Source organism: Theropithecus gelada, chromosome 5 (genome assembly GCF_003255815.1).
Source record: "Theropithecus gelada isolate Dixy chromosome 5, Tgel_1.0, whole genome shotgun sequence".
Classification (NCBI taxonomy): Eukaryota; Metazoa; Chordata; class Mammalia; order Primates; family Cercopithecidae; genus Theropithecus; species Theropithecus gelada.
Window position 1 is genome coordinate 73,819,942 of NC_037672.1, and position 66,952 is coordinate 73,886,893.

The following is a 66,952-nucleotide window of genomic DNA, read 5'->3' on the forward strand; positions in this document are numbered from 1 at the left end:
TGTTTCCCCCTTGCTTTTTAACTACTGCTTCCCTAGATACTCTTACTATGTTATACCCTCGCCTACCAACTCTCATTCCCAACATGCACAACCTGCATGGACATTCCTTGTGTCCTTTCTTTGTTCTGTTTTTCTCCTTAGGCCTTGTCACCATGCAGTATGCAGTTTTTTTATTTATCTAGCTTATTGCCTATTTCTCCACTAACTAAAATGTAAGCTTCATGAAGGAAGACATATTTTAATCTATTTTATTTACTGCAGCTGAAATAGACTGGTGAAAACATGTGTTGACTGACTGAATGAAAAACAGTCTTTTTTCAACTTCATAGACACCTACTATCCATTGATTCCTCTGTTTTCTCACAGTTCATTAATCCTTTCCTTTCTTCCATCTTCTACTTTTCCAGCTCAGATTTCACTATTATTTTTTATTGATAAATAATAATTGTATTACATCTATGGAGTACGACGTGACATTTGATACATGTATACAATGTGGAATGGTTAAGTAAAACTAATTAACATATTCATCACCTCACTTAACTTTTTTTGTGATAGACATCTAAATTTTACTCTCTTAGTTATTTTGAAGTCTATAATAGAGTATTATTGATTATAGTCACCCTGCTTTGCAGTAGATCTCAAAACTTATTCCTCCTGGTGGAAACTTTGCACCCTTTGACTAGCAACTGCCCCTTCCCTCACTCTCCACCCCGCTAGGCCCACCCAGACTCTGGTAATCATCAGTCTACTCTCTACTTTTATGAATCCAACTTTTTTAGATTGCACATATAGGTGAAATGATGTATATGTCTTTCTGTGCCTGGCCCATTTCACTTAGCATAATGTCCTCTAGATTCATTTATGTTGTCCCAAATGGACAGAATCTGTTCTTTCTATGGCTGCATAATATTTATTTTGTAAATATACCATATTTTCTTTATCTCTTCACACATCGATGAACACTTAGGTTGATTCCAAATCTTGGCTATTGTGAATAATGCTGCAGTGAACATGGGAGCACAGATATTCCTTTGATATACTGATTTTAATTTTTTGAATATATTCCCAGAGGTGGGGTTGCTAGATCATATAATAGTTCAGTTTTAGTTTTATAAGGAGCCTCCATAGTGTTTTCAATAATATCTGTACTAATTTACATTTCCACCAAGAGTGTATAAGGGTTCCCTTTTCTCTTCATCCTCATCAATACTTGACTTTCGGCGGGTTCCCTTTTCTCTTCATCCTCATCAATACTTGACTTTCATCTTTTTTATAAAAACCACTCTAGCAGGAGTAAAGATGTATCTCCTGTGGTTTAAATTCATTTCCCTAATGATTTGTAATGCTGAGCTTTTCTTTCATGAATGTGATGGCCATTTGCATGTCTTCTTTTGAGAGGTATCTAAGTCCTTTGCCAATTTTTTAAAATTAGGTTTTGTTTTGTTTTATTTTTTGCTATTGTGTTAATTAACTTCTTTATATATTTTAGATATAAGCCCTTATCAAATATATGGTTTGCAAACATGTTTTCCCATTCTGTGAGTTGTCTCTTCACTTTAGTAATTGTTTTTTTTTGTTTTGTTTGTTTGCTGTGCAAAAACTTTTCAGTTTGATGAAATCTCTTTTGCCTATTTTTGCTTTTGTTGCCTGAGTTTTTGAGGTAATATTCAAAAATCCTTGCCCAAACCAATGTCATGGAGTGTTTCCTCTGTTTTCTTCTAGTAGCTTTATAGTTTCAGGTCTTAAGTTTAGGTTTTTAATCCATTTTGAGTTTTTTTTGTTTGTTTTTTGTTTTGAAACAGAGTCTCACTTTGTCACCCAGGCTGGAGTGCAGTGGTACGATCTCGATCTCGAATCACTGCAACCTCTGCCTTCCAGGTTCAAGCTATTCTCCTGTCTCAGCTTCCTGAGTAGCTGGGACCGCAGGCACGCCCCACCACACCTGGCTAACTTTTATATTTTCAGTAAAGACGAGGTTTCACCATGTTGACTAGGCTGGTCTTGAACTCCTGACCTTAAGTGATCCACCTGCCTCAGCCTCCCAAAGTGCCACCACGCCCAGCCTAATTTTATTATTCTGATATAGATAACCAATTTTCCCAGCACCTTTTATTGTATAGACTATCTTTTCCTCAGTGTGTATTCTTGGCATCTTTGTCAAAAAATCAATTGACCATAAATATGTGGGCTTTTTTTTTTTTTTTTTTTTTCTGGCTTTCTATTCTATGCCATTAGTTGATGAGTCTTTTATTATGCCAGTAACACGCTATGTTGATTACAATTGCTTTATAAGACATTTTGAAACCAGGTAGTCTAATGTCTCTAGCTCTGTTCTTTTTGCTCAAAATTATTTTGACTATTCAAGGTTTTTTTTTGCTTCTATATGGATTTAAGGATTGTTTTCTCTCTTTGTGAAAAATGGCATTGGAATTTTGGTAGGGATTGCATTTTAACAATGATAATTTTAACATTTTAATGAACATTTTAAGAGTGATAATTCTTCCAATCCATAAACATGGAATATCTTTTCATTTTTGTGTGTTTTCTTCCACTTCTTTCTTCAATATTTTATGGTTTTCAGTATACAAAGTGTTCACCTCCTCAGTTAAATTTACACCCAAGTGTTTTATATTTTGTTGCTATTGTAAATGGATTGTTTTCTTAATTTCTTTTTCAGATAGCTCACTGTTAGTATATGGAAACACTAGCGAGTTTGGTATATTGATTTTGTATTCTGCAAACTTACTGAATTTGTTTCTCTCTTCTAACAGCTTTTTGTTGGTTTTAGGGTTTTCTACCATGTTGTCAACACACAAAGACAATTTCATCTTTTCCTTTTCTATTAGAGTGTCTTCTATTTCTTTCTCTTGCCTAATTTCTCTAGTGACAACTTCCAGAACTGCGTTGAAAAGAAATCAGAGTAGACATCCTTTTGATGTCCCTGGTCTTACAGGAAACACTTTAAACATTTTACTATGGTTTTAATAATAAAAGCCAATATGTGGCTTTTATTGTGTTTGACATATACCTATTATGTTGAGAGCTTTTCTTACAAAAGTGTGTTGACTTTTGTCAAAAGGTTTTCCTGCATCTTTTGAATTGATCACGGTTTTTAGCCTTCATTTTGTTAATGTAATGAATCACACTTAGTGATTCAAATATATTGAACCTTTCATGCATCTGAGGGATAAATCCCACTTGATAATAGTGAATGATTCTTTTAATCTAGTTGAATTTGGTTCAGGAGTATTTTGTTGGGGATTTTTACATCCTATGTTTATCAGGAATATTGACCCATAATTTTCTTTTCTTGTAGTGTCCTTATCTGGCTTTAGTATCGAGGTAATCCTCACCTTGTCAAATGAATTTGGGAGTATTCCATCTTAAGTTTTTTGGAAGAGTTTAAGAAGGCTTGGTATTAGTTCTTCTTTAGATGTTTGGTAGAATTGAACTGTGAAGCCATCTGGTCCTAGACTTGACTTTGGTGGGAGACTTTTTAATTACTGATTCCATATTCTTACTTATTATTGGTCTGTTCAGGTTTTCCATTTCTTCAGGTTTTCCACTTCTTCATGATTCGGTCTTAATAGGGTGTTTTACCTTCTTAAATATTTCTGCATCACCATTTCTCCATTGCCTTTCCTTGCCTCTCTTTCATGCTCCTTTCCTTCCTCCCGTGACCAGACAACTACACTAGCTGTCTTGCTGATTTCCTCATTTTTACTCTTATGCTCCTCTCAAGTGTTAGTCGCATAAGAGCCAGAACCATTTCTAAAGAAATGCTAATCACGTCAGCTCTCTCTCTGAGAACACTTCAGTGGCTTACCTTTAGTCTTAAGATACAAACAAAAACTTCTAAAGAAGACCTATAAGGCTCTACAAGGGCTTGTCTTTCCTTACCTTCCAGATTCATCACACACTATTTGCCCCTCTTACACTGCTTTCTCCACCCACTTCCTTTTTTAGACCCTTGCATTTGCCAGGCTCCTTCATGCCACAGAGCATTTGCCACACTGTTCCCTCTGCCTATAACACACCCAACCCCCAATTCCCTTGTGGTTAGCTCTTCTTCCTTCAGGTATCAGCTCAATTATACTCATCAGGGGAAACTTTTATGTTTTTCCTTATCAGTCAAATTTCCCTGTTGTATGTTACCATAGGAATTATCATAATAGTAATTTTGTGTTTGTTTTTAGGCTTATTTTATATATATATATTTTAACCTAAACTTCAAACTCTATGAGCACAGGGGCCTGTCATTTTTGGTCATTATTTTATCCCTAATAGACATCAGATTGCCTCAGAGATAGAGTAGGAACTCAATAAATAGTTAATTAAAGAAACAGATAAATAAATAAGTGAGGAAGAGGCACAGAAAGCTTAAGTATCTTACCTAGGGTCATACAGCCAGTAATTAATAGAGCTGGACCTGAAACCGGCAGTTCAGCTGCTGAGACTACACTTTTAACGACCACATATTTATTTACTTATTTGTTTATTTACTTAATCTTCTTTGTTCTTCTTTTTGTTTTTCAAAAGAGATTTAAAGGAGCTTATAAAAATTTAGCAAGAAAACTAATTAGAAGTAGATGAGTTAAAGAAAAGGAGACCAAAAATAAGTCCAAAAAATACAATCAAGACCAAGAATAGGTCCATAAAATACAGCATTTGGAAGAGATCCTTGAAATTGTATACCTAGGCTTACGAATGCTAATCTCACATTTAACATTTTATATACATAGTTACTAAACCATGCTAAACAGGTCTGGTCAAACTAGGAAAAAAAAAAAAACACCTAAGGATACTGAAACAGAAATAATGTAACCATTTCCTGTGAATGAGTGTTAGCCTTCCTAAGAAAAACAATGCCGTTTAAAGTCTAGCAAAAATTTTTATTCAGTTGAGTGACCCATTACATAGTCTATAGTCTGTGTACCAATGTCCTTTTTTTTTCTGTGAACATCAGATTACAATACCTTCCCATTGAATTAAAGTAGAGTTAACAACTTAAAATATGTTTTTATTTCAGGGTGATTCTGGTGGACCTCTGGTTTATGATAATCATGACATCTGGTACATTGTAGGTATAGTAAGTTGGGGACAATCATGTGCTCTTCCCAAAAAACCTGGGGTCTACACCAGAGTAACTAAGTATCGAGATTGGATTGCCTCAAAGACTGGTATGTAGTGTGGATTGTCCGTGAGTTATACACATGGCACACGGAGCTGATACTCCTGAATATTTTCTATTGTTTAAATTAATGTAGTTTGGATTAGTGCTTTTGCTAGATGTCAAGAAACCCTTCAGACTCAGACAAATCTAATATCGTGAGGTGGTCTTTATGTACGTAAGATCAAAACTTCTCTACCATGAGGGAAGAAGACACAGCAAATGACAGATAGCACCTATTCCTTACTCACAAGGGAAACTGCTTGGGATACTTCCTAATAAGATAAATAAGTGGTTTCCCTCAATTGAAGACAGGAACATCGTTTTCCACAAGATATGAAGAGCTGCCAGTAATGCCAAAATCTTACCTCATATAATACCTGGAGCACCTGAGATTCTTCTAGTGAAAAAGAGCAGTCTTCCCTGAAGACTCAGGGCTTCAACATTTTAGAACTGATAAGTCGACCTTCAGTGTGCAAGAACGGAGAAGCATGGGATTTGCAATATGACTTGAACTCTTAACCTGGGCTTATATCTAATAATAAAGAGCACTATCACTAACCTCAACAGTTGACATTTTAAAAGTTTTTAAATGTATCTGAACTTGCTGTTAACACAGTGTTACACACTCAAGCACTAGCTTCAGGAAGCATGTTGCATTGTTAAGAAGCATTTCTGATTTATTCTTTAACAACATCTTGGCATCTATATGTTACTTGTAGTTGGCCCAGAAAGGAAAAAACAAAACAAAACAAAACAAAGACTCTTGTTTTTCCATGAGCACAAGAGGATAAAAAGAAGCAGATGAAGCCTAGGAGAGTTGGTTTCAAATAATTAGTAACAGGACAAGCACGCTAATTTTTGATGGAATGAGCTATCCAATTATTTACTTAGAAATACTTATATCAGTATATGGCAACTGGTACTTTTGTAAGTCTTCAGCTCTCTGATAAGTCAGATGTCCATCAGAGTATCAGGTCAGATGTCTATCAGAATATCAGAGCTGATTTGTGTAAAGCTTTGTGTAAAGCACTTAGGACAGTGCCTGGCATATACTATGAACTAAATAAATCTTTGTTATATGGAATTGAATGCCTTGGCAAGCTTTAAGATAAATGAACTCAATTTTTCAAGTAAGTGTTACGTACGGCCCAAATCCTAAGGATGGCAATAGTGATAGCACGGACTTTGAACCAGGCTCCTCAAGCTGAAACATTGTCTCTGCCTCATAGGAGCTGTGTGTCCTTGCTCAAGTTCCTTAATATCTCTCTTCATTAACTCTTTCACCTCTACAACGGGAATAAAAATAGTACTACCTCATATAGTTTTTTTGAGAATTAAATGAATTAAAACAAGTATAACACTTGCAATAGTGTCTGCACACAGTAGTCTCTCAATATGAATTAGCTTCTATTTATCGTTAATAATGTGTTTTAGACTCCTCAATAAAACTTACTATACTTTTAAAAAATTGATCTTTGCTTCTTTAAAGCCATGTAATTGATTTCAAAGTACTTTGAATTGCATTGTAAAACAAATTCGGTGAACTACTAGAATTTTTTCAAAATCACTTTTATGCCTCATTAATATACTTTGAACTATGTCTGCTTATAGACAAGTAGTCATAGGATGTGACAATCATTTGTCACCATGGTTCTGACTACAGAGATGCATTTGTATTCATCTATAGACCTCAAATGTGAGATTAGATTTGTTGCCCTGATTTATTAGAGAAAAATCTAGACTATTAATTTCCCTAGTGTTAGAAAATTTTGTTAGTTTACATGTACATGTGTTTATATGTAATACATGTAAATGAGAGAAATACAACTAAAATATCTCCCAGCTATTATTCACATGTCAATAAGATATGAACACAAAAAGCTTATTATACACATTTTCTCTTTAAAAACAAAATGTCATCGAATTTCTGAGTCAATGACTAGGTGTAACTAAATACCACCAGAGAAAGCAGAGTAAAAATTTAAATTCTTTTTTTTTTTTTTTTTTTTTTTTTTTTGAGACAGAGTCTCGCTTAGTCGCCCAGGCTGGAGTGCAGTGGCGCGATCTCGGCTCACTGCAAGCTCCGCCTCCCGGGTTCACGCCATTCTCCTGCCTCAGCCTCCCGAGTAGCTGGGACTACAGGCGCCCGCCGCTTCACCCGGCTAATTTTTTGCATTTTTAGTAGAGACGGTGTTTCACCATGTTAGCCAGGATGGTCTCGATCTCCTGACCTCGTGATCCGCCCACCTCGGCCTCCCAAAGTGCTGGGATTACAGGCGTTCCTTCACTTAAACTTCTACAGTTTGTATATAGCACAGAAACATTTGAAGTTTTTGAGAATGTTTAGCATATTAAAGATAGGCTTGATTGATGATGAACATATTTTATATTAAATTTAAACACTTCCTTTAGTAGATATGGGACAGCAAATCTGTCTACCAAAAAATCACTTTCCTCTGTGTAATTTCTATAACAATGAATATGTGTTTTGTGTAATCTTATTTATATTTAACAAGACTGTGATACCTTTTTGTGTGTAAGTATCTGTGAAACTGTGTATACTGATTTAAATATTTCTGTGCTTGATTCAATCGAGTTCAATGATATTTAAGCACAAATGAGAGAAATAAATACACAAGGTTATAAGAAAATCTAAGAATGGAAAAGTGGATTTTTTTAAACAGAATTTATATGTCCTATTTCTAGTTAGGTGTCTGACTTATTGAATGGTTTTGTAGAAATCATGTAATGTTTTTTACCTCATGTTTTACATCTTCCAAATGGGACCTTAAGCTGTCTACCTTCTGGCATTGTTGTGAGACTTTTGAGATGAATAATAAAGTTGAAAATTCTATGAATGTTCAAAACTTGCTCAAATGTGCAAAGTATATCATTATAAACTGATATCATTCCCGATGATGCTGAAATTCCATTAAGATTGTAAAGAAGTTTGGATTTTTCTACAGTATTGGCATTTTTGTGCTCTGTGAGTTTTGAAAATATATTTGTGGTCAAAAAAAAAAAACACCCTAAAACATAAAGAAAAACAGACTTTGCCTCCTGTGTGGTGATCCTATAGTAATATTCATATCTTTTCATAGAAAAAAACATAATTTGTCTGACTCTTTTTAAAATACAGGTCAGATTCATTAAGCTGACAATAAATAAGGCAGCTCATAATCTCCGTGCAGTCCTGATGGAATTTTGAGTGGCATGAGAACTCTAGTTAGTTTATAATGCTAGAACAATATTAGACCAAAATTGTTGCCAATAGCTAACCATTTCTCAGTGAAATCTATATGATTCAACAACAATATGGAGAACAAAAATATTTTAATAGGAATCTACTCTTTCCACTGAATAAACTTATTTATTTGTTAATGTATTTATTTGACAGACAAAGGAGGTATGCAAGGAATCTCTTCATGCAATCATGAAAATGAAAAACAAACTTGAAAGCTAGAATCATAGCTATTAGAGCTGGGAGAGACCTAAGAGATTATCTACATCAGCCTCCTCTTTTGACTGATGTGAAGTCAAGGCCAAGAGAATTTCTGCAAGGTTATACAGTGGATTTTAGACAGTGGAGGAAGAGAATCTAGGAGCTCTAGTATCCAGTCCAGACTTTTCTCCTCTATTCTAACTTGAGTTATGCAGGTTCAGTAGGCAGGATCATTGCAGACCTACAAGTCACTAAAGTTAAATGACTACTGCCAAACTAATTTCTCCTAGTAGTTATAAATATGCTAAACCAAACAGCATCTCCAATAATTATTGTAACTTTAGCAATGAAACTGGGAATTCCCCCTTTCACTTCTGAATTCCAGAAGTAACACAAGGGATTTCCCCAACATCAGCTGTGATTCTTTTTATGTGACAAAAACTAGCCCCAATTTCTATTATGTTCTAAATCTTTTCCTCACTAGACCAAAATATACTGTTAGCAATCACAGTACTATTCATTCTACTAGAAGGTTCAAGAGGACTCAAACACAATAAAAAATTCTAGCCTATTCATCAGTTACCCACATAGGTTGAGTAATCGCAATTTTAATTTACATCCCCACCATCATTCTCAAATCTACTAATTTACCTAATATCAACAGTAACCTATTTATACTATTCAATGCAAATATAAGTAACACAACATTATCACTATCCTATATGTGAAATAAATGACCATTACTAACATCTATAATCCTTGTTACTCTACTATCCCTAGGAGAACTGCCCCTGCTAACAGGATTTTTACCCAAATGAGCTATCATTCAAGAAATAACAAAAAATAATAGCCTCATTATACCTACATTCATGGCTTTCATAGCTCTTCTCAACCTGTACTTTTATATACATCTAATTTATTCCACATCACTAATGATGTTCCTAACAACTAATAACATTAAAATTGCAATTTTAAAACATAAAACAAATCCTCCTCCTACCACCATTCATTATTACTTCAGCCCTATTCCTGCCAATCTCACCAATATTTTAAATATTAAACTAGAAACCTAGGTTAAATCAGACCAAGAATCCTCAAAGCCCTAAGTAAGTAAATTATACTTAATTTCTGTAATTCAATAATAAGAATTGCAAGATCTTATCTCACATCTATTGGATACAAAAAAAAAGTGAAGTAAGCTAAACTTACATGGTGTTCTCCAAAGTATATTGCTGGACCAAACCAGTTTTATGATTAAGACAACAAGCCACTTACAACTATATTCAACCATACCTAAGGAAACAGAAGATGAATTAGGCAAAGCTACTAAGCTAGTTAAATAAGAAGATCATAATACTTTGTGAGAAGTTTCCCCCCAAATTCATACCTAATTCCATCCTTTTCTCACTCTCCACACAGTTATAATTTTTAAAATTTTGAAGTAATTTAAAGCCTTAATATGATAGAAATAAAATATCCATACCATATTTTAAAATAAGGCAGCAAAAGATTTCAAGCCTTATTAAAACAACAAATATCTGTTTTACTCTTTACTTTTTTAGAATATTCTTTTTTATTAAAAAAAAAGCTATAGAAGCCCACTAAAATGCAAAAAATAAACAAGTTTTGATTAAGTCACTTTTGTAAATGCTTACAGTTAACATTCTTTTACAGGTTTCAATATATTCTTTGCCTTAATGTTTTAACTATGACTAATGAGAAATGAGGAAGATGGCCTGTAATCCTAGCACTTTGGGAGGCTGAGGTGGGTGTATCGTTTGAGGTCAAGAGTTCGAGATCAGCCTGGCCAACAGGGCAAAACCCCGTCTCTGCAAAAATAGAAAAATTAGCCAGGCATGGTGGTGTGCAGCTGTAGGCCCAGCTACTCAGGAGACTGAGACAGGAGAATCACTTGAACCCAGAAGGCGGAGGTTGCAGTGAGCTGAGATCGCGCCACTGCACTCCAGCCTGGGTGACAGAGCGACACTCCATCTCAAAAAAAAAAAAAAGTGCAAAGCATATTATTGTAAACTGATTTCAGCACAGACAATGCCACACATTTGTTAAGATTGTACAAAGTTTTTATATAATGTTAACATTTTTATCTATAGTGTTGTTTTGTTATTTGGCAAATACTACTGTTCCTTTAAATTGTATTTAGCATTTTCTGATGAGGAACATACCATACAACGTGTGCATTTAATATTAATTTATTGGAAAAAGAAATAACTAGCTGAATCAAATTAATTATTGTTCACTTGATAGCTTTAAGAATAAATATAATCCAACTTTATTTTATTTAACTAATATTTTAGTATAGCATGCCTGAGAACGCTACATCAATCTACTTGGAACGTTTTTAATGCTATTATGTAGCTGACAGTGGAAAATTAAAAAAAAAATGCTACTTAGGGTCAGCATTTTACAAAGTAATGTTTTCGTCTATATCCTAGTCCATTTTATGTTGCTTTAACAGAATATTTGAGAGTGGGTAATTTGCAAAGAAGATAGGTTATTTAGCTCACAATTCTGCATGCTGAAACGTTTAAGGGCATGACTTCAGCATCTGCTTCACTTCTGGTGAGGGTTTTTGTCCTCAGTCAAAACATGGTAGATAGTCAAAGGGGAAGCTGACATGTACAGAGAGATACCAGACAGGAGGAGGAACCTCACATTCTAACAACCTGCTCTCATGGGAACTAGTCCATTCCTGCAAGAGCTAATCTAGTTTCTCAAGAGTGAGAACTCCTTTGTTACTGAGAGAACACCACCAAGCCACTCCTGAGGAATCAGCCTTCATGACCCAAATATCTCCCACTAGGACCAATCTCCCCACATTGCTTCATTGGGGATCAAATTTCCACATGAGTTTTGGTGGGGATAAAACATCTGAGCCATAGCAGTTTGTATTCTGAATTATTAAGCTTTCTTTAGGTCACATAATTCCTGTGGAGTTATATTTTTATATATTTTCTTCCTCTGTCAGAACCTGTGTCCCTGTTATTTTAAAATGTAGCGTTGGAGATAAGGAGATCATCTTATTTGATCTGCGTTCTCTTTTGACTCCCAGACTTCGGTACTCTCCACAAAAGATGCTCATATGCCCCTCTTTTAATTATTTCCAGAAGGAGAAATTTCATATACACACAAGATTGCCATCTTAGTGGTTTTAATTACTGCCCTTGGTCTGTATTCAAAGCAAATACCTTCTGCTGAACCTCAAAAATGTATCTTTCTATTTAGATCCATGTGGTGACTCCTAAATTATTGGGATAATTTTTAAACCCATTAGTGTTTGTCCTACATTGATAATCTTTAGGAAAAGTGGATTCAAAGGTTAAACGAACAGGCTAGAATTCACTATGAGAAAAGGGGGAATTTAAAAGTGGATGGGAAAAATAAACAGAATCTAAGAATAAAGAAGAAACTATTGGAAAGACAAATGCTAAACCACAGCTACTTGATGAAAAGGTTCATAGAAGAAAAAATAACTAGAATTCAGAACAAAGGTTACTTTTTAAGAAGTAAAGAAAAAATGGATTGTTCACCACTTTTGAAAAAAATTAAAGGAACATTATGACACATACTGATGGGGGAGAGCATACAATTGTACAAACTTAACTATTTTTACTTTTTATTTTCTAATTCTTGTATATATGAATGCATATATTTCACAAATTGACATAATAGCATTATAAAATTATGTATTTCTATAATCATCAGTTTTGATGTCTACGATACATCAAATAGTTAAGCCACAGAGACCTAGCCCAGAGCATTAGGCTAGTCTGTTGTCAGTTAAATTTAATACTAGGATCAGGAATCATAAGTATGGCATCCTGCCCTTCCCCACTCTATGCACCAATAAACACCCTGTGACCACTTGTGATTTCCCCTGTTTTGTTCCTTGCCAATAATGTGTGTGGTTTTTCCCCCTTTACCCTGTACCACTCCCTCCTCCACTGGTTTAACATCTCTTTAGCACCCTCTTTCCCAGCTGGTTTCCCTGAGTCCTCCTTGCTCCCTTTCATTAAAATGCTCCTATACCTTCAGCCTCTCCACAGAAAGCTTCCACATCATCTTACTAAAGTCTGGATGTCACTATCTAAAACATCACTTTGTTTTAGCTATCTCAAGTGATTGTCTCTTCTCCCTGGCTTTAATACTAAGTCAGAATACTTCCAACTCCCAACTACAAGCTTTCAAATACTTGTGTAGTCTTCCAATAATTTTTGCTGCACACTAGTATAAAAATGTATTTCCCTGATATTCATGCCTCTAGCTATACCACACATTGCCACTCCTAGTTACGGTCAGCCTCTTGCTCACTCCCCGCATTTACTGAGGGACTAGGCACCTGACTCAACACAAACCTCTCCACCCAACTCATCTCTTCCTTGTGGTCAATTTCAAAATCCAGGCAGATGACCCACACCTATCCTTAATTCTTTGAGCTCATAAATTCAAATGACTTCAACTTCTTTTTCACTTTAGGTATCTGATGTTCTGATTTATTAAATGTCTCAGAGTCTCCGTAGTATCATAGTATGTCTAATTCTTAAAAACCACACTTTCATACAAGCCTGTGGAATTTCATTTTAGATGTCATAAACTAGTTTTCTATCACTATAATGGTCAGTTTCCTAGTCCTTAGCTTGCAGGCTACCAATCCAACAAACTATCAGCCCTAGGTCAATCTCAAAATTCAGTGGCGCTTCTTCTGTGCCTGGTAGAAATGAGCAAAGTTAGAGAAAATTAATCCAACCATACGTATTAACACCATGAGTAATTGGGGCTATCTTGTTTCAGTTTTACTATTGATGACACCAAATAACTCTTTTTTTTTTTTTCCTTTTTTTTGAGATAGGTTCTTGCTCTGTCACGCGGGCTGCAGTGCAATGGTGCAATCTCAGGTCACGGCAACCTCCACCTCCCAGATTCAAGCGATTCTCCTGCCTCAGCCTCCTGAGTAGCTGGCATTACAGGCATGTGCCACCACGCCCAGGTAATTTTTGTATTTTTAGTAGAGATGGGGTTTCATCATGTTGGTCAGGCTGGTCTTGAACTCCTGACCTCAGGTGATCTGCCCGCCTCGGCCTCCCAAAGTGCTGGGATTACAGGTGTGAGCCACCACGCCTGGCCAATTCTTTTTCTTTTAAAAACATTTTTCTGACATGTTGTTCCAACAAGACAACACTTACCCCAGCACTGGTATTTAGCCCAAGCTCTCTCCACTCACTTTGGTGCTAACCATGCTAAGAACAGAAGAGATTATCCAAAATTCTGCAACTCAATAACTCACTTTCACACTAGTGTTTGTATTATTGTTTGCCTCCTTTTGTTCTGTCTTACCAAAGTGTTTTCCTCTCAGTGAAAGACCAGAAACTGTGTTCTGTTATTACTGCCTCCTGTTCTGCCCCAGATGTTGGTTCATCACTTACCCTCTCTCTAGTATTTAAATGTCTCTCTCTCTCCTTCTCTGTCTCCATCTCTCTTGTTCTGTCACTCTTTCTGTTGTTTCCTTCTAGTTAAGCTGTAAACATTTTCTACATTCTTCTATCAAGAAAGAAAAAGAAGTAAGAAAAGAAGGAAAGTAGGAAAGATGGACTGACCATTTTCAGAACCTGTGCCCTTGACCCACAGCACTAAGAACCTAGAAATTAGCTTTGATTCTGTCCTATTTCTCACCTCTATCAGTATTTTCTGTCATTATCTTATATTTGAATCTTTTCTTTCTATTCCTGCTGGGTTGTGCTCTGTTCAGATTCCCACCATCTCATGTTGGAAGAACATTAAACTGATCTTCCTTCTGCATTCTTGCATTGTTGATCCGCTCTAGTTCATTCTCCTGCACCTCTTTTCAAATTCCTTTCATTTTCTCACCTCCTAAAGCAGAGTTACTTAATCTAGAGCCCCAAAATTTAGATAGAAAAATTTTATCTTTATTTCCATTAACTTTTAACAGAAATTTGGGGTGTTTTTCAATTATAGGGGGGGTGTGTGTGTGTGTGTGTCTAGAGCCCCAAAATTTAGATAGAAAAATTTTATCTTTATTTCCATTAACTTTTAACAGAAATTTTGGGTGTTTTTCAATTATAGGGGTGTGTGTGTGTGTGTGTGTGTGTAAGCACGTGTGCATGCTTTAAATGTATAGTTTAAAGCATAAAAAATAATATTTTGTTTGGCATTATGGTAGACAGAATTCTGAAACGGTCCCCCAAAGTCTTCTGTCCTAATATGATGAGATACCATGCCCATAATTATGTTATGTTCCATAGCAAAAGAGATTGTGTAGATGTGATTAATGTTACTATCTTAGTCTGTTCTGGCTGCTATAATAAAAACACCTACCGTAAACTGGATAGCTTATATACAACATTTATTTCTTACAGTTTTAGAGGCTGAAGAGTTCAAGATCAAGATGCCAGACAGATTCAATGTCTGGTGAATAAACATAGCACCTTCATTTAAAAAAATTTTTATTTTAGGTTTGGAGGTACATGTGAAGGTTTATTACACAGATAGACATAGGATGGTCATGGTGGTCAGGTGGTCAGGGTGGTGGGGAGAGAAATTATGGGAAGAAGATGCAAACCTTCTTGGAAGGCCGGGAGGTTTTGCAAAAGCTTCAAAAGAGGATTTGGCTAAAGGCAGCTGAATTCTCTCAGGGTAGATAACAAGAAAGTGTAAGGAATTGATCTAGATAAGTTAGTTTACTTAGGCCTTGGAACCTGGAATCCGTGTGCAGGACTGCTCTCTCCGGGGTTGGGGGGGGGCAACCATGTTAATTATCCACAAGTTGTGTTAACTCAAAGCCTTTGTCATTAAATCTGTACTAAATACATGCCCGCAGCACCGACTTGTCGGGGCTGCAGCTTCTGTGACTCTTTACAGCACCCTCCTCGGTGTCTGTGAGTGGCCTGGTCCCCTAGCTGCGGACCCAGGCAAAAAATCTGTGTCTGTGTACATTTTATCATCCGCCACTCTGCCAGGGTCTGCGGGTCAGACCCAGCAGATAAACACGTGTCACAGGGGTTTGACGTACACACTATTACATCACCCATGTATTAAGCTCAGTACCCATAGTTATCTTTTCTGCTCCTCTACCTCCTCCCACCTGTTCCCTTCAAGTAGTCTTCAACAGTGTCTGTTATTTCCTTCTTTGTGTTCATAAGTTCTTGTCATTTACCTCCCACTTATAAGTGAGAACATGTGGTATTTGGTTATCTGTTCCCGAATGAGTTTGCTAAGGATGATGGCCTCTAGCTCCATCCATGTTCCCACAAAAAACATGATCTCACTTTTCTGTGGCTGTGTAATATTCCATGGTGCCTATACACATTTTTTTTATCCAGTCTGCCATCGATAGGAATTTAGGTTAATTCTATGCCTTTGTTATTGTGAACAGTGCTGCAGTGAACATTCGTGTGCATGTGTCTTTATGGTAGAATGCTTTCTCTTCCTCTAGGTATATACCCAGTAATGGGACTGTCAGCACCTTCTTACTGTATCCTCACATGGTGGATGTGGTAAGACAGATTTCTAAGGCCTCTTTTTTGACGGGCTCCACCCTCATGATCTATTCACCTCCCAAAGCCCATCTCCCAGGAACATCACTTTTGTTATTTGATTTCCAACATGAATTTGGGAGCAGGGGAAGACAAACAATCAGACTACAGCAGTTATTAATCAGTTGACCTTGAGTTATTCAAAAAGAATATTACCCAGATGAGCCTAATCTAATACATTAGCATGAAAACCATTAGAAGTAGATAATTTTCTCTTCCTAGTAGCAGAAAAGTCAGAGATTCCGAGTTTCAAAATATGCACTATTGCTGACTTGAAGATGGAAGGAGCCATTTGTCAAAGAGTGTGGCCAGCCTCCAAAAGCTGAGAGCAGTCCTGACTCACAGTGACTAAGCAAAAAGGGACCTTAGTCCATTTTGCAAGGAATTGAATTCTGTCAACAGCCTGAATGAGCTAGGAAGTAAAATTCTTCACCATAGCCTCCAGATTAAAGCGTAGCTGGACACATATCTTACTTTTATCATTTCTGACCCTGAACAGAGAACAAAGTTGAGTTTGCCTGGACTTCTGATCTACAGAATAGAAATGGAAAATAAGAGGCAGTTGTTTTTAAGTGGTTAAGTTTATGGTAATTTGTTACATAGTAAAGAAAATTGATAAAGGTTTAGAATTATGTACTTAATCATTGGAACATTTTTCTATATGCTCATTTATTAATTGTAATTAAGATATGTTTCTGTTTTACCAAAAACCTTTTTTCAAAATCAAAGAGAGGCTGAAAAATAAATGGAATATCAAAAATTGTCACATTGACGAAAAGAAAGCCTCAGTGAATATTGAATGCCACAGTGTTTGCAGAGGTGCTGATAAGTCCATATGAAGACATCACAGTTTTGAACCTCAAATCATTCATATCAAACAGGAGAAATGGGTCTATAAATCCGAAAGTAAGCAAAACTAAAACTAGAAGCCTACGTGAGGGGAAAGTGTGGGTAAAGGATTGTTCAGGTAGTGTGGGAGCTGGGGAAATTAGTGGAAATAATCCTGCAGTAATTAACCTTTGAGTGTAGGCTTTCAGAGTCCATGGACCCTGTGTAGACAGGTTCTAACTAAATGACTTGAACCTTGTAGTGAGGGGGATTTTAAATTGAAAATTGTAATACAGAGGAGGGAAAAAACATTATAGGAACAAGGGACAAAGTCTCTGTGGGGGTGAAAAAGCCTAGATTGAGAACAACAACAACAAAAAACTCAGGTAAGTCAAAGAATGCAATGATAGTGTAGACATTAGGTTGTTTCAAAAGTAATTACGGTTTTCACTATTAAAATGGCGAATACACTGTAAGCATACAGACAGACGATGATCAGCTGGCGAAGCCCTTTGAAAAAGTAGTTGGTTCAAAATATATTTTAATTTTTCTACCTTAAAGTCAGCTCGTCTTAAGAATAGACACAAGTGAATTGCTGGGTCAGAGAGCATAAGCACAAGTATCATTGCCTGAAGAAAAGTGAATCAAGGGCCATAGAATGTTTTATGAAAACCTCTGGTGTGTTAAAAGCTTGCCTCTGAAAGAGGTGAATGTCAGGGCCCAAGACCAGACTTGTACTGACTCAGAATGAAGAGCGCCACCTCTTGAAAGACAAATACAAAATTTCTCAAAGTACCCTAGGGTGTTACTTAGGTTTGAAACTTCGATGTTGTTTCTCACTTAATTTTAATTAGCTAGAACGAGGAAATTGTTACTTCCTGCAGTAAAGACTTAATCAAGTGATTCTTCACCTCAATGTTGGTTAAAGGTTATTCATCCTAACCTGTTAAACTAGTTTCTTTTAAATCCTTAAGCATTCTTACTTTAGTCAGCTTACAAGTCAGAAAGAATGCCGGAGATGCTATTCATTTGACCATACATCATGAAGTAGCACGACGTAGAAGAGTTTGCATTCTCAAAACTGTATGATGAATTGGTGAGTTTAGTTTTATTTCATGTTTGAAACATTTGTTTCATATCTGTGGCTTCCCCAATACAAATTGGAAGTTATTCAAATTGGGAATCTAATCTTTTTTTTTTCCGCTTTACTTTTTGTTGGAAAACATAAAGTAATGTTACTCTTTATTTTGAGAAACCAGACTAATAATTTTATATATAGGATTTGAAAAGTAACATATTGGATTTTAGTTGCAAAGTTTATTGTAAGGATGAGATGATCACAAAGAGAGGGAGGAAAGAGAGCCTGAGGTGACTGGTATCAATTATAGGAATAGAATGGAGCAAGGAATAGGAAGTATTGTATTTTAACCCTCATCCTGCAATTGATAAATATAACTAAAACTTCAAAAAATATAAATTTTAATACTCTGGGAAATTATTTGCCTTTAAAATAAAAAAATAAGAGCAATATAAGAATAATTTGTACATAAGAATATAAAGAGTGAAAAGCAAACAAAGGATCTTAAGATTTTTTGTATTTTAATAGATTTGGAAGGAAGTTTATAGAAAATAAATCTTTTATTTATGTATTTATTTATTTGAGGCACGGTCTTGCTCTCTTTCCAGAGTGCAGCACTGGAGTGCAGTGGCATGATCGTGGCTCACTGCAGCCTTGACCTCCCAGGCTCCAGCAATACTATCACCTCAGCCTCCAAGTAACTGGGACTATGGCCATGTGTCACCACACCAGCCTAATTTTTTAATCTTTTATAGGGGTGGGCATCTCCTTATTTTGCCCAGAACTCCTGGGCTCAAGTGATCCTCCTGCCTCGACCTTCCAAAGTGTTTGGATTACACATTATTGAACATTAATTTTTCATCTATAAATATGAGGTTAATTAATACAAACTGCTTAAGATAATGAGGGAATTACCAATATCTTTTCTAGTGGTGTTTAACCAGAGTTGCACTTTTTTTTCCCATTGTTAATAATATTTCTACATATAAAATTCAATTAAATGTATGGATCTCTAAATCACAGTCCTCCTAACAGATTTAACTCTGTACTATCATTAAAAATGTTCCTCTTTTCACCTGCTCATCTTAAAGCCACAAATTAACATTTAGGTTATTAAAAATAAATAACCAAAAAACACACTTTCCACACGTAACACATTAAGATTTACTTTTAAAATGGACAGTAATAGGAACAATTATTTTTATTTATTTATTATTATTTTTATTTTTACTTAAAATGATCTCTAATCTGTAAGGAAAAAGCTGATTATGTCATACCAATAAAATAATTTAGTCCTTTTTAACTCTTTAATATCTTTAATAGGCAAGCCTTTATTCAAGTTCAATTATGTGCCAGGCACCATTCTTGCCACTGTGGTGATGGTCAGGGTGGGGGAGCATAGGAGTGAAAAGCGTACAGTTCTTTGAGGGTTACGTGAATATCAGTTCTGTAGTATAGCTAGTTAAAGGAAAAAGAGACATACCAGAAATGTAAAGAAACAAATGAAAACTACATAAATAGAGACAGGAAAAGTAGAGTGAAATAAAAATCTGGGAAAAGCAAAAGATCTACAGCTCGTCAATAGTCCAAGGACCCATTTAAGCTTCTACATTTCTGTTACCTTTCAAGATTTTTAAAGTTATCTTCTCCTGGTCCTAAATCTTTTTGAAAACTCCACACTCCCGTTCTCCTTTCAGATAAATCAGTATGACTACTTTATATCTTTTTTGAAACACTGAGTTTGGTTTTCTTTGGTTTTGTGTCTCAGAGGAATGTGAGGGGTAAGAGTGGTGGTATGGGTGGAGGAAGCATTTATTGAAAAGCCATCTCTACTCTTACCATTGATAATCAATGCTTCAGTGTAAATAGCTCTCAGAAGGTTTTCTTCATTTGGAATACACAAACATCTTTATTTATTAGTTTTTGTCATCTCTAAGTAATGTGAAAAGACAATTTTATTCTTTGTTGTACATTTCTGCACTTAGTAGAATGCTTGGCCCATATATATTAGTTGAAGCATTTAATTGTTCTTCAAATTTATTTGGTATCATTTAATTTTCAACCAACAACTTATCTGCTCCTGGTTGTTTGGGTCTTCTCCACTTGACTCAAATGGATTTCAATAGCATCTTGAAAGACTCTTTTTTACACAGAAATATTTTGTTTACTTTTCTGGTAAGTCACTCTGTATTTAAATATAGTGATGTATATATATGTAAATACATTTATAGTGTTTAATCTTTAGTCCTTATTTATATTCCACTTAATAGTATTTAGTCATTACCTTTTTCTACAAATGAGTAATTATGGAATAGATTCCTCAGATTAAGTTCTTCAGTGGGGTCCTGAGTAATTTTACATTTCTCTTTGCCTTACACAGAAATATGTTAGAGTCTCTTTTCATGTAGTAACATCTATCAATAAATTTTAGGTTATTTCCCACATTGACTATTAAAGTCAAGTTTTGATTTCATGATAGTGAGAATAAAAGAACTCTGCCAATTGAAAACATGTAAATGTAGAAAACAGAGTCTATTGATTGTAATTTAGCAACCAGATTTGTCATTTAAATGAGAGACTACCTTCATCTTCTGTGATAGTATTTTGAACTCTAGAAGTTTAGCACTGTTAGTGTAGGACTAGGACTATATGTCAAAAAAAAAAAAAAAAAAAAAAAAAAAGGAGAGAAAAAACAGATGGTCCCAAAACTGAATAAGAATAATTAGTATCTCTGAAGTAGCACAATTCCAAGTTTAAAAATGCAATGAAAGTTTTATCAGAATATATATGTACGTACATATATACACATATATAATTTAGATTTTCTTTTTTCTTCATATATATTATTGAATAAGACTTAACAAGACATAAACTGGTCTGTATTAATCTAATGTTAAGTATTTTTACAGGAAAATGTTATGATAATATTTAAACATATTATTTTTAAATTTTTGCGTCTTGGTAAAATTGACACACATAAAAGTCAGTATTGCACTTATGAATGTTCTGCAAACATTATTATCTGTAATAATGGCCATTCCTCTGGCTAATTTCTGTGCACATTCAAAATTGATCCCTTAGGATAAATTCTTTTCGGCACAAATACTTTTACCATTCTTGAATTGTCATTCCTGGTTAATAAACTGTATTCTAAATTTATTTTTTCACTGACTATTCTCTATACCCCTGGATAATTGGAGTAAGGGTTTCTCATTCTCCCATACTTCCAGATACCTCAGAATTGAAGACTTAGTGTTTCTCCTCCATGCCATCTTGGACCATTACTCTTCACACCCTTGTAAAACTGCCTTGTTTTGTTGAGGTTCATACAATTCTCCTATCCACCCTCTTTCTTTACTCATTGCTGTCCTATGGACCCTAAAGTTATGCTTTCCATTTATTGGAGACTCTGACACTTGCTTCTCTATTTCCTTTTCTATTTCTACACTTACCCTAGATAGCATCAGTGCTTTTGTGGTTGATGTTCAACATCTTAGTCGTTTATTTCCTTGAACTTCTTATCTCTATAATTTTCTCTTCCAATAATACTCTTCTGTGCACATCCTGGACTTTGTGATGATTTGGAATTACTCTATCTGAATCACAACTTTGGACTTTATCACTATTCTAACTTTCCTTTGTAGCAATCTTAGTTACTTACAGTGCATCAAGGTTTTTTATTTTTATCTTTTTACTAATTCACTCTTCTAATCTTTGAATTCTTTATATCCATCAGCAGCCACTGTCAGTGTGTGCGCACACACACACACACACACACACACACACACTGGTCTTTGCTTTTCTTGCGATCCTTAGGTTAATGATTTAAACAAAAATTTTAACTATGACTTGAAGTCCACTAAATTCTCTCTCCCTGTATCTCTTTTATTGTTCATACTGGCTAAAACATAGGGAAGATATAACTATCCGAAAAATGGCTAACTTCTGCTCAGACCACTGAGAAATGCTACAGAAATGTAGCATGTGTGTAGCATTGTGTAGCATATGCTGCACAAATGTTGAAGAGTTGCCTCTTCATCTAAGTTCTCAATTCTGCCCACCATTCCTACTACATTCCCTTAAACTATTTTCCACATTGACCCAGTTTATTCAGCTTCCTCAAATTTTCAGTTCTCATCACCTACCATCTCATCTTTCTACTATTTCAAAGAGATCATGTGATTGATGAATTAGATGATATTTCCTTCAACTTCCTGATATTGAACCAATGAACCTACCTGCATCCATTCATGTTCTCAAGTGGATGCCTATAGTGTGTCCAAGTTTCCCAGTCTGTTATATTGAACCATATGAAAATGTCAGTATATGATAACTTTTGACCCTCTGTGGAAGGTAATTTCATGTGGGTGAACCTAATAGTTTAGAATCCACGATTATTCATATATTGTGTGAGTCCAATTCCCCTCCCAACCTCAGACAATCTACTGGTTAGTTATACCATTTTAAGTATACTGAAAACTGTTGCATCCACAAGAAAAAAAAATCCTCTATCAACTCCATAAACCTTGATGATTTGTCTCTCTCTTCCCATCCATAATCTCATGAAACAATTGTTGAAACTCACTTGTCCCATTTACTCACTTCCAATATTTTCTCCAACCCACAGATAGATGATTTATGACCCCATTACTCTGTTCCTTTTCTTATCATGATCACCGATGATTCTCTATTGCTTAATTCAGTGTGTATTCTACATTTTTATCATATTACTCTTTATCCTTTGTTATTGTATCACACTTATTCTTCTTATCTCCTCTAATTTTCTCCTCATTTTCTCTGGTTTTTCAGCCATTCCTAAACAACCAATAGGTCAAAAAGATTTTTTTTTTCTTTTAAAGCAGGTTGACCAAAAGGGAACTGATACACATGGTGGGAATGTAAGTATCTACAGCCATTATGGAAAAGAGTATGAAGATTTCTCAAAAAAATTTTTAAAAATAGACCTACCATATGATCCATCAATTCCACTATTGGCTATATATGCAAAGGAGAGCATCATGTGTGTAAACAATAAAAACCATACAATGTTATCTATCAGTTTAAAAATAAGTAAATGAAGAAATAAGAAAGAGAAATTAATTCTAAACAGGACAGAAAATGAGCACTTCAAATATAGCACTTGGTGCAGTCTTAAAGGTATGTTTCTCATAAGTAGAGAAGTACAGGGGGGCAATTTTAGATGGATTATCAGACTAACAACATCTAAAATCAGGGGCCCTCCTTCATTAATATAACAGGTGTTTTATTTTTTTCGTTTTGTACCAGATTGACATCCTCAAGAAAAATGCAAATTATAAGGTTTTCATTTTAAAACAAATACTCATTTTAGAAATTTGTTATAGAAGATATTATATGTCTCAGCAGGCATAAAAATGTATTACAGATAAGGCAAAAAAAATCATATGAATGACTTGATTTTTAAGTCATGTTGTTTTTATAATTATTACAGTTAAATACTACTTTGAGAGTAGCTGCCTAAATTTGTTAACCCTTTCCAGTTTATACAAATGAAATCCACTATAATTCTTGTAATTCAGGTTCTCTATTTGATGATAAACTAACAAATTAGAATCCTGATTTATTACAACTAATAAATTACAATCCTGATTATTGAAATGCTCCCATTAGGAAATAAATAGCAGTTTTAAGCAGACAATATGGAAGAACACACTGGGTGTGGGGTCAGAACACCTGATTTTAAATCAAAACTTCTCTAGTCAATAGCTATGTGTCATTAGACCAGACCCAAGACTTCTGTGAACCTGTTTCTATCTCTATATGAGTACCCAGGTTAAATACAATGAGAACTACAAAACAATAAAAGGTTTTCATTGCTAGTGGACCCAATGAAGGTGCCGTTGAAAAGAGAGTTTCATATATCAATGTAGGGTTTGATCATAACCCTTGTGCGAGAGGCACCTGTGGAACAAATGGCCCATTTACTTTTTAGGGATTTACTGTCTTTTTTTTCCTTGAATTTCTATTCAGGTAATGGAGAACAGATCCAATAGAATAGTTTATTGTCTCCTATTTGTAAGCAAATGATTATTTTCACCAAAGAGTTTTAGGTCTCTCCAAGAGGAATAATTATTTTCTGGTCTGCACCTTGAGTCACAGCCCAGGTACTTGGTGGCCTCACTATCTTGAGACATGTGTCATGTAACTCAGGCATGTCTCTCCCTTGTGGTCTGCTGGGTGACTCCACTGCAAGCAGCGTTTCTCCATGGCTATTCCTCATAGTACTAGAAGTTCCTATTTGCACTGCTACACACTGCTTGTATGAGTTTTGGGGCTCTTTCAGATTCCTGGATCTTGGATGAAAATAATAAAAGTATTTCTTAGTATTTTCTGCTCTCTGTTTTCAAGCTTCTATCTTTCTCACATGCCACATTGGTCATTGTGATGTGAATTCTGTATTAGAACCTATAATGACTGTACAGAGGAAAATGTTATTTTATAGAAGACAAGAAAGTTAGGTGGGCAAAACTAATTACTACTTTTATATTTTGGGGTAAATTGTTTTAGCCTCAGTTGCCTCAACTGAAAAGTGGGCATAATTATATTTACCATATACACTTTATATAGATGTTGGGTGGATCAACTGTTATAGGATATGTTAAAGATCTTTATAACTGTAGAGTGATATACAAAAGTTATTATCATCATTATATTTAGAGTGACATGTACTTCATCCTTATACCTCACCCTTTGTTCTCCCAAATGTGTTTGGAGTAAGGTAGGGCAACCATAAGTAAAGGACCATGCCCTACATTTTCAGGGGCCCTACAACTTTCTAACACCACCCTCATAAGACTGCTTACACTATGCAAATGTATCAGACACAGGCAGAAATAACTCCAACAATTAAGATAGCTTATCAGACATATGCAAATTATATTTATATTTTTATACATATATTTAGCTGAAGCCACCCTGTGGCAGGTATTTTGTCACTAAAATGTGAGGATTAGTAAAAGAAAAGTGGAGATGAGAACTATCTGGATAGAAATTACTTCATTACAGTGTTGTCAGGAATCTCCACAATAAGCATGACTTCTATGTGGTGGCTCAACTGCTTTGGTCAGAGCAGCTATCAACTGCTTACACTTTCCAAACCATCTAGTTTTGTTCAGCCAGATCAATCACTCACAGCCACTTCCTTAATCAAGTTTGATAAGAGCTAACATTGAATGAGTACTTCCAATCTTTTCTTTCTCATAGTACCACTGTAGATATCATATCTATTTTACAGATTAATAAACTCAGGCTCCCAGTAGGTGATGCCAGGCCATATAACTTGTGAGTGCCAAGGAATTCTGTCTGAAACAGTCCAGGCTTTTTCTACCTCACATGCAACCTGTATTCAGAGAGTTGATGAGGGTGCTGTGACCAAACTCTTAAAAGGTAAATATGGGAGAAATATTCTTTATTTTCTGTTCAATAATGTGAGATGTGCAGAATTGGCTGGAAGAGGTGAAATAACATGTAAAACTGCATTTCTTGTTCCCAAATCCTATTGATGCATAAAAGAGTATATCACTGCATTGTCTTCAAGCATCTTTCTTATATGCCTGACTCATGACAGTGTTCAACGTACACATGAAGATGCAACCCAGAAAATATTTTATTTTTATTATCTTTATTTATTATTATTATTTTTTGAGATAGAGTTTTGCTCTTGTCGCCCAGGCTGGAGTGCAATGGCGTGATCTCAGCTCACTGCAACTTCTGCCTCCTGTGTTCAAGTCATTCTCCTGCCTCAACTTCCCGAGTAGCTGGGATTACAGGCACACACCACCATGCCCAGCTAATTTTTGTAATTTTAGTAGAGTTGGGGTTTCACCATGTTGACCAGGCTGGTCTCGAACTCCTGACCTCAGGTGATCCACATGCCTCAGCATCCCAAAGTGCTAGGATTATAGGCGTGAGCCACCGCGCCCATCCCGCAACCCAGTAAATCTAATGTATAGCATGGTAACTATAGTTAATAATACTTTATTGTATATTTGAAATTTGCTAAGAATGTAGCTATTAAACGTTCTCACCGTACACACACAAAAATGGTAAATATGTGAATTGATAGATATGTTAGTTTGGTTGTAGTAGTAATTTCACAATGCATACATATATCAATTATCATGTTAAACACCTTAAATATATACATTTTTTGTGAGTCAGGGTCTTGTTCTGCCACCCAGGCTGGAGCGCAGTTGGGTGATCATGGCCCACTGCAGCCTCAAACTCCCAGGCTCAAGGGATGTAGCTCAGCTTCCCAAGTAGCTAGAACCACAGGCACACACCACCAGGCCTGTAGACTGGGAATTTGTGTGTGTGTGTGTGTGTGAGAGAGAGAGAGAGAGACAGGGTCTCCCTGTGTTGCCCAGCTGGTCTCAAACTCCTGGACTCAACAGATCCTCCTGACTCAGCCTCCCAAAGGGTTATGATTACAGGAATGGGCCACCACTACTAGCCAACTTTTTTTAATTTGTCAATGATATCTAAATAAAGCTCAGGGGGAAAAAGATGCAAACTAGTAAATAGACAACAGTCAACCTCATTCTTGCTTATTAGCCAACAGTAACCTAAAGATGTGATAGGTTACATACAGACAAGATTGTACAGATCAGTGGAATATTGAGACAACCATCTTGGATATTAAGAGAACATGAGAGTTTTTCCTACTAATTATCTAGATAATTATCTTAATTTTTGTTTTCCCCTTTTCAAAGTGATTCTGACCAATGGTAGGAGGAGAAAACTAGAACCCAGTCCCTATCTCTCTTTTCACTCCCTATCTCATATCCCCTCCACTGACATCGCATGGTCTCTGGAGAAAAGAGAATGTATTGCCCACTTTGAGCCAAGCATTGTGCTAAACATTAGTGTAGTGATAAGAAGAAACGGAGAGAACACTGGCCCAGAAATGAGATGTAAGAAAAGCATAGCACTGTGGCAGATTTGTTAGTGAGAGCTTGTGTGTATTCTGTTCTGGTTATTTAGATTTTCTCTATGCAATGAAATCAATGTCATCGGCTGAGAATGATGATTACAGAGAAGGTATTGCAGCTTTGAAAAGAGAAGATATAAAATAATTGACTATTTCTCACATTAGGAGAAAGATAACTAAATAGTATGATGGTCAGGAATCACTGAGGGCAAACTTCAGGATAGTGGTCCTGGATTTAAAATGATTTTATTTTTTTCCCAGTCACATTTGTGTAACACAAAATAGGCCAAAAGTTGTATTTAATCAGGGATTGGGTTTTCCTAAATGATTAGGACGAAGTCAGATAGAGTTACAGGTCTGAGGGTGTATGCCAGAGAACGAATATGATGAGGGATCATGGAATGTAGGCTAAGTAAGGAGAGCAGTGCAAGCTGAGGGTGATGGGAGTCAGTGAGGAAGTGGGAGGATCAGCAGGTTATAGGGCCCAGTGAGATGGAAGTCAGGGTACCAAGGAAGTGAGCTGGGAAAATGGGTGGTAGCAGTTAAACAGTTGGGACATCAAAATTTAGATTACGAAGAAACTGCAGCTATTGGTAATGACAAGCTATAGAGCATGAATTATGGGAGAGGGCAGCAAAAGTAGGGAGAAGGGCAAGGTTATTGGTGCAAAGAGATAGAACAGAAGATAGAACATGGCCAGTGCAATAAAGTAGCTAGCAACAAAACTGGATAGGAAATTTCAAGAGAGCTGCTAACTCAGTGGAGGATAGCTGTGTAAGGAACTTGTCCTTAAAGGAGGGAAAAGGTATGGAGCAGCACACTGAAAGATTTCCAGAAATGGAAATGCTAGTGGCTGGGAAAAGGCACATAGAGAGGACGTTTTAGGTAAAGGAGGTGTTATTAGCAAAACAAAGGAGTGGGTGAATGTAAGGAACAGAACAGCACATGTGAAGAAAAGTACTATACCTTCAGAGTGCAAAAGTAAGATGGACTCAATATATAGAAGGCTATTTTTTTTTTAAATGTATATCATATCAGCCAAGCGCAGTGGCTCCCACCTGTAATCCCAGCATTTTGGGAGGGCGAGGCAGGTGGATCACTCGAGCTCAGGAGTTCCAGACTAGCGTGGGCAACATGGCAAAACTCCATTTCTACAAAAACTGCAAAAATTAGCCAGGTGTGGTGGTGCAGGCTGGTAGTCTCAGCTACTGGAGAGGCTCAGGTGGGAGGATGGCTTGAGCATGGGAGGTTGAGGCTGCAGTGAGCTGAGATCATGACCCTGCACTCCAGCCTGGGTGACAGAACAAGACACTGTCTCAATGAAGAAAAAGTAAATTATATCATGTTTTTCACACTTTTTAAAATTGTCCAGTGGATTCCTATAACCCTTAGATTTAGTGACACCTCACCATGTCCTACAGAGACTCCATGATGTGATCCTTGTCTGCCTCTCCGGCTAACCTTCTCCACCCTTCCTGGGACTCACTGCAATCCAATCACAGTGGCCTCAGTTCCTCCAGGGACTCCACAAGTTCACTCTTGTTCCAGTTCTTAGAACTTGCTGCCACCTCATTGCTCTCTCCCCACATCTTGAAATTGTTTCCTTGTGATTCACCTCTCAGCCCAAATAGCTTTTCTTCAGTGACAAATCCCTGCTACTTAATTAAGTAATTGTCACCACTGTCCCTCAACCTGCAATCACTCTCTAATGTGTTTAACAACCAAAACTTATTCTTTGATTTGTTCATTTTGAGAGTTCTATTTGGGATGACAGAACGTTAGAAAATAGGATGATCGCACTTTATGAATATACTGAAAAGCATTGAGTTGCACACTTTAAATTGGTGACCAGTATGATATGTGAATTATATCTCCATAAAGCTGTTAGAAAAAAAATAAAGAAATAAAAGGGAAGAAAGGAAAGAAAAATAAAGACAGGAAAGAAGAGATCAAAAGGCTCTGGAAACTCAAAAGTGTGTCTTCATTCAATATAGAAGCTCCCACAGCTATTATTAACTGAAGTGCCAAAGTCATACTCTGTCATTATCCCTCCTCTTTAGCACTTATGTGACTTGAGCTGTGACTTACATGACTTCTCAAATAGTTCTTTAAATTGTTCTTTCTGACTCAAGGAAGACCTTAGTTGATTTTCTTTCAAACTTCATCCCCCCGCCCCTTTTTTTTTTCTGATATGGAGTCTCACTGTGTTGCCCAGGCTAGAGTACAATGGCATGATCTCAGCTCACTGTAACCTCTGCCTCCCAGGTTCAAGTGATTCTCCTGCCTCAGCCTCCCAAGTAGCTGGGACTACAGGCATGTGCCACCGTGCCCAGCCTCATCTTTTATTTTTTAAAGAAAAACTATTTCCCCATGGTCAGATACAGTGACAGTAAGACTTGTTCATTAGCAAAGATTTGCAAATAATGTCTTTGTGCATATTACAACTCTCAAAAGAAGACCTGGTCTTTCCTGTGGAGGTCAAAATTTTATCAAGTGACAGTAGGAAGAGAGATGACTAAGGATGAATGATGCTTAATTGAAGACATTAGTGAGAAAGCAGAAACATGTACCCCCTCCAGATCTGAAGCAATATTGACAAAAATGGTTGGAAAGTATTGCTCTGGCCAGTCACATTGTTTTCGATAGCACAGGTCAATGGCCTATGCATTCTTTTCTATTTTTACCAGGTTTTAATTATCTCAATTCCTTCAAGGAACAATTTCTCATGGAACTTCCCCATGTAAATTTGCATTTATGAACAGAACTTTGAAGGGTAGCACTCTTGACATTGATTATCCCCTGTTGAACTTTTATCTACTAAAGCATCAGTTATTTTAATAATTTTAATTATGATATCAATCAACTTTCCAGTTATGAAACATTATGTCTTTCTTATTTGTGTAATGTGGGATTATGGAAACAAGACACACAGCTTGTCAGAACATGAAATGTAAAAGAAAGCACAAACCTCATTTAATCTTTTACATAACTTTCAGTATTTCTGTCCACATTACCGATTTTATGACAGTCTCATTGCATCTGGTGGGACAATTAGAACGATCATCATCATTATTATTAAGCCATCATGATTATGAATAGTAACACCACCACTTGCTGGTATTTGAATGACAACAACTTTTTTCCAGAGTTACTGTGTTTTACCTAGGAAATGAAGTAAAGTTCTAATTGATGATTCATCCACCTTGTTCTAAAATTTCCCATATTCATTATCTTCGTCCAGTAATTCTTTCCCTGTGGACACTTCAAAATGTGCTCACCATATAATGCCTACTTTTGAACCTGTGGCTTCTCCTGTAGGCTCCCCCCGTCCCCCAAGCTTAGAATCTCTTACCTGCTGGAACATTCTCGGGGGATAAACCACAATTTGCTAGGCTACTCAGCTGCTCCCCAGTCAGTGAGTAGTTAGTGTCCAGTGTTGTCACTCGAATTCGGAAGTCCTGGGCACCACCTCTGTTTCTATCATGAGCAGCACATTCACCATCTACCAGCTCACTCCACTCCATCTATTCACAGACTCCTTGGTATCCTTTCCTAGCTGCTTTTGAAAAACTTGATGTTATTTTTAGTATGGCCTGGATAATAATAGTAATAAAATAACCCAACCTCCTAAATCCTTACCATGTTTCAACTACTGTTTGAAGTACTCTTACATACATATTAACTCAGGCATTGCTATGATCCCACATAATATGGGTGCTAGGGTTTGGATATTTGACCCAACAAACCTCATCCTGAAATTTGACACCAATGTTGGAGGTGGGGCCTCATGGGAGGTGTTTGGGTCATCAGGGCAGATCCCTCAAGAGTAGATTAATGCCCTTCCTAAGATAAGTGAGTTTTCACTTTATTAGTTCCCACAAGACCTAATTGTTAAATAACAGCAACAACAACAACAACAACAAAAACAAAGCAAAACCTGGCACCCCATCTTGCTCCTCTCTAGTTGTGTGCTGTGTGCAAACTCTGGCTCCAATTTGCCTTCTTCCCTGACTGGAAGCAGCCTTTAGCCCTCATCAGAAGCCCAGCAGATTCCAGCACCATGTTTTTTATATAGCCTGCAGAACAGTGAGCCAAACAAACCTTTTTTTCTTTAAAAACAACACTGCCTCAGGTATTCCTCAAGGGTGAAGTCACTTACATTTTTCTTTGGTTTGCTGGTCAGAGGTTTCTCCAAAGCTGGATTTTCCTGTACAGTAGTGAACTTGTTTAGTAGTCTCTCTGGGATAGTCTTACTAAAGCTAAATTCCTTGAATTGGAAGTGTTAGGGATAGGGAGAAGCCAAGAAAGAAAGATGAAGACAGAATTATCCTTTAGTGATTATTAAGTACACATTTTGTACAAAATTTTAAATTGTATCTTGATGCCAGGTAAATACTCAATCTCATTTCCATTCCTGCCATGGAAAAAGCAATGCACATATAGCAATACATTTTGCTAAAAATAGTTGTTTGTTTTGCAAATGGTTTAGAGCTGTCTACTACTTTATGACACATTATTTCATTCAGTAGACAAATAATTACCAAGTACTTCCATGAAGCAAGCTCCCCAGCAGTCTAGAATAACCATGGAAATTCTTCAATGTTTAAGCTAAAATTAGGTTAGTACTTAAAGAAATAGAGAGAAAAATGTTATTTTTTAAACATTGAGGAATAAATATTTCAGGGAATGTCTGGAAGGAAAAAAACTGAAACAACTTCTCACTTTGACATATAAGACTTTAATTCGGTCACAGTAATGGTTCTGGTGTTAGAAGTAGCATAATTCAACAGGTAACCACATTTTTTGAAGATGAGAATTCTGTTGCAAAAGAAACTCCTCTTTATGAATTGTTTTCTGTATCTGTCTCAGAGAGGAAAATAGTGAGAAGATATGTCCACCCTTTTAAAGTTTAAAAAAAACTGTATCCTTATTTCAGCCATTATTTCCTCCAAAGAGGAATCGTTAGCCCTTCTTTGAAATTCTCATTTAAATTTTCTGCAATTCTGATAGCAATTTGTGTCCATTGTGTTCCTCCTTTATCAGACTATAAGTTCCTCAAAAGAAAGATCTGTTGAAAAGTCTTTACATTCCCCTGTTTTGTACGTAGTAATCCTGAATAAAATACCTGCTGAGTTAATTAATGCATAAACACATTAATTAAGTTTACCTCTACTCTCATTCATGTATGGTTTTCTCAAGTATGTCCTTGGTTCTCATGTTTTCTTGTCTTTGCTTATGGTGTTCTCTGCCTGATGCACACATGACCCTTGCCAATTCCTTCTCAGCCTTTAGGACCTAGTTCTCAGAACAGCTTCTCTAAGGCAAAACCATTCGTATCCACTCATCTCTAATAGCATTTTGAGACTTGTATTATACTAGTTACTTCATGTGTCTCTAGATTACACATCTCTTAAGAGAAAAGACTATGTCTTAATCATTTTGAATCTCTAGAAGTGTCTCACTGACACGCAGAAGAAACTCAGTGAATGTTGACAATGGGCTCGTGATTCTCCATGGTCTTCTATTAGTGAAGGTGACGGATATGTTCATCAGCTCTTGCCTGTGTTCCAGCTCCAACTCAGTGATTCTAGAGACACTTCAGATATTTCCAGATTGTAATGCTTTTCTTTTGCTACTCCCCTAAAAGCAACAGGACAGAGTAACGTAAGATCCTTCTAGAATACCAGCTGAACTCAGAATTAATGCTACTTGAATACTTAACAGAGCTCAGGTTGATGATTCTGGGATGGAGAAATTGCCTCTATATACTCCTTTCCCAGACCCAGGAATGTCAGGAGAAGCCTGACTCCTTCCAGTTCAGTGATGCCCAAAGATGAGACTCAACTGATGTCTTCAGTTATAACCTGAGGCCTACTATCCACTTTACCAGGTACCAATCTCAGGAAAGGTAATTCCCTCTTTTTCCTTTCCATGTGTGATTTTAACAGACAGGACAAGAACTAGCACCTTTCTCAGAATCATATTCTTGTCCAGTCTCCTTATGGATTAAATCTCTTTAAACAACCCATGTTGGTGTTATCTTAGCCTGCCTCAACTCTGTAACTGTTCAGATTTTGTCTTTAGACTGTGGGCTCCGGCACTGGGATGAGGAGAGAGCTTTGTCACCTTTTCCTGCTTGCACTAGGGATTCCCAAATGTCAGTCATTTGCATACTACTTTTATGCTTTTGCCCTATTTGCATACTGGCACTATCATTGCCTTGATATTTTCTTAAAATTTATTTTTAATTTATTCAAATAAATTTGGTTTTATGATAAACAATATCATCTATTGAAATCACAGGTTTGACTTCTTATGACCCTATGAAATAGATATTTATCACAACACAGAGTTCCTGGGTCTGAAGTCCTGAGCTATCACAATTGATTTGCTTGTTCATCATATGAATGATCTCTTCTTGTTTGGCTAATTATTTTTTCCTTATAGTTCTCTTCTATTTTAGTTTTTTCAATCAGCCTTATTATAGATGCTCTTCATATGCACTATGAGTTGCATGAACTGTAAATTGTGTAGTAGGATTTTTTAAGTATAGAGGTGTAAAAGGAGCCCAAACAACCCAAGTCCTATTTCTGGCTCCCCTAATATCCAACTTTGAGGTTTTGGTAATCTCTGAACCTCGTCTCTTCATGTTAGAATGAGAAGAGTGACCCAGACACTCTTGCTTTCTTAGGTTCATTGTGATTTGAAACACATGAATCAAATATATATTATTAGTTCATTTAGAAAGAAAAAATTAGAACATATAGTATAATGGACGAGGAAGTATATGAAAAGGTAGTGAATGGCAAAATATTGCTGATTTTAAAAAAAGAAAATATAATGTTAAATGTCCATCATATTTTTATAGCATTTAAGAAATTTTCATGGAAAATATATTTAAGTGTTACCAAGTGCAATATGAGCTAAATATGAATTCCAGAAAAAAAATTCTACAGAAAAAGGAATATTTAGTCTTAAAATTCTATTCATTTTTAACATACTATTCTTTCTCAAAAGGCCATTGACACTGGGTAGAAGAGTGAGTTCACTGAAACCATGGATGATTGCCCTTATTGTCATAGCTGTTGTGTTGATTCTGGTGATACCGATTGGTCTCCTTGTTTATTTTTTGAAATATGGTAAGTATCTCTTCATTGTTTTATTTTGAATATTTGAAAACCCACTTTACTTATTTTAAAACTTTAATATTTTCTAATATTTTAGAATGCAATTTCCGTTTGAATACATTTATATACGGTTGGGGAAATAATCTTTTATGTATAAAAATTATGTCTAGAGTTTAAATTTTGATGTGATTTATATAATATTATTTCTTGAACAGTGCAATAAATATATCCTATGTAATTTTGTGATATAATATTAGTTAATATGCTAAGAGTAAATTATTATAGTAGAAATTCTAAATTTGAGGTCAACTTCTGAAACTATGTTACATTCTACCATTACTTAATTTACAGCTTAAATTTATGAATGATCACTAACAGGTGATAATTGTGTTATGACATAACTGACAAGCGTGGTGACTATGAAAATGTGTGATCCTAAAAAAGAGTTAGAGGGAGGAATAGACTACCGCTGTAGAATTTTTAACTCTCGGGAGTTCACCAATTGTATCATTTTTTTGTTTTCAACCCCTCTACTTCTCACAATTATACAACTCAAATTTACTAAACAGAAACCATCCCTGTCTGCTTCCCTTTCAGGCCAGAAGTTTTACTATTACCAGACCTCCTTCCAGATGCCCAGTATTGAATATAATCCTGATTTTTCAGTAGAACACTCAAAACTTAGCACTGATCTGAAACAAAAAGTCAGTAATGAGGTAAGCTAAATCTTTGCTGGCATCATTCCTCTCCTGACAATACTATTGTTAAAATTAAGGCAAAAGGTGAGTTGAAAGCACTGCTTTTTGCATATACATTAGAATTTCCTGAAAAAAGCAGAATGCCCAGTTAAATTTTAATTTCAGATCGTCCTGAAAATATCTTCATGCAGTATTTGAAACATGCTTGTACTAAAAAATAATTGTTTATCTGAAATTCAAGTTTAACTGTGTTTTTATTTGCTAATTCTGGAAACTGTAACCACTGTATTAGTCTGTTCTCACACTGGTAATAAAGACATACCTGAGACTGGGTAATTTATAAAGGAAAGATTGTTAAGGATTATTAAAGATTATAAAGGGAAGATAAGTGACTCACAGTTCCACATAGCTGGAGAGGCCTCACAATCATGGTGGAAGATCAAGGGGTATCTTACATGGCTGCAGACAAAAGAGAGCTTGTGTAGGTGAATTCCCTTTTATAAAGCCATCAGATCTCCTGAGACTTATTCACTATCATAAGAACAGCACAGGAAATACCTGTCCCTATGATTTAACTACCTCCCACTGGGTTCTTCCCATGACACATGGGAATTGTGAGAGCTACAATTCAAGATGAGATTTGGGTGGGGACACAGCTAAAACCTATCACCAACATCATCTCAGGACACCTAGAAAAATATACTAGACAAACGATAATGGCACCAGAGACTGAACAACATAAGCCCAACAGATTTTTTTTTTTGAGACCAAGCCTTGCCTTTGTTGCCCAGGCTGGAGTGCAGTGGTGTGATCTTGGCTCACTGCAACCTCCACCTCCCAGGTTCAAGCGAATCTCCTGCTTCAGCCTCCTGAGTAGCTGAGATTACAGGTGCCTGCCACCATGCCTGGCTAATTTTTGTATTTTTAGTAGAGACAGGGTTTCACTATGTTGGCCAGGCTGGTCTCGAACTCCTGACCTCAGGTGATCCGCCCACCTTGGGCTCCCAAAGTGCTGGGATTACGGGTGTGAGCCACTGCACCTGGCCCCAACAGAAAAATTAAAAGACAAATACAAAACCAATGGTTAGAGTTATCTAAAATCTTAACTCGATCATTCAGGCACAAATAACATTACCACATACCATTTATTAAGTACCTACTCTATGGATGACCCTGATATATGTCCCATTAGGCTGCTCTTGAAAATATACCACAGAAACACACAGACTAGCTCTTCCTCTGAAGACTTCAGTTGTATTGGCAGCCACTACTGAGCCCAGCATTCACCAATCAAAGAAGGCAGATCACTCTTACCATGCGTTCAGACTTATTTCTTCAGCCATTTCACAACTCAAACCAGAAGCTGATGAAATGGTTTGAAGAATGCTACTGAGTGAAGTGGATATGCCTTTTCAAAAATATATCTTAAGGAAATTTTCATTGATGAGGAAAAAAGCAGGCCAGTGTAAAGAATATTTTGTTACAGGAGTTAAGATATTGAACTAGAGACAGCCCAAACTTCGAAGTCATAGACATCTAGATGCCACAAAGGATATTCCAGTTTTATCCTTTGTCATCCTAGTAACTTTCAAAAAGTTGCTTGACCCCTAAAAATTTGCACTACAAAATGGCGATAATTTCACTCAACTCGCAGTGTTATTTTAAGGATCACCAAATGTAGTGAATACAAAGCATGAAAGGTAATATCCTAATAAACGTTAGCATCTGTTTCCAGTGCTCTCACAGAACTTTTTATATACCTTTTCTAAAGCACTGATCATAAGTTACGAAAACATTGTATGTCTATGTCCCCTTTTAACTTGAGAATTCATTTGTGCTGGAGGTAACTCCATTTCTTCTTATATTTCCTGTGCCTTTCACAGTGTTTGTACATGGTAGGCCCATACAAATACTCATCAAGGAGATGACTAGTAAATAAATGATCAACTTACTAATATTGGTCCTGTTCCTTAATGCATAAATGGAGATAACATCAAGAAAGGCAATGCAGTAATTTCGACCAGAGGTAAATGCAAACTTTTTCTATAAAATGCAAGATAGTAAATATTTTCAACTTTACAGGACACACAGTGTCTGTGCAACTACTCACAGCTGTTATTGTAGTGTTAAAGCAGCCACAGACAACACATAAACAAGTAGGTGTGACAATGTTTCAATAAAAATTTATTATGAACACTGAAACTTGAATTTTGTAAAATTTTTGGATATCAAAAATACCCTTCTCATTCTTTTTTTCAACTATTAAAAAGACATGAAGACCGTGCTTAGATCGTGAGCAATATAAATGCAGGTAGCAGGTTCGATTTTGTGTATAGGCTATAGTTTGCCAATTCTTGCAGAGTTGAGTTACAGTTACAGCAAACATATTCCTAAAAGAGAAGATTAAAACCAGTACCTAAAATGAATTTTATACTTTCCTGAGGAGTTCAATAATCCGGACTGTTTATGTGTGACTCATGAAGCTGAGATTTACTCAGAAAAAAAATTATTAAATTGGAAAGAGAATAGAAGGAGGCAGGCAGAAAACATACAGATATTATATAAACATCTATATTTGTACATATAGAGAGAATATATTTTATGTATATATAAACATGTAAATATAAAATGTGGAAGTATATATACCAAAATGTAAATAACAAGTTCTCTAGACAGTGATTTAAAAATGACTTTAATGCTTTCCAATATATTTTCTATATTGTTTACTTTAAAACTTTTTAACAATAAATATGCGTTAGTTTTGTCATATAAATGTGCATGTGTATATAAAAATACATTCTTCAAAAACAAATTTCCCTTCATAGTTAATTAGGAGAAAAACACATAACCATTTGTTTTGAGTAACTATCGATTTATTAATTAACTTGTGCTCACCAGCCTATTCAAGATGATATTACATGGCATTTCACCAAAGAAAATTTCATAAATCAAGTCAGATAAATGAAAAGCACTTCTTTGACATATACCCGGTTTCACAACTTAGCAGCTCTTCTCTTCTGGTTTGTGAAACTCACTGTGCAGACTCAGGTTCACTTAAAGTTCAGTATAGTCAGTCTTTTTTCTGACAAGCCAGCTTGATGAGTCTATAATCAGGCTTATGAGACCACATATTTTGTAACAAGCTGTGGTTTTATTAAGAAATAATTCGACCTAGGTATTCATACCACAGACAAATTATCCTATGTAGGAAGTCTAAAATGACACACAGTGGCATTTACAGTCTTATCTTATTCTAAGTAATCCTTTCTGACATTTTTATTGGTAAGTATGATGCTTCTAGAGAGCTGTTCAATAATATATGTCCTCCTCCTTTCTCCCATTTGCCACAGCATCAAAATCTGGCCAAAAAAAGTTTATTTAGAGCCTAAAAAGCTGATCTTTCAATCACATCCATGAGGATGATAACTGAGCTGGAATGATACTGAGCGATGAGTGAGTGATGCATCCATATATATCAAACTTTCAAATCTCTGTGCCTCCTTCTCCATGTATATTTTATAATAGAGGTTGAAATGCCTCATTAAGTCAACCCTTTAGATAGTCATCTTTGACCATGTGACAAGTTGTTCAAGTATCATCATCCGATTATAGAGATAATATTTATGATGGCGGGATTATGCCCAAATGAGGTTTGGGGGGGCTAACCGTAAATAAACATTGAAGTAGATGTTATTTGCATCATGGCAGGCTTTATGTAAGCATTTTTGTGATACATTGAAATGTGTGAAATTCGTATTTAACAAAGCTCTATTTTGTTGTATTTTTTCTTTTCTCAGATAGATAAGATATTTCAGAGATCCAATGTAAACCATCATTACATCAAGTGTCATGTTGTCAACTTTAGGTAATCACAGTTAATTAATTTGTATGATTATAAAAGGCAGCTTTGTATTATACAGTTATTCTTCAGTTATTTGCTTTGTGTACAGGTCTAAAGCTCTTAGATATATCAAGAGCGAAAATAGCTTAATGTTATTACATTTGTTATTCCTCCTGTGTAGAGTTCCTGTAGTGAGAGAGTTTCTTCAGTAGTGATGAAATATATTCTACGGGTTGTCCTTTTAAAGTCTTTTGCTTTTCTTATGGAAGATTCTTTCAATTATTAACTACTGCTCTCAATTTTACTGACTTTAAAAAATAACAAACAGCTATTATGAATTTTTGAATCACAGGAATATATATTGAATATATATTCACATATATAGTTTATGATTGTATATATACAATGTTGGTGGATGTAACAAGTGCTTTAGATTTCTTTTTAAGAAAAAATAATTCTAGAACTGTCAGATACTCTCTCCTCCCTAAATAGGATCAAGTTTTACAAGCAGGGAATAATTTAGGTATTAATACCTGTGTGACACAAGGGGAGAAAAATCTATGACAATAAAATGTGTAAAATATTTATGTTGTATTTTCTTGAAGATATAACTAATATTTAAGTAATAAAGTATGACATAATAATTACGGTGGCTGTGGCCTTATTCATTCTGATTATTTTGTTTTTCAGGCCAAGTAATGACAATCTGAAAGCAGATGTATTGCTTAAATGTCAGTTTATTCCTAACAATGAGAACACAATAAAAATGCAAGCTGATAACATTTTGCATCAGAAGTTGAAATCAAATGAAAGCTTCTTGAAGATAGACCTTCATTACCTTATCTTAGAGGCAGGAAATACTATTTTTCTTTTATATTATATTACTCATTTTAATAACCTTCTCATATACAGAGAGAGCTTTATTTCACCATAAAGAAAACTACTTTTCATTTTAAGTTTCTTGTTTACTTGATAATGAACAAATCTCTTGATTGTGATAAGGAAGATTATCTTCTTTTGGCTAGTATGGAAATAATTATAAGTAAGAATTGTATGATAACCCAAATATAATAACATTTCTTCCTTTTTAAAAAAGATCTCAGTGGAATTGTTTGTGTTCATGCAGCATACATATGATAAAAACCAACACTCTGCTGTTGATATACAGTAGCAATCTATAGTGTCTGACTCTCGTGAAATACTCTTTCCAATCTGAATCCAGAATGTGAAAGTGGTATGGACGCACGAGTCACAATATGTAGGGCACAAACAAAATATGGGAGGAAGGAGGAAAGAGGCCTGGCATTGTAGGATACACTCTCATACCCTCTCTACAGCACACAGGATAGGACTGGTCTGGGACATGGAGTGGGCAGAATGACAAGAAAGACATCGGACTTGGATAGTATCTGTCTGAGGCATGAAGACACCATCTTATTTGCAACACAGACACAAAGAACTGATCGATAAGTGTTCAGGATATGAAATTAAATAAAGTTTATTATAATTCTAAAACTACTAGCTGCCTCTCAGGATTAGCTTTGAAGTTGTCATGTTTTACCAGAACTTGTTTAACTTTTGCAATGAGATTATAAGGCTGATCGAAAATTACAAATTATCAGTAAATCTTCACTCAGTACCTTTTCCCAGAACTATTCTGGGAGGTTAGAGCATGTACATTATAGTATGTTAACAGAAGATAAAATTATGTTGTAGATTTGACCAAAGTCAGAAAGAAGAAAAAATAGCTTGAAGATAAGAATGAGTAGTCTCTGTGAGTAATACCCAACATTCAGTTCCATTAGTTATGCAGACAGGACAGAATAGACTCTGAATTCAAAGCACTGGACTTTAGATAGCAGAGACAACACTTCCTGAAGGAAATGTTTTGTTGAGGAGGTATAGGTATCTGTCAAGTATAACTTTACTTTTAAGTCAAATGTTAAAATCTTAAACTCATTATTTCTGGACCTATCCCTCACTCTTACCCCGGCATCTGCTTTATGGTGCTAGAGGGACTTAGATCCTTTCACAGTGTTGCTGGATGTGGGGAGGAGGAGTTGATTTAGGTCTCATTATTGGTTTGTGTAGGCATCCACTGGTGATGCATCACCCATCACCAGATACTCAGTTGCTTGTCTAAGCAAGTTATTGTTGAGATGATCCTTATTCCCAACCAAAGGCTTCCGTGCAATGGTAATTCCTTATACTTACGTACTTCACAAGGGTTCTTGGGAGTTGCTTTGATTTGTATATTTTTTATTTCATGTTTCTCTCCAACAGATATAACTTTCTGAACACAGGAAATATGCCTGCTGTAGTCACAAGCACATCCCCAGCGTTAGCATAGAACTCAACACAGGACAGGAACATGGTGTTTGTGAGATGTTTTATCTTTAACTCTATAAAACAACTCAATCTCTTGAAAGTGGGCAGGAAAAAAGAGGGAACTTTTAAAAGTAATAATACAACAGAAAACTGAAGACCTTAAAATCATTTCTCTTTCCACATAGACTTTTAGAACTGTATAGGGGAAAAAAAGTGAGAGGTTGCATATTTCACAATTTTAAAACTAGAGTTGAATTTTATAGGATAAGAAACATCATTTAAATATAAAGAATATAAAGAAAAAATGCATGGAATGCATTCAGAGAGACTGCAGATGATGGTAGAGAGAACGCTAGTCTAGGACTTAGAAGACCTGTATTCTAGCAATAATGACAGTAGTCAGCCTTGCAAAAGTTGCTGAAACTGTGCATCAGTTCCTGTTTTGCAAAAATAAGATAATAAATGTGGAACTTACTCTTTAGGAGGGTGTAAAAATGCTTTCAAAATTACTAAGAAAGAATAAGTGAATTTAATGTATTATTTGATGGACTTTCTCAGATATCTAGGCTCTTTTCTGTAGGTTTTATAGTTTTACATTTTAAACTTATACTTTTTCTACATGTTACATTTTTTCTGGAAGTTTCATAGTTTTACATTACATTATATTTTACATTTAAGTCTATAATCCATTTTGAATTAATTTTCTATGCTGTGAGATTTAGGTAGAGGCTTTTTAAATTTTTTAAATTGATGTTCCATTATTCCAGTACCATTTGTAAAAATGTTATTCATCTTCCATTGAGTTACTTTTGCTCCTTTGTCAAAAACTAATTAGGTATATGGGGCATACTTGTATGAATCTACTTTTGGGTTCTCCATTCTTTTCCATTGATTTAGGTCTATCCTTTCACTGGTACCATACTTTCTTGATTACTGCAACCGTATATTAAGCCTTAACTGGTAAAAATGATTTATCCCACTTTATTCTCCTCTACCAAAATTGTATTGGCTACTATAGTTCTTGATGGGTTGATCCTTTATCATTACATAATGTGCCTCTTAAGCCCTAGTAATTTTCCACGCTTTGAAATTTACATGATCTGATACCAATACTCCTCTTTAAAATTGTTTTTATGATTTATCTTTTCCATTCTTTTACTTTCAGTTTATCTATGTAGCTATGTTTGAAATGAGTTTCTTTTTTTGTCTATTAAAAAATGAAACATTAAAAATTTTTTTCTTCAACTTTTAAGTTGGGGGGTACATGTGCAGGATGTGCAGGTTTGTTACACAGGTAAACATGTGCTATGGTGGTTTACTACACAGATCAACCCATTACCTAGGTATTAAGCCCAGCATCCATTAGCTATTCTTCCTGATGCTCTCCCTCCTCCCACCACCTGCTTTCCAACAGGCCCCAGTGTGTGTTGTTCCCCTTCATGTGTCTATGTGTTCTCATCATTCAGTTCTCACTTATACATGAGAATATGTGATGTTTGGTTTGCTGTTCTTGTGTTAGTTTGCGGAGGATAATGGCTTCCAAATCCATCCATGTCCCTGCAAAGGACATTATTTCAATCCTTTTTATGGCTGTGTAGTATTCCATGGTGTATATGCACCACATTTTCTTTATCCAGGCTATTATTGATGGGCATTTGGGTTGATTCTGTGTCTTTGCTATTGTGAATAGTGTTGCAATGAACGTATGCATGTGTTTATCCTTGTAATAGAATGGTTTCTATTCCTTTGGCTATATACCCAGTAATGGGATTGCTGGGTCAAATGATATTTCTGCCTCTAGGTCTTTCAGGAATCGCCACACTGTGTTCCACAATGGTTGAAGTAATTTACATTCCCACCACCAGTGTAAAAGCATTCCTTTTCCTCCACAACCTTGCCAGCCTCTGTTGTTTTGTGGCTTTTTAATAGTAGCCATTCTGACTGGTGTGAGATGATGTCTCATTGTGGTTTTGATATGCTTTTCTCTAATGATCAGTGATGTTGAGCTCTTTTTCATGTGTTTCTTGGCTGCATATATGTTTTCTTTTGAGAAGTGTCTGTTCATGTCCTTTGCTCACTTTTTATTGAAATCGTTTTTTTCTTGTACATTTGTTTAAGTTCCTTGTGGACTCTGGATATTAGACATTTGTCAGATGGATACGCTGTAAAAATTTTCTCCCATTCTGTAGGTTTCTGTTCACCCTGATGATAGTTTCTTTTGCTGTGCAGAAGCTCTTTAGTTTAATTAAATCCCATTTGTCAATTTTTGCTTTTGTTGAAATCGCTTTTGGCACTTTAGTCATGAAATATTTGCCCATTTCTATGTCTTGAATGGTATTGCCTAAATTTTCCTCTAGGGTTTTTATAGTTGTGGGTTTTACATTTAAGTCTTTAATCCATCTTGTGTTATTTTATTTTATTTTATTTTATTTTATTTTTGAGATGGAGTCTTGCTCTATCACCAGGCTGGAGTGAAGTGGTGGGATCTCGGCTCACTGCAACCTCCACCTCCCAGTTCAAGCGATTCTCCTGCCTCAGCCTCTAGAGTAGCTGGGACTACAGGCATGTGCCACCATATCCAGCTAATTTTTGTATTTTTAGTAGAGACAGGGTTTCACCATGTTGGCCAGGCTTGTCTCGATCTCTTGACCTCATGATCCACCTGCCTCAGCCTCCCAAAAGTTAATTTTTGTGTATGATGTAAAGAAGGGGTCCAGTTTCAACTTTCTGCATATGGCTAGCCAGTTCTCCCAACATCATTTATTGAATAGGGAATCCTTTCCCAATTGCTTGTTTTTGTCAGGTTTTTCCAAGATCAGATGGTTGTAGATGTGTGGTCTTATTTCTGAGATATCTATTCGGTTCCATTGGGCTATGTGTCTGTTTTTTTACTGGTACCATGTTGTTTTGGTTACTGTAGCCTTGTAGTATTGTTTGAAGGTCTTCTTTGTACCTCTGGCAGAATTCAGTTTTGAATCTGTCTGGTCTTGGGCTTTTTTTTTTTTTTCTGGTTGATAGGCTATTTATTACTGCCTTAACTTCAGAACCCATTACTAGTCTGTTCAGGGATTCAATTTCTTTTTGTTTCAGTCTTGGTTGGGCATATGTGTCCAGGAATTTATACATTTCTTCTAGATTTTCTAGTGTATGTGCATAGATGTGTTTACAGTACTCTCTGATGGTTGTTTATATTTCTGTGGGGTCAGTGGTGATATCCCCCTTATCATTTCTGATTGTGTCTATTTGAGTCTTCTCTCTTTTCTTCTTTATTAGTCTAGCTGTTAGTCTATCTATTTTATTAATTAAAAGCAAACAGCTGCTGGATTTGTTGATTATTTAAAGGGTTTTTCATGTCTCTGTCTCCTTCAGTTCTACTCTGATCTTAGTTATTTCTTGTCATCTGCTAGCTTTGGGGTTTATTTGCTGTTGATTCTCTAATTCTTTTAGTTGTAATGTTAGGTTGTTGATTTGAGATCTTTCTAGTTTTCTGATGTGGGCATTTAGTGTTATACATTTCCCTCTTACCACTACTTTAATTGAATGCCAGAGACGCTGGTAAATTGTCTTTTTGTTCTCATTAACTTCAAAGAAGTTATTGATTTCTGCCTTAATTTCATTATTTACCCAGGAGTCATTCAGGAGCAGATTGTTCAATTTCCATGTAGTTGTGTGGTTTTGAGTGAGTTTCTTAATCTTGAGTTCTAATTTTATTGCACTGTGGTCTGAGAGACTGCTTGTTATAATTTCAATTCTTCCAACTATGTGATCAATTTTAGAGTAAGTGCCATGTGGCGATGTGAAGAATGTATATTCTGTTGTTTTGGCTGGAGATTTCTGTAGATATATATGAGGTCTGCTTAATCCAGAGCTGAGTTCAGGTCCTGAATATCTTCGTTAATTTTTCTGTCTCGATGATCTGTCTAACACTGTTAGTGAGATAATAAAATATTTTCACTATTATTGTATGTGAATATAAATCTCTTTGTAGGTCTCTAAGAATTTGCTTTATGAATCTGCTTCTGTATTGGGTGCATATATATTTAGGATAGTTAGCTCCTCTTGTTGAACTGAACCTTTTACCTTTATGTAATGCCCTTCTTTGTCTGTTTTTATCTTTATTTGTTTAAAATCCGTTGTGTCAGAAACTAGGATTGCGACCCCTGCTTCTTTCTGTTTTCCACTTGCTTGGTAAATTTTCCTTCATCCCTTTATTTTGAGCCTATGTCTGTCTTTGCATATGAGACGGGTCCATTGAAGACTGCAAACTGATGGCTCTTGACTCTTTATTCAGCTGGCCATTCTGTGACTTTTAACTGGGGCATTTAGCCAATGTATATTTAAGGATAGTATTATTATATATGAATTTGATCCTGTCATCATGATGCTAGCTGGTTATTCTGCAGACTTGTTTATGTGTTGCTTCCTAGTGTCATTGGACTGTGTACTTCCATGTGTTTGTAGTGGAATATTATAGAAGGCTTCATAAATCTTTGTGTCATCCTTGTATAGGGGCCAGGCTAATCTTCTCTGTATTGTTCCAATTTTAGTATATGTGCTGCTGAAGTGAGCACGGAGTTTCTTATAAACCACATTGTTGAGTTATGTTTTTAAAATCCATTCTGCTAACGCTTGTCTTTTAATTGTTATGTTGAAACCATTTACATACTAACTATGGATACGTTAGGGTTTAAGGCTTTCATTTTATAATTTGTTTTCTGTTTGATGTGTCTTATTTCTCTGTTCCTTTTTTCTTATCCTTTTGTGAGTAACTTCAATACTTTTTATAATTTTATTTTGATTTACTTATGGCTTTTTAAAATTCATCAATTTGTGCAGTCATCCTAGAGGCTATTGTGAGTATTATCATTATATACATAACTAATCACAGCCTAGTGGTGCTGACATTTTACCACTTCAAATGAAATGTAGTGGTAACATTTCATTTGAATGTACTTCAGTTTGGGTCTCTTTAACCTACCTACTTTTAAAGTACACTTATCTTAAATATTTCTTCAACATACATTCAGCACAACATCAGTTGGTGTCATATTTTTTTCCTTCAACCATAAAATATATTTCTTTAAGAAACTCATTAAGTGAAAGATAGTCTTTTGTTTACTTTTATCTTTATCCATTCCGTAGTTTTCTTTTCTTTCTGCATATTCTACCCTCCTGTAATCATTTGCTTTTTGTTTGAATGCTGTTGTTTAGTCATTATTTAAGGGAAGGTTTGTTAGAAATAAATTCTTTTTGTTTCTCTTCATCTGAGATTATACTTATTTCTTCTATATGTCTCAAAGAGTTTCACAGGTTATGGGATTCAGGGTTGATAGTTCCTTTTTTTTCAGAACTTGAAAAATGCTGTACCACTTTCATTTGGACTTCGTGGTTTCAGATGAGAACCACTGTTACTGAATTGGTGTTCTGCTCCAGGTAATGCGTTGTTTTTCTCTGTATGCTTTTAAGATTTTTTTCTTTCATTTTTAGTAGTTTAGTTATAATGGGTCTTGGTATGGATTCTTGCAATTCATATTCCTTGGGATTTACTCATCTTCTTGAGTCTGTTGGTCTCTATCATTGGCCAAATTTGAGGAGTTTTCAATAATTACTTCTTTGAGTATTTTTCAGCCTCACACTTATTTTCCTCTCCTTCTGAAAATCCAATGATACCAATGTTAGATCTTTTGCTGCTGTCCCACAGATCCCAGAGGCTTTGTTCATTTTCTTCAATCCATTTATACTATGTCTTCAGACTGAGTGAATTCTGTTGACTTATTCTCAAGTTTACTAACTTCATTCTCCATCTTTTCTACTCCACTGTTAGCACCATCCATCAGATTGGTTCATTATTACTGTTATTCTTATTTTGCTTATTGTATTATTCAGTCCTATAATCTTTCATTTGGTTCTTTTTTATAATTTCTAGTTATTTGCTGAGATTTTCTAGTTTTTTTTTTGTTTCAAGATAATTTGTACTTTATTTCTAAATCAGTTTTATGGCAGGTCTTTAAAATACACATCAGACACATCCAACATCTTATTAATCTCAGGATTGGCATTGGTTGTCTTTTCTCATTTAGATTATAGTTTTCCTGTTTTGGGGTATGATGAGCAATTTTTCTTTGTATTCTGAACATTTTAGTTACATTAGGAGACTTCTGATTCAATTTAATTCTTCTACTTTAACAGATAGGCAACCTGTTTAGGTTTAGAGTACAGATTCTTACTTACTTTTGTTGTTTCAGTGACAATTCGGTTTTCATATCCTTGCAATACTATTCTGCACTTCCCCTTGATTACTGTTTCCCGTGCCTTTTGTCGGGGTAGAACATGCTTCCCTGGGCTGCCTTGAATCAGTGGGCCACCCTTTGTGGAGGGGTGCTGGGCCTGAGTCTCCTTATGTTTCTGAGTAGATGCAGGTCTCTTCTGCCACTGTCTTTGTGGGTATATCAGTCTGCCAGGTAGTTCCTGGTTTTGAAGTGTGGATTGGGATGGCCAAGGGCTTTCTGCTATCACTGCTGCTGGCAGAATGGACTGCCAGGACTTGGCTGCGAAGTAGAAGGTTTGAATTTCCCATTAGCTGTCTGTTGTGCTCTCCCTTTCCCAGTACTTTGGAGAGAGAGAACAGACTTTTATTGGGATCATTTTGTCTATTCTTGTTGATGATTACAAATTGCAGGCCTTAGGTCCCCAGTCCAGCATATATGTGAAATAAAAAGAAAATCCAGGAACATGCACCACTTGTCCTTCCTTAAATTCTGAAGTCTCTAGCCATTCTGTCTTCTTCCTTCCAGCTTTCAGAGTTCTTTTATTGTTATTTGATGAATAATTTTTAGATTACCTAGTTGTTTTTACAAGAGAAGAGCAGGGAAAAGTGAGTCTACACAATCTTGTTCTAGAACTAGAGGTATTAAACCTCTTTTATCCTGCAGATGGAACACATGTATTACATAATGCTCACATTTGATATACAGCACCATCATGGAAGTTCAACAATAGTTTTTACATAAATGGAGATGCATTTAGGATTGAGCTAAACTTAGTTGTGAACTAACTGTAATTCTACCCCTCTCCCACCACTCCATAACCTACAGAGAATGGCACTAAACTATAATTGATGTTACAGTGAAATGTATGCAGCACAAGCTTTTGCCTCACGAATTATTAAATCATGTTCCCGCTGGGCATGGCAGCTCACTCCTGTATTCCCAGAACTTTAGAAGGCCAAGGCAAGAGAATTGCTTGAGGCCAGGAGTTTGAGGCTGCAGTGAGCTATGATTGTATCACTGCACTCCACCCTGGGCAACAGAGTGAAACCCTGTCCCTAAAAAAATAAAAATAAATCATGTTCTTAATAAATTTGCCTCATAATATTATTGTGAGGATATAATAAGCAAATAAATTTTGTCACAGAACCTAATATACAAGACTTAGTAAACTATTAGTTATGATTGCCATTTATTTATTCACTCAGCAAGTATTTATCGAGAACCTATTTTTGCCAAAAATTAAAGTCTCTGCTTCATGGAACTAATATTCTAATTGTGGTAAGGAACATAATAACTAGATAAAAAATAAACAAAGTAATATCAGATAATTTGAAACTCCATGCAGAGAACAGAGAGAGGAAAAAGCTACTTTAGATTTGGTTGTAATGGAAGTTCTCTCTGAGGAGAGGATTTTAAAGCTGAGATCTGAGTGGTAAAGGGAAACCAACCATAAAAAGGCCAAGGGAAATAAGCATTCCTGGCAAAAGGTACAGCTAGAACAAAGATTGCAGGCAGAAATACCTTTGCACAAAATAGGAAGGCCAAGGTGGCCATTGAGTCATGACTAAAAGCAACAGCAGGGCCACTTGCCATCAGAGACGTAAATAAGGACCATATCATGTAGGGCCAGGTAGGAAGTTTGGTTTATTCTAGAAGCCATTAGTGGCAAAATTTAATTCTAAGGGATTTACTCTAATACACTTAAGCATACTTTCCTGCAGATGAACTCAATGTACCGCTTTAGAGTCTGACCTGAATTAAAGACTCATCAGTTTTCAGGCTCACCGAAACTCCACATTGGCTTTCATCTTTACGAAATGTGGGTCTAGATTGCTCATTATACAAACTAGGATACAGAACAATTCAAATAATTTGGGAGGACAGTCACTGATTATGGTTTTCTTTATTTCACATTTTGAAAAAAATGACTAACAAGATAGCATGTTTTGAGGTTTTCTCAGCACACTGGTGAATTTTGATTCCACAGGGAGCATCCCTGGACCAAGCGTAGATTACCAGACTTCCAAGACACATTAACGGCGAAGACTATTCCTGGACTCTTCTGTTTTAACTTATATTTTGAAAAACTGGTGTGGCATTGATTAACTAGAAGGCTCCTTCCTTTATGGCAAACTGTATCTTTCTTTGTGCCAATGATCTTGTAACCATAAACCAGGATTTTCCTGGAGTCCACATACAGTCAAAAGAGTTCAATTTACATCTAGCCTTCTCCTTTACGTAGGATTTTATTCTATTGCCTTTGAATTAAAAATTTCCTGACTGATGCAGTTCCTCTCAACCAGAAAAAGTCATATCATGTAGGAATAGTATTTTAAGTTATAATAATTTAATCACTGAGCATCTTCTGGTTTTTTTTCAGATATGAATGCAGCACAAGCAGAACACATTCTTAACAGCTGTAAGTTCAAGAATATCACTGAGATGTTTATAAACCAAAGAACAAAACTCAAAACGTTTAGCATTTCTCTTTTTCCACATTTACTCTTTCTCAAAAGTATATAATATCTCCAGATGGATATGCAATTTGATTCTCCTCAAGGGAAAAATTATTAGTCATAATGGAGAATATCTATATGTATTCCTTGAAAATGTTTGCTCTTCCTCACAGAAAGTTTCGCTAATGTCTTCTTTAACAGTTTTCTTTTATTTCATTGTATTTATTTTTATTTGACCTCCTTTGTTAAAGTAGTAAATTTTGCTTGGTGGTTAAATGACACCCAAAAACTTTAATATAGAAACTTTGATGTTTATGCTATAGTAGTATTTTGGTTGCAATATTAGACGTGCATTTTAAAAAAACTACGTATGTTATTTTATGCAATAAATAGTGTACACTTGGCACTCAAAAAATGTTATTAGGGTACACTGCTGCACGTAACAGCATGACCCGGAAGAATGTGAAAAGCCACATTTTAAAATGACGTTGTTTTAAATTCACCAGAGAGAGTGTTAAATAATTTTAAAAATGTTAATACTTAAAGTGTGAATAATCACATTTTATCAATGTGTATTACTATTCGTTTATTTAACGTTAACTTCAAAAGTTTTTTTAAGGTAAGACACATTTGTAGATATTTCTACTCTTAACTATGTGCCAAACATACCTACACATGTTTATAACCCAAAATTAGCTATCTTATTCCCTTCTTACAGGTTGTGGTTTAGGGAAGGAGTTTCCATCCGTGGAAAGAATTGCTGATGGTCGGATTGCAAGAAAAGGTGATTGGCCCTGGCAAGCGAGCCTGCAGGTGGAGGGGATCCATTTGTGTGGCGCATCTTTGATCAGTGAAGAGTGGCTTCTGACCGCGGCTCACTGTTTTGACTTATGAGTTCCCAGTCTATACCCATGGGATCACCAGCTTTGCCTCTTTTTCATCTCTTCACATCCGATAGTTCTCTCTTTTACATTTCCTTTATAAACATCTCAGGCTGCAGCCTGGTCAACATAGTGACACCCGTCTCTACTAAAAATACAAAAATTAGCTGGACATGGTGGCATGTGCCCATAGTCCCACCTACTCATGAGGCTGAGGCAGGAGAATCGCTTGAATCCAGGAGGTAGGAGTTGCCGTGAGCTGAGATCACACCATCGCATTTCAGCCTGAGTGACAGAGTGAGACTCCGTCTCAAAAAACAAACAAACACCCAAAAAAGAAAACATCTTAGACCTCCCAGTGCCACTTATGATTGTCCAGCAGGCTTAGGAATAAATGACAGTTAACTGAAGAATAGTAGAAAAAATTAGAGAGAATATCTTCAGTTCCAACTGAAAATATACCCTCCAACAATCTCAATTTTAACTAGAAACAAGGCAGCACTGTCAAAGATTATGCACACTCACCTGTTCTCCTGAGAGATATTTTAGATAAAACAAACAAACAAACAAACAAAAACTCTGTTAATAGTTTCCTGAACTATAGGTTATAGCTGATGATCCCACATGAATATCTTTGGTGCTGTGCTTTTATTCTTTGTATGTTTTTTGACAATTTAACATATAGAACACTTGGAAATAATACAGAGATACAGTAGCCCTAGTAAAATTTATATAAAATGGGAGAATATTCTGGGTAAGATGTTAAATAAAAAGAAAGCATGAGGAAACAATATAAATATATAAAATATCACTCCAATTTTACCTCTCTTTCTCTTTATAACTATACATACATTTATATGATAGTGCCTTGATATGAGTGTATACGTGAATCTGTGTGTGTATATGTCTACTTAATAATTATATTTTCTTAAATTAATTTGTGTTATTTATATAATCAAAAATGGCAATAATATAGAATAATGTAGAATAATATACAAATACAAGCTTCCTTCAAGGAGAGTAATTTAAGCTGCCTTGGAATGGGGGTTTGTTATCAACTAGATGAAAGCAAAGCAGTCGTAGGAGAGAAGCCTCAGATAAGAAGGTGAGATGGTTCCAATCAATTATTGCCTTAAAAAATTTGCCCCTCTCCCACATTTATGTCCTCTGCCCATCCAGAGTCCTGGGCAAATTTAAATTAGAAATGAACCAACTGTACTCCTTTTACTCTGTGATCGGTGAGAAAAATTCCAAACTGTAGATGGCTAGTTTTGGAATAACCCTGAGTCCCTCACTAATGAGAAGAAAGGTGGAGTCAATTATTATTCATGAGAACTATGCCGCCCATAAACACGATGATGATATCGCTGTAGTGAAGCTCTTCACCCCCATCATATTTTCCAATGAGGTGCACAGAGTCTGTCTTCCAGAAGCTACTTTTGAAGCCTTGCTTAAGAGTAAAGTGTTTGTCACTGGATGGGGTGCACTTAAATTAGATGGTGAGTATCTCAGTAAAACAACAAAGCAAAAAATATAAACCTATCCTTCATTTGAACAGGGATATGAAATAAAATACAAAATCAAAATAAATAAGAGATGAAATCAGATGTCCCATGATAAATATGGCAAAAACAAACAAATAAGAAACAGATGTGGTGAATTTCAAAAATGTTAGCACCATTACTATTACACAGTACCTATGTTTATTGTCTTTATATGGACTGTTTGGAAACTGGTTAGAGCTTTATTTTCCAAATTTATTAAAGCATATTTTTACATCTTTTTTTCTTTCAAATGCTATCTTTCATATGTGTAGTTTCTGCTATGACTGCTTGATTCATAAAGTATATAATTTGCAAGCACTAGTAATGATAAGCTTTTGCAATGCATCATGCAGCTAATCAGAAACAGCCTTAAGTGAATAAACTGAATGACTACTCTTTACCTGGCCCTAAATATTAAATGGGTCCCTCTGGTCCATGTATCTGTGGAGCTGTTCTTCCACCTGAAACTATAAATTTGACAATAAACTACAAACATAGATGTTTAGATCCTGATATGACTTTCCCATTTTTATGTCTACTGCTTGACTTTTACATATGAGGGTTTAATCTGCTCTCAAATTTCTAATTTTTGTTTCGGGCTCTTGTTATGAAGTCATGTGAGTCTAATCGGTTAATTTTTATAGAAGTCGGCTTCCCTCCAATATACGCTCTAAAATTCTGATGTTGAGTCTAGGTTGATACACTATCATTATAATCTCAGACTATGTAATCAAATTTTCCTAATCTCTGAGTGATCTGCATTGTTCTGTAGGAAATGGTGATGAGTATGAAGGGGAATTAAATTTTTTAAGACTTAAAGCCACTTCCTGATAAAAGTAGAAAAGGAAAACATCTACTACTTGAGTAACACCATTACGCTTACTTCTATAATCTAACTAAACTTAACACCTCCTACTCCCAGAGTTTGGGAGTGATCTGGTACTTCATCATGAATCATTCAAAGCCCAATAGTGTGCAGATTACTGTGCCATGAGCTATCTACTCTCATAAGTTGAATACATTTCACAATAACATTATGGATTTGTAAGGCATCAAACCAAATTAATGGATATTTGATTGTGTTTTTTTTATTTTCCTGCACTTTGAAATGGAGATAAGGACCTACTCAGGTTCTCTTCTCCTGCCTCCCAAGATTTAGCCAATCATATCTAATTAGAAATCTTATTAACACAAAGAAGGAAACAACAGACACTGGGGCCTAATTGAGGGTGAAGAATGGGAGGAGGGAGAGGAGCATTAAAACAACAACAACAACAACAAAAAAACAACTATTGGGTACTAGCCTTAGTACTTGAGTGATGAAATAACCTATACAACAAACCCCCAAGACACTAGTTTACCCCTGAATCTAAAATAATTTTTTTAAAAGAAAAGAAATCTTGTTACCAGACAGCTTGCAAAACAGAAACATTCTACTCTCTGGGTAGTTTCTTCTTTAAATAATTGGTGATGTAAAGTAGTTTGTCATATTGTCGAGCACTTGAATTTATTTTTTAAGCTGAGATTAAGATTATAAGCATTTGAAAATTGAGACTGAGCATTTTAGACCAGTTAGCTAAAATAAAAATTCGCACACAGAAATTACAAATAGAATACAATTGATTAAAACTTGAGAATACCTTAAACATTTTAATGACACTATACACAACAAAATAGATAGTATTGAATATTGCTAAGGCATTGACACAAATAAATAGATTGCATAAAGTCTATATAAAGAGCAGTTGGTGAGCAGACTGCCTCACTGGGAACATTTCAAGCAGAATGAGAGCTAGAAGAGAAAATGGCCATACAATGACCCTTTTAAAGATGATGACTGAGGTAGAGAAATTCACAAGACCCTACAAAATCTTTAATGACTGTAGAGAATCTGGACTTAGTTTCTCAGCAAGACTGGCAATCTTAGGTGAGTAAATTTACTCATTTTAAAACAATTAGTTTTCTTGACAGGAAATGGCCAAATCCCTAGAAACCTAGATCTCTCCTTATAAAAGCGCTAACTTTCTCTCCATCCAACATAAACCTTAAAGTGCAGCTTTAAGACCCTGAGGATCTTAAGTATATACCCTAATCTCTACAATTCACTCTAATAGCATCCTTTTATTACTAACTGAATATGATGCAAGGTACTGTCATAACTGATTATATTCATTGTTTTTTAACTTATAAACGTCTGAGCAAGGCATTATTTTCTCCTTTTCACAGGTGAGTTAAATGATGCTTAGTAACTTTCCCAAAGTCACATAGCTTGTAAATTGTGCAAATAGTGCTCAAACTTATATCTGCTCCTTCTAAGTTCAAGGCCCTTAAGCACATAATTATGCTAATTCATTGTTCAAATCAATACTACTGCCCTCCCTCATCCTCTCAATTGTCTTTGACCCTGTTGTAAACAAATCATCCATCTTTATATGAAAGATTAGTACAGTCTTTAAAATAGAAGTTGCTCCTATTTTAAAGAAATGAGAAGAATATAATAGTTAAAACAATATTACATGCAATCAATAAGTGTGTGGTTAATTAATAAAATATAAGCTGTGTCTTTTCTTGGTATGTGTTACTTACTCTGGTATTTGTTTTGGATAGCAAGTTAAGCTATTATCAGAGTAAGCATGGTTTTCCTATGAAGCAATAGCATTCCATCCATATTAAAGTTAAATCTGGTAGTACAGTAGTGTTCTGTGCTGCTTTTCCTCAAGATTCACAGTTCCCAAAATAGCTGTGTCCTTTGTAAAGTAATGAAGAAGATTTCCGAGTAAGGTTAAGGTAAGCTGTAGCATATTCTCCCAGGTGGTACGAAATACTCTGGTTTTAAAAAGATCACCTCAATTAAAAAGCTTCTAACATTATTCCTTAACTGTGTGATCATGACAAGACTCCTAACCAGGTAAGCTTTGGTCTCCTCAACTGAAAAAGAGAATATTTATATCTTTGTTTGGTGGCTGCTGCAAGGATTAAATAAGGTAGCAGGAGTAAACAAGCCAAATATGGCGCCTAGTGAATAGAAGCCACCCTATAAATGTAACTTGATTCTGAGCACTGTCATTCTCCAGAATCTTACAACTTCAAGATTAAGGTTTTATCACTGGTTCGTTCTTTGTAAGACACAATTAACTATCATGGCAGCAATGCAGAAGTTCTTCATCTATTTATTTTTTCTTTCTTTCAGGTCCCTTTCCCAACATGCTGCGAGAAGTTGAGGTAGAGATCATAAGTAATGACACATGTAATCAAGTTCATGTGTATGGTGGTGCTGTATCATCAGGAATGATATGTGCTGGATTCTTGTCAGGAAAACTAGATGCCTGTAAGGTAAGAATAGATCCAAATCCACAAAAATGACTGTTTAGTAGGAATGGCCTTACTGACCATAGAACAATATCATTTCACATGACTGCATGAAATTAACCTGTGGAGGAGAGTGTAAAATGAGGGAGTGGAATAATCATAAGACGTAATTCCCATTTAACACCCTATTGAGGAGAACTATCCCTAAAACGTGGTCACCAGCTGCAAATAGCACTCTCATTAGAGAAACATACTGAAAGCAGATAGTAGAAACCAAGTCAGGAAGCCATACAATAATTGCTTCAAGCCACAATCATAACCAGTAGTTAGGTATCTAATCCCCACTAATTGCAAGGCACTGCAAGATGGGACCTGCATCTACATCTATGGCCAGTAAAGTAGCATCCCACAGGTCCCACAGGTACCTAAGCCATTGACTTTAAACAACATACTTCCATACTTCTAATAGACATAATTATGCTATTAGAAACAAAACAAAAAAGTACATATTTATCTACATTTGTTCAGGGTAAAGTGTTACCTCACAGATCACATTTAGAAACCAATTCAATAAATAATATAATCATTAAACATTTTAGGAGAATATAAGTTTTAAATTCTGGCTATGTAAAAGAATAAAAATAAGCAAATAAAATAATAAAAGTTTGAATTTGTAGCATTTGAAACTGGAACAGTTTAGTGATTTTTTGAAGAATTAAGAATGGCTTTGAGAATTTGATATATATGTGCACTTTTCTTATATGCAAAGGTGTCGCTGTTGATCTGCCATTGGCTGTCTGTCATGTGATGGTAATAAACATATTCACTTATTAATTCCATTTTTTGTCAACCGCGAGATACTGTAGCAGTTACTGAAGGAAGCATAAGTATTTGTTAAAATCACAATGAATCCACAATGAATTTACAATCCAATAATATAGCACACAAATAATTCAAACAAATAAATGAAAGGCGAGGGCTTGGCTACATATTCTAGAATACAGGGTCTCCATCCACTCACTTTCCATCATGAGGGGAAGGAGAAGCAATGTGGGTGGTCCGAGATATAACTAGATCACATGGCTTAAAAGAGAAACCCAAATAAATCTTTTTTTTTTTAAATTTATTTATTATTATTATACTTTAAGTTCTAGGGTACATGTGCATAACGTGCAGGTTTGTTACATATGTATACTTGTGCCATGTTGGTGTGCTGCACCCATCAACTCGTCAGCACCCATCAACTCGTCATTTACATCAGGTATAACTCCCAATGCAATCCCTCCCCCCTCCCCCCTCCCCATGATAGGCCCCGGTGTGTGATGTTCCCCTTCCTGAGTCCAAGTGATCTCATTGTTCAGTTCCCACCTATGAGTGAGAACATGCGGTGTTTGGTTTTCTGTTCTTGTGATAGTTTGCTAAGAATGATGGTTTCCAGCTGCATCCATGTCCCTACAAAGGACACAAACTCATCCTTTTTTATGGCTGCATAGTATTCCATGGTGTATATATGCCACATTTTCTTAATCCAGTCTGTCACTGATGGACATTTGGAGAAACCCAAATAAATCTATGTAAAAGCAGATCTCTCTTTCCACTGGTTCATATACCCTTGCTTCCTTTCACTGCTAGCATAGTGAAATACCAAGGACCTAAGTTAGGATGGTGGCCTAAGGGAAAGGAGCTAAGGAGGAGTTCTTTTGGTAGACCAAGGTTTTCACACTCTGTCCACTGACTCTGAAGGAGGTCAAGAAGTATGTGAAGAAAATGGAAGGGAGGGGAGTTAAAAGCACAAGACTCTAGAAGCCCATGTCTTCTTCAAACAGGATTTTTCCTCTTGTTTAAAAACTCTATAATGGGCTTCCACATAGTGTTCTTTTGAATGAATAGGTACATTGTTAAAAGATCAATTTAAAATCATTTGTCTATACCAAGGTTTAAAGATAAGAGGGAAGTCCTCATAACTTTAGACCAGTCCACTAGAGCTAGGGATTCCACGTTAGTTTGGGAGCAGAATATTTTCAGCAAGAAATAGCGCACATTTGCATGGAGTGCCCCTTGCATATGTTGCTCCTCTCAAACCTACTAAGACATAGTGATATGATATCCAGGACATTTTCCTGTCAATTAATGTGAGTGGAATAAGATGAGATTCAAATTCACAGCCAGAGACTCCTTCTAGTTAACAGAAACAATGATGGAAGAGACACTAGGCATGAACCTGGGAGAGGCTTATGGACAAGGTGACTTGTTTATTGAGTCTTGAGGTTATCATTTATGTAAGACATAGAAGAACACAGTCCTGTGTCTTAGTTAAGCCTTCCTAGTCTCATGCCTAGTGTCATAGAATTTCGTTTTGCTCTGTCTAAACTAAAACTAAAAATTTTAGACAGCAAAACTAAAAATTGTACAAGGGTAAAACTGAAATCTTAGCTTTATTCACATTACCTTGTACCTGAAGGCATTAACAGGGAGTAAGTAATAAGCTCAATTATCATATTAATACTAATGGTAAGTAAAATACAATGATTTTACATATTTTGATCCAAGGTGTTAATTTATTAGACATTTAGATGCCAATTAACCCATTTCTGACATCCCTTTATTTATCAAATTGATCATATTGTTCTTTTCTAGCGTGATTCTGGAGGTCCTCTGGTTATTGCACGTGATAGAAACGCCTGGTACCTCGTTGGAATAGTAAGCTGGGGGATAGACTGTGGAAAAGAAAACAAGTCGGGACTCTATACCAAAGTGACTCATTATCGAGACTGGATTAAATCTAAAACTAACATCTAATGCAACAATCATCTCAAATCCAAACTATAAATGTCATGTGTGGTCTCTAGAAAATTGTGTTTAGTGTGTGTTGCCATGTGTATTATCTTCGAGTTCAAAATCCAAAAAAGTGTGATCTAATGACTTTCCCCTTAAACACGGAGAAGGCAGGCTTTCCTTCACATCATCTGAAGTGTTTTTCTCCTATGGGCACAGAAGATATTTCAGCTACACAAAGATCTACCATTGCTGCTAAGTGTCTCTGATTTGTTCATTTTTCTTCTTCTAAGACATACAATATTCCTTTCAGAGTGAGCCGGCAGTTGAGTCAGATAAGAACCAATTGGCTAAGCATGCTCTACTTTTTCACTGAAACGGCATGCCTCCCGTACCTGATGGCTCCACAGCTTTAGTCTCTCTTGTCAAATATTCCTCGTTAAGAATGTGTGGGTTCACTGAACTAGATAAGTCAAGGTTATTAATTTTCACCATTGTTAACACAAATGATGGAAGGGACACTAGGCATGAAACTAGGGTTTAAGAGATGGCACTACTGTGAATCCATTCCCCTTTGCCCTCAGAAGTGCATTTAACTTCCTTAGAAACTTGAAAAAGATTGACATTTATATTTACACTCAATGATGTAGATTTTAGTCTCTTTAAACAATTACACTGATGTTTATTTTGGAGCAATCAATAAATCCCTGGATCAGACAGCAAGAGAACTGTCAAGATTGCTTTGTACAGGATTCTGCTCTGAACTATGTAAAAATGCTTTTATATACTCATAAATTAAAGGCAACCTTTCTTGGCATTTTTAAGTTGAAAGGAAAAGAAGCAATGATTCGGTGAGAAAGAGCTAGTTTCAGTTTCATCTTTAAAATGAGAGAAGGTTCAATCTTTGCATAAACTTACTTTTCACTTTTTAAAATTATCTCAATGCATTTTCTTTAAACAATTTTCAACAAACTTCAGAACAATTAAGGGTTCTGCAGAATGGGAAATCAATATAAATTAGATGTTCAGAAACACCTTACAGGAGAAGTCATTATAAAATTAGACATTCACAAACAATTTGATACAAGATTTTGGTAAAGACTTTATTGTGTAATATTTACATTTATTACTAAAAGTGGCCAGCATTTTTTTGTATATTAATATTTATAGATAATCAGGAAAATATCTTTGGAATTACTTATTATGTTGAAGTCGTCATTTTTATATGTATTTAATTGCATATTTTATAGTACTGTACATGACTGTGGACTAGTATTTAACAAAATCCATGCTTATTCTGTGCATCTAAACCTTTATTCCCACCTCCCTTTTAAAATTAATTTAGTTAATGAGATCATTGCTGGGCTAACATCTTTTGGGGAGTTTTATATTGAGTCTCTCTTGCCCCACATAGTAGGATATTGTATATGTTAAAATATATATGTGGCAACAAACTCAAATTCATTCTGTTTGAGTCATCGCTACAATGCAGGATTTCTCAATCTCAGTGCTATTGACATTTTGTCACAGTTAAATCTTTATTGAGGGAGGGGGAGAGACTGTCCTGTGCATTGTGATATTATCAACATTCCTAAACTTTACATACTAGGTTCCAGTAGTACTCCCCTGCAAAGTTCCAACAACCAAAAGTTACTGCAGACATTGCCAAATGTCCCTTGGGGAGCAAAATGACCCCCAGTTAAGAAATACTGCTATGGGATCAATAGTAATAGGAAAAAAATTCACTATTAAAAATCATGCATTCTGTTCTCACTCATCGGTGGGAATTGAAGAATGAGATCACTTGGACACAGGAAGGCGAACATCACACACCGGGGCCTGTTGTGGGGTTGGGGGAGGGGGCAGGGAGATATATCTAATGTAAATGACGAGTTAATGGGTGCAGCACACTAACATGGCACATGCATACATATGTAACAAACCTGCATGTTGTGCACACGTACCCTAGAGCATAAAGTAGAATAAAAAATAAAAATAAAAAAATAAAAATCATGCACTCACAATTTCCTTACATGAGTTTGGATTTTTTTTCTTCTCTCTCTTTTATAATGCTGACGCTTTGAAAATGCTAGGGAAAAAAGCCTAGTATGACTACATTCATATTTATACCATCTTAGCCAAATTAGGATCATCTGGAAACTGATCTTCCTGATTGGAGAAAGTTAGAGAAAGAAGACCGTTTGAAGGCTGAGCTCCTACAGGCAAACATACATGAATATATAGTGAGTTATTTGTCAAATGCCTAAATCTTGAATAATTGCACCAAGTATACTTTATTTAATATTTTCAGAATGTGTAGACAGTATTCAAAAAGGGGGCTTATGTATTCAGCTGAGACAGAAGGGCTCAGCCCTTCATCAGCCATTAACACTTAGCAGTGGAGAATACAAAATTGCATAACGTCACTAAGCACTAAAAGCTACACTATCCAATATGAAAGCCACTAACTGGATGAAGTTATTTAGACAAATGAAATAAAATAAAAATGTATTTCCTCTTACGAATCACAGTTAGTCATTACTGTCATACTAATCACATTTTAAGCACAAAATATTCACGGTTACTCTTTTGGGCAGCGCAGATATAGAACATTTCCATCATTTACAAAAAGTTCTATTGGACATCACTGACCTAAAATATTCAAAGTACCCACTTACGTAATTACTTATTCATCTAACGAGAATTTCTTAAACCTCTATGTGTCAGGTATTGAGTACTCTAGCCATTGAATATACATTTGTATATAAAACTAAGTCTCCATTCTCAAAGTCACGTGAAGTGTTTTTGATAGCTACTGTCTAAAGTAACATACTCTTTTGGGGCTGTGTTTGGCCAGGCACAGCATTATTTTTAGACCCTTTTTCTTCTATTGGCACCAGTCCACTGGTGGAAAAGGGGCCACCAGAGACTTATGGTTGAGGCTGCGATGGTCAGAAACTGGATTTTCAACTGACCTTAGAAAAAGATGAAAGAACTTCTCTATTTAATAGGATATGAAAGAATCAAAAGAGTTTTTGTCGTTTTTTAAATCAAGAGAGTATTTCTTTTAAGCCAGGAAGATATGCTAATGGCAACAAAGCAAGAGTAACAACTAATGGAAGAGCATCAGAATGACTTAGTCACACAGATTAAAAACCACATATGACTCTTTAAGCAAGCAGCCAACCCAAATACAATGAGAATTGGATTGCATAACCCATTAATGTCATTTTATTGTAGTTAAATACAGCAAATGTGGAAATAGCAGGTCACTGGGACCCACATTGTTCAGGAAAAGCAATAAAGTTTGACCAAATGTGTTATAGTATGCTGCCATCTGCTGGTGCATGTTATTTAAAAAACATAGTTTATTTTACAGTTTACCCTTGAACAACCTGGATTTGAACTGCACAGGATCTGTATTAGTCTGTTCTCATGCTCCTAAAAAGACATACCTTAGACGGGGTAATTTATAAAGGAAAGAGGTTTAATGGACTCACAGTTCCACATGGCTAGAGAGGCCTCACAATCATGGTGGAAGGCAAGGAAGAACAAAGGCACGTGTTACATGGTGGCCAGCAAGAGAGTTTGTGCAGGGAACTGCCCTTTATAAAACCATCAGGTCTCATGAGACTTATTCACTACCATGAGAACAGCATGGGAAAGATCCACCCCCATGATTCAATTACCTCCCACTGGGTCCCTCCACGACACATGGGGATTATGGGAGCTACAACTCAAGATGAGATTTGGGTGGCGACACAGCCAAACCATATCAGAGCTACTTATAGGTGGATTTTTTTCCACCTCTGGCACTCCTGAGACAGTGAGACCAATCCCTTCTCTTCTTCCTCCTCCTCAGCCTGCTCAATGGGAAGACAATGAGGATGAAGACCTTTATGATGAGCCACTTCCACCTAATGAATGGTAAATATATTGTTTCTTCCTTATGATTTTAATAACATTTTCTTTTCTCTTACTGGTATACAGTACACATAACATAAAATACATATGTCAATCAACTCTTTATCTTATCAAAAAGACTTCCAGTCAACAGTAGGCTATGCATAGTTAAGTTTTGAGAGAGTCAAGAGTTATACATGAATTTTTGACTATGTGGGCTCATTAACTCTAACGCCCATGTTGTTCAAGGGTCAACTGTAATTTCATTTCAAGCTACAAAGTTATGTGAGCTGTTTCCCAACAAAGAGTAATACAAAGGCAAATCTAACAATCTCTCCCTGATTTTCTGCTAAGCAAATCAAAGTTCAAACTTTTGTATATCTTTTTACATTATTTATGTTTATACAAACATAAATAAATATATTCACTAATGAAAGGCCTATTAAATAAATACGTATATATTTTCACTAACAAAGGGTTTATACACTTTACATTTCAAAAATAAGATCATTTGGTAAGTATACTTGTGTGTGTGCATATGTATGTATGTGTATACACACACATAGGCTTTCGCTTCTATAAAAATGGTGTGCTAGCATAGGACACTTGTTCCCTCCTCCAAATCAACCCTAGACACACTACAGATAAAAGAAGTGAACCTGGATTCTAGGCCAGAACTAGGAGACTAGAGCTATCTTGAACTAGATAGAGTGTGTAGGGAGTTAGGTGGCTGAAGCCTAGAGTAGAATGAGAGGATAGTTAAGAGAAAGGCTTTTTAAGTTTTTCTCTTACATCTCCCAACACCATGTGATGCCCTACATTGCCTTGAGACAATCTTTACCTTCTTATCATACCAGAAACTAGTCTTAGCAATTCAGACCACCAATTTTGAAAGGACGGGAGAAAAAGCCTGCTGAGGAGAGAAGTTTCTGGAAAAGGTAGCACCAATCAGCTGCTTTCAGGTGCTGTCTTCTCACCTTTACCCCTCCAGATCTCCAGGGCTGTTGCATTAAAATTGAAAGAACCTGCTTTCTCCTAGTGCTGCTTCACTCTTGAGAATTTATCAGTGAAATTCCCACTGGAAAAGTCAACTGACAGAAGGTCAATGAGTGAGAATGATCAATAATAGGTATTGTGGCCTCTGGGACTCTCTGCCCTAGGATTCATCCCCAATCTTTCCTTAAATTCACTTTGACTGACACAAGTAAACACCTGCCCTTTGACCCTTCCACAGCCCATGCTCCCTGATACAGCAGCTGATGCTCCTGTAGAAACATGAAATCATAGTTTAAAATATGTAAACTCCAATTGTACAACTTCTTCAGAAGAAAGACAATAGACAAGATAACATATAGCCTCTGAAACAGAAGCATTAGTATAAACAAAGGATGTAAAATACATATTATATCAATACTTAAAGATATAAGGGAAGATATGAGCTATTTGTCGTTGCTCACTTTAATCATCTGAAATAAGAAGAAGCATGCATAAAAAGAGAATGAAAATATTAGACATGGAAAATGTAAGAGTTGAAATACAAAAGCACAGTTGATTAGATAAATAATAGGATAGTTACAATGGAAAAATAAATTGATGAATCGCAAGTTCAAATTGAAGAACTCTCAGAAAGGAAGAAGGGAAGGACAAAAATATAAAAATAATTTTTTTTTTAATTTTTGAGTTTAAGTTTATTGCTGAATTGGGGGAGTATATTAATAAACATGTACAAAATTAAAATATAATGTGACAAGTGTGGTAGTAAGGTATATTGAAGATATACCAGAATATTTAGATTGTCTCTAATTCCTTTAGTAAAACTTGCTTTCAAGTATATGCCATAAAAACCAACTCATACTATAAAAATAAATTTTAAAAAAGTAGAGATATGAAAGATAGAGAAGTAGAGATGCCAATATCCCAATTACAAGATTCTCAAATGCAGAAAAAAAAATTAAAAATTGAGATGAGGAAATATTTTAAAAACTAATGAAGGTACGATTTTAGTAATAAAAGAAAACTTAAAAACTGTATATAAAAAAGGCTTATAGAGTTCCAAATAGAAGAAATAAGGAAAAAAACATATCTTGATATGTTAAAGTGGATTTTAAATTTAAAACATTTTAAAAGCTACCAGAGAGAAAGAGAAGTTCACCTATAAAGAAACAAGAAGCATATGACATCAGTTTTCTCAGCAGCAATACTGGAAACGAGACGTCAATGAAGTAATATTTTTAAAGTATTAAAAGAAAGGAACTATATACCTAGAATCTCATGTCCAGGACATAATTGGCCCCCATAAATCTCCACACTTACGGGAGCTATAATGATGCTCCATGTCTCCGGTATCGGTATCAACTCAGATCCTGTTTCTAATAGTTTTTGAAATATCTGGGTAATCTCTTTGCCTTTTGTGTAGTCACCAGTAAGTAAAGTGTTACAGGTCCTTTTGGGGAAGCACTTAGGGAATCATCACTGTATATAATTATCACGGGGTAACAGGGTTCTTCCTCCTAGGGACTTAGCCACCTCTTCAGCCAATGGATTCTGGATCTAAAAATTGTCTCAAGTCTAAGAACTAAGAAAGGAATCATGGCTTTCTATTGGGGTGATCACCCAGAGCCTCCTGATCTTCCATTTTTGCATTTTTTTCTTCTTTGGTTGTAGATTTTAATCAGCATCCTGGTTAGCTGCCTGTTTATTTTCCCCTAAAAACACCATACTCTTCGAACTGTCCCCACAATTCTTTGTGGGAAAAACTTCCACAGCTGTCCCTCTAACCTTGCCATTTGTTAAAGCTCACTGTGGGTTCCTGGCTTTGGCAGTTAAGCACTGACACTTGGCCTCTGTTACTTCAGGACTCCATCATCCCTATGGACAATCTCAGGACTGTAGGTGCTTCCCTTATTGCAGCTTCCATCTGCAATAGAGAGCCATCATTGAACTTCTTAATTATTCTCAAGCTCCTCTCACCAGCCCATTTGTAGTGACTTTCATAAATGATATGTTTTCTGGGCTTCCCCTTGAAACATATGCCTTGGTAGGTCTTCCAGCCTCACCTAATATATCCATTTCAATATGCCCACTTCCCTCAGCCTCTTTGTTTCTTTCTCCACTGTCTTCTAGGGCAACTGGGACATTTCATCTGTGTTCAATCCTGGATATGGCTTCTTCCAGGTTGCTAAGAGCCACCCTAGCAGGTTTGCTCCTTGGATTTTTGCTAGGTTGTCAAATTCCATGTCTTGAGAAAGTATTCCTAAGTCAATGAATTCTTACTTATCCCGTCTTTCATTTACCCCTCCATGACCTACCACCCTCAAAACCTAATGTCAGGAGCCAATAGATACACACCAGTTCTTATAATTCTTTTAGTACATAGTCTCTTTTTCTATCTTATCAACCACAGTATGTTACTAGCTGAGCCACTGGCCTGGTTGTCAGTTGAGAAGGTAAGAATATCTCTTGAGGAGGCACCTGTTGTCTTGTGGGAGAAACAGCTCTATAGCATCTTTCAGCAGGGGAGAAGAGCTGGCTCTTACTAAGGAGACGGTGATTACTTCTGTAAACTCTGAGGTTTCAGGGGGTCTGCAGAACCAACATCCTGAAAGACATCAATCCAGTTGTCCCATCTTATATTTCAAGTTCCTGGGTTCTTCCAATTAGGACCTTGATCAAAGCATAGCAGATCAACTTTGACTAAGCATTCAAATTCTGGGAATCTAACTATTAGATCTTTAGCTTGCTGCTTGGCTGTGTCTACTCTTCCTCTGCATGAAATAAAAGGTTTTTGTAACTGGTTCTCACGCTTAGCCTTTAATATATTTTAAATGGCCTTCAGTTTCTCCTTACCCCTATGCAGGACAGCGATGCAATTTAACATAACCAGCCAACTCCAATATCTTTGTAAGAGGCATTCTTTCTTCCTATCTTTCAGCTGCCTGAACCGTCAGCTGCAATGGTGTCCCCTCTATCAGGAAGCACCAGAAAATTTTCCCAGGCTACTGCTAGTGAAATCTTTAACAATGCACCTGCCACCTTATGCCTGGGATTATCTGTGCCCTGCCGCTACTCAGCATGGCATCCTCTGCCCAACATACATTTAGGTGAGCTAATCAGTTCCACATTTTCTAAGACTACTCTATCAGACCTCAAGGTGGAATCTGAGGTGCAAGATAATTATTAAGGAAAACATATGTGAAGAAAATAGTATGCTTGTTGGAAGAGTCAGAGAGCCACTTCACAATGCCGTGCAGTTCTGATTCTTGTGTAGTACGGAAGGAAGTAAGAAGAGTTGAATAGGAAGAGTTCCACATTGCATTGCAGTTTTAAGAAGATTTGGCCAAGTCTTTGGGGAGTCCTCAAGTCAAAGTTACTCATCAAAGGAATTCCACATCTTCCAGAAATGGGCTTACCTTAAAAATCCTCCTGTGCTTAGTCACAGGCTGGGAGGAGCTCATGGGAAATGTGGCCTCAGTGTGAGTGCAGCTTTGGGCTCAAAGCACAGAATTTGAGTCATCTGTCAATAATATTTTAAGAGACAGATTTTCAAGATCACCATGACAATAGAACCTTACCTAAAACTATGCACAAAGGTAGACAACAAAAATGGATTAGAGACCTAAGTAAGAAGGGAAAAACTGATCATGTTAATACTAAAAAAGGAAGAATATCTTTGCAACATAGGATAAGGAATAGATTGTTACAGCAAAGCATAGAAAGTATTAAATGTAAGGCAAAAATAAGATACATTTGACTATTTCTGCT

At 35.9% G+C, this 66,952-nt stretch overlaps 2 protein-coding genes and 1 non-coding gene across 3 annotated transcripts in view; 2 read left to right on the top strand and 1 right to left on the bottom strand.

Moving 5' to 3' along the window:
* The window catches only part of TMPRSS11F (transmembrane serine protease 11F), a 76,591-nt gene extending 70,681 nt beyond the window's left edge, over nucleotides 1-5,910 (top strand). The window contains exon 10 of the mRNA XM_025386454.1: nucleotides 5,033-5,910. Within this exon, the coding sequence (XP_025242239.1) occupies nucleotides 5,033-5,191 (159 nt within the window). The 3' untranslated portion in view covers nucleotides 5,192-5,910. The remainder of the gene's footprint in view (nucleotides 1-5,032) is intronic.
* A 26,692-nt stretch (nucleotides 5,911-32,602) lies between these two features.
* On the top strand, nucleotides 32,603-58,312 carry LOC112624325 (transmembrane protease serine 11G-like). The gene is given in 12 exon segments (XM_025384822.1): nucleotides 32,603-32,675; nucleotides 33,106-33,217; nucleotides 34,078-34,199; nucleotides 34,785-34,903; nucleotides 38,683-38,750; nucleotides 39,417-39,553; nucleotides 39,556-39,576; nucleotides 49,704-49,742; nucleotides 50,498-50,673; nucleotides 51,904-52,159; nucleotides 55,395-55,537; nucleotides 58,151-58,312. Coding segments are annotated over 12 exon segments (1,428 nt in total).
* Nucleotides 45,519-45,625, bottom strand: LOC112625521. The gene has a single exon (XR_003119617.1). It is a non-coding gene; the product is annotated as a U6 spliceosomal RNA (small nuclear RNA).
* Nucleotides 58,313-66,952: the final 8,640 nt, after the last annotated feature.